Source organism: Trematomus bernacchii, unplaced genomic scaffold, assembly GCF_902827165.1.
Source record: "Trematomus bernacchii unplaced genomic scaffold, fTreBer1.1, whole genome shotgun sequence".
Classification (NCBI taxonomy): Eukaryota; Metazoa; Chordata; class Actinopteri; order Perciformes; family Nototheniidae; genus Trematomus; species Trematomus bernacchii.
In genome coordinates this window covers 4,640,300-4,701,247 of record NW_022987727.1, presented here as the reverse complement: position 1 = coordinate 4,701,247, position 60,948 = coordinate 4,640,300, and the positions used below count along the sequence as shown (strand labels likewise).

The window sequence follows — 60,948 nt, the reverse complement described above, 5'->3', positions numbered from 1 at the left end:
CTGTATCAAGATTGATGCAAAAGTGACATTTGACCTTTTTAGAGAGGTTTAGCCAAAAACACTCCACCTCTGAGGTGATTTGGGTGGAAATGTTTTTTTTTCCATATCTCTGGAACCCATTGGTCGATTTTGATGGTTGACACCTCTTTCTGACCGTTAGAGCCAATAGAATCGAAGGGGGAGTCCCCCACACACACTCATTGTGAAACAAAATGTGGGGGCTTTGCGCATGTAATTTTGCATTAGAGTGAAGCTACACTCTAGCTCTGACATCTAGAAACGGAAGAGCATGGATTATCAATCTCATTGCTCATGGATTATCAGAAATAATTTCAAAGGGACACAGACACATTGGATTAACCTATGGATTAACTTCAGCAGCGTTTTTATCGTTTTAATGCCATTGAAGACCACTTTGGAGAGACTACAGAGCCAAGGTAACCTTGTTAGCATTTTTAGCTACCTAGCGTCAAATGTTTTGATGTCTGTTTTTGCTTATAACGTCGCGATTTCGTATAATTCCGTGATAATGAGGGTACCCATCGATTCTGTGTGACCTCACGATGTGAAACGATGTCATGGATGTGGAAAAAAGATAAATAATAAGGTTTTGTGAGTGATTTTCGGTGCAGTAATCTGTTAGCATTTTTCGCTCGTTGCTAATTCAGAGGCTCAGTGTTAGCATTGTGGGTTTTCTTTAAAAAAAAAAAAATGATCAGTTAGATGAGTTTATGTGTTTATTAAGTGTTTCTTACTCTCCGAACAGCAAGTGAACCAACTTTAAAAACAGGATGCAGATAAAGGTGTATATATATAGCTGCACACATGAAAATAAGGCATGAACATTTATCTGTTTGTATCATTTGAAAGAATTCATGAATAATAATCAAGTATATTTTACTATTTGCAAAATTAGCTCATAATTTAAAGACTTACTCCTCCTGGCTTGAAGCAGCAGTTTACTGAGGGACATTGATGAGCCATATTACATTACATGTTAGACACTTTTATCCAAAGCGAGTCACATACTCAATACTGTGGGCAATCCCCACAGGAGCAATTTGGGGTGAAGTGTCTTGCCCACACAACGACAAGCTGACTGCAGTGGGGTTTGAACCTGTGACCCCCTGATCCCAACACCAAGGCTCTATCCACTGCGCCACACGCCTCCCAGATGTAAAGCCTAATACCCATATTGAATATTTTAGTATCTTAAGGAAAATACAATGTATTGCTGTGTTTTCTACAGCCACTCTTATGTTCAAGTCATGATTGTACAGAGATGTATAACAAATATCATATGACATTTAATGCAAAAAGGAAGGGGCATCCTCTTTTTGCATGACTGACAGCAAGATATACAGCATGTAAAGTATCCAGAATGCACAATGAATTGTTGAATCACACAGCAAAAATGTATAAAGGTGTTTGACAATACAAGTATGAAATCTCTCATGGCACCTCAGTTCAAAAAAGCAATGGAAATTACAGTGCATAACTAACACACACACACACACACACACACACACACACACACACACACACACACACACACACACACACACACACACACACACACACACACACACACACACACACACACACACACACACACACACACACACACACACACACACACACACACACACACACACACACACACACACACACACACACACACACGTCTATGGCTAAGAGATTCCTAATCAGGTCCTTACAGCTAATGTTTTCAGAAATATTCTCCTGACCCTTCGACCAAACATCTTAGCCTAGCGCCTAAATTCATTATTTTTCAGTTGGGATGCCAGCATTAACACGGAAAACAAATGCAAACCGCTAGCCTGGCTCCGTTCATAGGTAAAAACAGTCCACTTATACCAGTACCTAAAAAGTTTTGTATGCTTTATTTTGTTACATTTCTACCGAGCCAGCCTAGCCATTTCTCCCTGTTTTCAGTTTTTAAGCTGAGCTAAACTAAGCTTAGCGAAATTAAGAAATGCTCGTGTGTTAGCTCCAGATTCACATTCAATAGGCTGTCACAAGAGTGCAATACATTGTTTTATCCAACCCTCAGTAGCAAAGCAAATATGTTTTATTACCAACATGTAATGTCTATTTCTTTAATGTGTAGTAGCTGTTTGGTCAGGGTCTGCTGAGTTACACATCCTGTTAACCAGGGGTGTTATCAAAATAAAGGTCCCATTTAAAAGTATCTCATTGTATATAATAAACTGTAAATGTAACAATGCTTTCTGTGTACTGGCCACATACTGCACTTCAAGGCAATAATACACAACAGTACCGCAGTAAAACACAACAACTTGTTTAAAATATCCCTCATGGCTTTGTACAAACACTCCAGAGCTACCGGGTTAAATAAAATAAAATACAATCAAATAAACAAGACACAATTGCGTATATTGTTGAGTATACTGACATGAGAGGATATAACACACAGCCATTGAGGGTGGTAACGGTAAAATAAACTTGAGGTGAAACTGTCGCTTTGTTATTGAACTCCGTGACTGAATAATGTCATCATGAAGTTTTGCTCCCTGCTGAGCGATGCAGTTGTTGAGATACATTTTCAGTGTCTGCTTCCTTTCAGGACAATATTTGCACGTGCAGGTGGCTTTTCAAGTAGCGAATTTAACACATCAAAAAAGCGTGTTTATAATTGTTGATGATGTCCTTGAGTCAAAGGCATTCCCATGGTTTTATTTTCTTTGGATGCCTCCACTTAGTAGTTATTTACCACAAATTGGCCAGTCAGATGTAAACATGTGCAGAGAGTCTTTGAATGCCATCAATAAAGTTAAATATTTGATTGTGTTTTCTTCCAGTTTATCTCCACAAGTTAAAATCCACAATTTTTGGTCATTCATCAGGTGTCCTTGGTCCATGGTTTTCAGGGTCTGTTATCTTTCGCCAGGGAGTGCATCATCCAGTTGACCTTGGTCTTCCAGCTTTCCCGCAGAGCCTCGTTGAACTTTACTTTGAAATTCTTCAGTGCCTCTTCCTCTGATTTGCCCAAAGCTAGTGAGTCCTTTTGAAAGACAATGAACAAAACAATGTCAACACTATGATAGCCCTCATAATTATCATCAGTGATTATTGTTGCATACCTTTAGATACTGGATGTCTTTGAAGGAGGTGAGCTCTGGCAGTCCTGCTGCCTTCATCATAGCGAAGAGGTTGACGAAGAGCGTCCCGTTCCGACACAGGATCTTGTAGGCCCGCTCGCAGTACTCCCTGAACCTGACAACACGATCACATAATCAGACATTGCTTCTAAAATGTGCAAACAGAATGCTACATCAGTAAGGAATCTAACAATACTGTACCTCTCAAACTTCTCACTGTTGTTTGTCCTTCCTTGTTGGATCACATGGACAAAGTCATAGGTCAAGATGAACGGCACACGCTCCCTGTTGATCCCCAGTTTCCGCTTGAAGTTGCCCAGGAAATGCCCAAAGTCAATGTGAAACAGCTGAGGAGCAAAGGTGAAAATGAGTTCTGAATCACTGACCACAGGCACATTTGTTAAAGACTGACAAAATGCTGAATGACCTATAGGTTTTCAGTGAAAGGTGACCTCACCTGACAAAAAAACGTACTGAGTATTGTTAAGATTGCTAGACATTTTTTAAAACTCATAACCCTTGTCTTTAATAAATGTGTACTTTTTAAACAATAAAAAGGAACAGTTCCCCCCCAAAATATTGTTTTCCTCTGACCAGTATTGCTATTTATTAGTCTAGAATGTTAAGCTGTGAGTAGCCGTGGGTTGGAGATATTGTCTGTCTGCCATCTCTCAAATATAATGTAAGTACAATAGATGGCGCTAGGCTTGTTGTGTCCAAAGCGACAGAAAAATAAACAACAGAAATGTCTCTTTCCAGAAATGGTGACACAGAAACTCAAGATAATCCAAAGACTTTGTTGTGAGAAGTTCAATGTAGGAACTTTTTTCTACCAACCAAACTACACTCCCCAACTAGTAAGCACACATATTGGTAAATTACACCAAAGAAATACAGATTGTTGGATATCAAGCACTACTTGTTAGAGTAAAAATATATATTTTTGATTTAGGGTGAAATGTTCCTTTGAGCAGTGACATCTACTATCCCATTATTTTTGGCCAATTGTATTAAGTGTTACATACTACATTATGAAACAGAGCACAGACATGTTGCCACACATCTCACACTTTTTGTTTAATCGCCCCCTTGTGGTAGAGTTTAGTGCTGTAATGTGATGAAAGATATCACAGAGGTAACCCCACCTGTCCAGTTTCCCTGATCATGATATTGTCGTTGTGACGATCTCCAATGCCCAGGACGTAAGTAGCTACACAGTAGCCAGCGCAGGACAGTGTGAACTCTTCTATTGCCTGCTCCAGTTTGTCCCTGGTGAGAAAAAAGTTCAGAGAAATAAGCAACAAAGCAAGAGTGGGATTTTTTCTCACATGTTTATTCATTAGCATATCATATACCCCTCGTTGATTAGCTTTTTCAAGCAGTATGAAAAAAAGGTTAAACGGTTAAGAACACTCTGTAATGTTGTTATAAGCATATATAGGTTCACCTACTGAATAAAAAGAAGAATGAATGAACTAAAGAAAGTGAAAACCATAAAGCAAATTCAGGCAGTAGGCGTAAAGATTCCCACTTAAAGTATTAGCCTACAGAACAGTACAGCTTACAAAGAAGAAATTAAATTGGATCCTTTTACCTCAAACATAATACGCTCTTTTTTGGGTTTTACTAACATTGTAATCCTGCGAGAAATGTAACAGTAATCTGATTACGTGTTTTTTTAATGTTGCTTTGGACAATCTCAAGGACCGCCTTCTTTCATCTACGTAACATTGCAAAAATCAGGCATATCTTGCCTCAAAACGATGCAGAGAAACTATTCCATGCATTTGTTACTTCAAGGCTGGATTATTGTAACTCTTTATTATCAGGGTGTACCAAGAAGTCAGTTAAGTCGCCAGAGTTCGGAAAAGGGACCACATTACTCCTGTTCTGGCTGCCTTACACTGGCTCCCTATAGAACACAGGACAGAATTTAAAATTCTTCTTCTCGCCTACAAAGCCCTTAATGGGCAGGCGCCATCTTACCTTAAATAACTCATTATACCCTACTGTCCTACTAGGGCATTGCGTTCCAAGAATGCACGGTTGTTGGTTGTTCCTAGAGTCTCTAAAAGTACAATGGGAGCCAGAGCCTTTTCTTATCAAGCTCCACTTTTGTGGAATCAGCTTCCAGTTTGTGTTCGGGCGGCAGACAGCCTATCCGTTTTTAAGAGTACGCTTAAGACCTTCCTTTTTGATAAAGCTTATAGTTGATAAAATAATCTAATAAGAGTGCATTGACGTAGACACGTTGTGCCTCTTCACCTATACATCTTAGTTCTTACTCTTTTTCCTTACTGATGGTATGTAATTTGGTTTTGTGTGTAGACGGTGGAAGCTGGGAGAGGCATATACGTGCCTTGATCCCTGCCAAGTCGACGCACAACTGTTGATTGGTGTCAGTAGCAGAAACACTTTTTAGGAGCAATGCGCTCATGGTATAGATGTCATTTGGTTGTGTGTGTAGACGGTGGAAGCAGGGAGAGGCATATACGTGCCTTGATCCCTGCAGAGTCGACGCACAACTGTTGATTGGTGTCAGTGCCAAAAAAACGTTTAAGAAGCAATGCGCTCATGGTATAGATGTGGCGCATACATCTTAGTTCCTACTATTTCCCCTCACCCTATCCTAAGGGAGTGCATGTACGTAGACACGTTGTGCCTCTCCATCTCTGTTCCTTACTTCTTACTTGCTACCCCTTTCCCTCAACCTATCCTAAGGGAGTGCATGTACGTAGACACGTTAGTTTTGCTGCTATAGGCTTAGACTGTCGGGGGACACCTTACTTCTTCCTTCTGTCTGTACCTGTGTACTCTCATGTTCTGAATAACCCAGCTTCCACCAAATGTCTTTTTGGTGTTTATCTACGCCGGGATCCTGAGTCGTGGCTGATCCTGTTGCTGCGGTCCTGTGTCCTGGATCCTGAATCATGTGTCCTGGATCCTGCATCCTGAGTCCTGGATCCGGAGTCCTGGATCCTGAGTCCTGGATCCTTAGTCCTGGATCCTTAGTCCTGGATCCTGTGTCCTGGATCCTCTATCCTGAGTTCTGGATTTGAGTCCTGGACTTCGAGTCGTGGCTGAACCTATCACTGTGGGCCTGCCTGACTCTCATCATACTACTTCCCTGATGGCTCCCACAGGATTATGGACATCCTCGTGGATTCATCTTCTTATTATAGACACATGCATTTCCAAACATTTGGTCTACCTATGCTGTAAAATGTATTCTCTCTTCGATTTACACACGGCATCTATTGCACGTCTGTCCGTCCTGGGAGAGGGATCCCTCCTCTGTTGCTCTCCCTGAGGTTTCTCCCATTTTCCCCTTTAAACTGTGGGGTTTCTCTGGAAGTTTTTCCTTGTACGATGTTAGGGTCTAAGGACAGAGGGTGTCGTATTGTCATACTGATATTCTGTACAAACTGTGAAGTCCACTGAGACAAATGTATTGTTTTTGTTGTACACACTTCATACAGACAAAACATGACTAAAACTAGAATCAAATATAATTCGGCAACAGCTCTGGATAAAATCTGTGGCTCTTAGCAGCGTTTTATGTTGATATAATGGACCCAACGCTGAGTTCCTGGAGTTTAACCGGGTCATCACTTCTAGAGACATTAATACAATATCTTCATTGTATAAGATGATACGGAGCCCTAAAGGGACATGGAAAAAAAAAAAAAAAAGAGAAAAAAAAGTCTGGATAACGGGTTAGTTTCTCGTGCGCACGAGAAACTAACCCGTTATCCCGACTTTTTTTGTTGTTGTTTTTTGAGAAAGTTACCGGTGCGCCAAGGAGGAAGTGGAGCACACAGGAGATAACCATTTCATCGCAGACTGTTATCTTTACGTGGGGAAATGACAGTGCATACATTATTTGAGATATATTTCAAACTCAGACTTGATTTTAAGGACATTTCGGCCAGGGGTGTGTGGTTAAAACGTAGCAGCCTGTGGTCACTCCAGGAGGCAGCGGGACGTGTAACTCTGAGAAGAGCAGCACCAGCGCGCAAAGAGATTTTACGCACCGCCTACACTGTGTTTACCTTCATTCGAACAGCTAAAGAGTGACCGCAGGCTGCTACGTTTTAACCACACACATCGAACTGCCCGATTACTCCCCCTTTTATTAGTTTTATGAAGGAGATGTCCGGTCACCGGTGTGTGTGTGTGTGTGTGTGTGTGTGTGTGTGTGTGTGTGTGTGTGTGTGTGTGTGTGTGTGTGTGTGTGTGTGTGTGTGTGTGTGTGTGTGTGTGTGTGTGTGTGTGTGTGTGTGTGTGTGTGTGTGTGTGTGTGTGTGTGTGTGTGTGTGTGTGTGTGTGTGTGTGTGTGTGTGTGTGTGTGTGTGTGTTTGTTCTGAGTGTTTGTTTCCCTTTAAAACAGCAGACTCTCCTGTTTTGCCAATCCGGTGCTTAAACAAATAGCCCTACACCCCTGGCCGAAATGTCCTTAAAATTAAGTCTGAGTTCGAAATATATCTCAAATAATGTATGCACTGTCATTTCCCCACGTAAACATAACAGTCTGCAATGAAATGGTTGTCTCCTGTGTGCTCCACTTCCTCCTTGGCGCACCGGTAACTTTCTCAAAAAAAAGAAAAAGAAAAGAAAAGGGATAACGGGTTAGTTTCTCATGCGCACGAGAAAGTATCCCGTTATCCCGACTTTTTTTTTTCTCTCTTTTTATTTTATATTCATGTCCCTTTAGGGACTCCATAAAATTACATTATATGACATTATATGACTTCAAATAAAACCATTATGTAAAAGTTGCCCATCATACTCACTCAGGATTCTTAGATTTGAGCCAGTTGAGAAGGGCATCCTTGTTGAAGGCAGCGGTGGCGGCACTGTTGCTGCTGTTACGCTGGATGTTGGCGATGGTGTCGGAGTTCTTCACAACTTCAATGAGCCCCATCTTGTTCCCAGTGGACAAGCAACCATATGGGATCATCCTGTAAATGTATGGTGAAAGTAACATTATTAGGTTGGTCTAGAACAGGGGTTCCCAACCTTTTTTCCCAAGAGCCCCCTCAAATGACTCCTGTTGGAAGTTGCGCACCCCCCCCCCCCCCCCCACACACACACACAAGGGGGGGGGGGGGGGGGGGGCGCAACAGTGGGAATTAAAGTTTAAAAGTCTAAAAAATGCTACAACTACTGTCACAAACTGGATGAATGTGAAGTATTTTGTTAAAGGAGGATGAAAGCGTAATTAAGGAGCACTATTGGAGTGACTTTGATGGTTATTGGACTCAGGATTAATTCATTTGGATTCCTGCTGTATGAAGAAATTAAAGGACGGCGCAAGTGGAAACAATTCACAAAGGGATTAAACTGTTTAAAACACATGCTCAAAGTAAGCCGGATTTTGCCGATGTGTTTATGTGGATTCAAAAGTCGTAAATAATCTACAAAATGGAGGAGACCGATCTGATCGGAGCAACTGTGACAAATAATCTGAAACCGGCATGGGCAATGACTGTTTTAAAAATGCGCTTATCCAGAAAAGCCTGGTTTGGACACTTTACGGGCAGAAGAAACATTTCTATTAAAGAAAGAATTATACATTTCTGTCTTTTTATGCCTATAATAGCTACTAACTTGAATTTGTATTCAAATGTATTAATCAATTATTTTTTATATTTTATTGTAATGTAGAGACAAGGCTTTTAGTGACAATCATGTATTGCGTTACAATTATATGTAAAAAGAAAAAAAAAAAAGTCTAAATATGATATATTTAGACTGCGACCCCCAGGTTGGGAACCACTGGTCAACAGCTGCTGCAGAGAGCTGCTCCCACGTTACCTGAGATCCAGGCCTTCTTTCTTCCATAAATTCTCCATGAGCTGGATCATCTGGAGGGTCAACATGTCTTGGCGAAGATCTAGGAGAAAAGTAGAAAAAAGTATATATTTATAGAAAAAAAATATATATCTTGATTTTATTGTCAACATTTCCTTTTGTTAGATTTCTATTAAAATAAAAAAGCATTAAGATAATGTAAATATGTAATGAGAAACATTTTTAAAACTGTGTTCATGGCAGCATTTACTTCATGATTCATCAAGCCAAGGACTCTGACTCTTCTGACAAGATTCATCAAACTTAAATGTCATGCTAACTTTACACTGGTATTGTTTGTCTTTTCCAAACCGGCTGGGTATGTTTATCTTTAAGCAAGGCAAGTTATTTATTTAGCACCTTTCAACACAAGCCAATTCAAAGTGGTTGTCACAGGCTATTTTAATGTGTAACCTTGCAATTGTTGTGCTAAACTTTAGTCAACTTTAGCTTAAATCTTGACACTATGTAGCTACTCTATGCTAAAGTGTGCTGAATGTGTGTGGCCATGTCTTCAGATGTTCTTGTTTCTCACCATCTCCGCTCTTGAAGATGATGCCAACCATGTCTTCTTGAACCTTGGGGTTATACATCAGCCAGATCGGCTTCATCTTGGAGTCCATAAACCTGCACCTGTCTGCACTGCAACCACAAACAAACTCAATGTAAACATGTTATCATTATAACAGCGACAGGACCAAGACTGCAGACAAGTGTATTGTAAAGTTTAGAACATTCCTGTTTCACAAAATACATTGCAGTTTTTAACCATGGTTACATTTTTACTTGGCGTTGTTAATGATCTAGGCCTACCTAAGAAATTGTAAAATTCGGTCAAGGACAATCAAGTAAGAGCCAATATTATTTTCTTTAAAAATAAGGGGATAAAGATGGTTTGGGAAAGAGTAAAAACACTTCATAATTTCAGCTGTGAGAAAAAAACTGTAAGATGGCATTAAGTACAATTCTAAATCAAACAAAGTCTACTGGTTTTGTGATGATTATGGGTTAATTGTTCTACTGTATATGCTAAGTAAATGTCATGTTTCGTAATTCAGTAAACATAGAGAGTGACCAAAGCTAACCCTGAATACCCAACCGTTTGTGTGCATGTCACTAACCAGATGTCAGCGAGGATGACGCTGGGGTTGAGCGGGGACAGCAGGTCTGACAGAGCCTCCATGTACGACTCCTGTCTGATACACAGCTTCAGGTCATCCGCTGTCATCTTCTGGGAGCCCGACTTCACAAAGTCACTCAGGGCCTTCATTTTGCCCAGGGCCTCGATCTGTGTGGGAGAGATAAGACTGAGATTTAGTACAAAACAATATCATTATGTGACCTGCTCCATCGAAATCAGTCGCATTGACCCGAAGACACATTTTGAGTTGTATACACTGTTGGAAAGAGGAGATTCCTAGCTTTCTAATGATATCAGGATTGTTTTTGTACTCCAAATATTAAGCAAAATATGTCACATTATATAATGACTGTCACCGCGTCGTCATTTTGAGAAAAAGGCCTTCAAAGTTTCCTCTTCTCTGGAATCCATCGATCTGATTGATTATTAGCGGAGCAAATGATCAAAATACTATGGAGGGAAGATATTTTTGTTTGGATTACTGGTCTGGGGGAAGCTCGCGAGTGTGTGTGTGTGTATACGTGTGTGTGTGTTTGTGTAATTTTGCGTTTGTGCGTATTGTGTTTGTTTCCCGGGGAAAACACTCACGAGAAACACCGGCTGTTGTTATGCCTGCTGTAACGGACCCTGCCGTGTTATCTATGATTACTATACGCCTTACATTCATAACTTCAGCCAGAGGGAGGGGAAGCAGCGCTGCGGAACAGCAGAGTGGCGAGTGAGAGCTGTCATCTTCCCTTTACAAGCTTCAAAAATGTATTTCTCGTGTGATTTTGGAAATAAAAGTTTCATATTCTCAAAGCCAAGACTTTGTTTATTTAAAATCAAACAAAACACCCGAACCCCGAAAAACTATTTTTTTACGCAAATCCACGTTTATTTTGAAATGCGAATTCCGACTGATTTCGATAGAGCGGGTCACATATAGTTTCTGAGCTTGACGTCAGCTTGTTTTAGTGTGATGGGATTACCTGTTTGGATAAAAGCTTGATGTGGTGGATGTTTCCTCTGCAGTATGCTTCCAGAATCAGACCAAAACGTAAACTCACAGACGCCACGTGAATCTCTGACCTACAGTAAACACAAGTTCTCTTGTCAAACAAAAGGGTGCAGATGCAAGCAATTTTGTGTTTTTCTGCTGGACAGCATCTCACCTGAGATGCCAAAACAGGAAGTGTCCTATCCTCCAGTTGGACAAAGCCCTTTCCAGCAGGAAAGTGGCGAGGTCACAGTCTAAGTAGGACTCATACTTCAGGACCTGGACCAGCTGGATTAGGTACTGCAGCAGTTCAGCATCACTGTGGGGAGGAAGTTTAAAGTCAAAATGTGTGATGCTATATAGATATGAGCAAAAACATGCACATAACTATAAAGGTACAGCATTTATCTATTGCAGATTTCTGCATGGTGTATCTTCGTCCCACCTGCCAAACAAAGACATTTTGAAACTGTAGCAATTAACTCTCCCGGCTCCCTTAGAGTCAAGTTTCCAGCAAAACAAAAACATGATTTATGTACCTCGTGTTTTGCCTAAATGTTGTTGATCATAACATATCTGGTATTGCATCATTGCTGCAGATGCTAAGGTTAAAAATGAGATCAAACCTGTCTACTGACATCAGTTTTAGACACTACAAAGGCAAACATATGAGGACCCTGATCATACAGTGATTAAAGTACACAGAAAATATTAGGGTTGAAAAATCTAGAAGATTGCAAGCACCTTGTCTACAGGCTTACGGCATTCGGGATAAATACATGTATGTGTACCTGAGCTTCCTGAGGCATCTGATGGTGAAAGACCGCACGGCTGGGTCGGGAAAACTGTAGTCTAACAGCTCCAGGGCATGGATGGCAGGGAGGTCCCGCCAGTTACTCAGTAAACTCACCATCTGAAGAGAATACAATTTACACTTTTTACTATAATGAGAACAATTAACACTCTTATGTAATAACGACTTACCAAATAAGCACAACTGACTTTGGTAATCGCCTGATTTTACTCTAGCAACGGCTTGACGATTATATTTTTGGTTTAGATAGAAAGTACTCAATCATCAAGTCAGTCAGTTGTATTTAGAGTAATGAATAGTATACAGTATCTGCTAAACATTAAGAAATGAGGCATCGTCTACAGCCCTATTGATTGGAAAGTCCAGTCTGACAGTGGTTTCTCAGGACTAGACCTTTACACGAAAACATGTGATACACTAAATACATTATAGTAAGGAATATATATAAAATCTCTATTAATACCAGAACTACGTCCTCGCGCCGGTTCCACTTGGTGATGAGGAGCAGCTTGGACAGACTTTCATGATAACGGTCACGGACTTCTGTGCGGAGCTTCCACAGAAGGTCCTTCTCATCCTCAAAGAACTCTGTGTAGTTTTTGTTGTCCATGATTTCTTTTAGTTTCACGAGCTGCAGAGCGCAAAATGCCACAAAGACGTACAAATATGTGGTTAGCAGGTAACAGCCTTTAACTGAGTGAGAATAGTGAAATGTGAGGTGTAGAAAGTCCTACCTCTTCCTTTGTTGCATTGGCTGCTTCACCATTCTTCTCCATGTCACCCACCTGACAACAGATGAGAATGTGTTGGACTCACTGCGATACAGATAAGACATTTCCGTATGTAAACAAATAAATCCTTATGAGAAAAAGTACCTTGTCCAGTGGAGGGTAATAGAGAGGATGTGGCCGGATGTTTGGGAAGCGGATGAGAAGCCCGGCAGCACTGTCTACATTTGGGTTCTTCTCCACCGTTCCCATCGGGTTGAACAGGTCGGTTTTGTCATCTGTGATAAAACATTTATTTATTAAAGTTGCCGTTTGGTAGATGAGCTAATCATTTTTCTTGTAATCTATTCTACTAACTAGTGGCTACATTTTCATATTCATATCACTCCAATATCTCCAAAATCAACAGTGGGTTTTGCTTTTCTAACAGCAGAGAAGCATAAAATCATTTTAGCGAATACAAATATATCCATAATTTAGGTTGAAGTTACCAACTCTGATTACTATATCTTTAAAAGCCTATTTTGTGCGAACACGTTAGGTGTTAATGTGTGGGGTTGTGATTGCGCCACATGTCATTTTCACTGTGGGGCTGCCAGGCGCTGAGGAGAAAGCTGCCGACATGCGAGTTGTTTTTAAAAAGGAGGAAATGCAGAAAAGGGAAGGCCTGCGAGTACCAGGAACAGACGGCCATGTGGACAGGAGGAACTCCCCAGTCTTCAGCTGGTCCTTGTAGTCGAACACCATGGTGTTCACCCAGGCTATCGGACAATCCTGAAGAGAGGGACAGGGAGGACATGGTTTGTTGTTTGGCTTTGAAGACCATCTGCAGGCAGTAAAATCATGCAAAAAGCAGGAGAGAGATAAAGAGAGAGTACGCTAATTTTAATTTAAAGTGTCAATACAAATTGAGGATCAGATTTACGAATGTAGATTTTTTGTTTTATCAATACATTTTTTGTGAATAATATAACTTATTTTATTTTATTTCTATTTGTATTCCACACACTATTGTCTTCTCATTTTGCTGTAACTCCATCATATACAATGTTGTTGTTTGTTTTAATCTGTAAAGCCCACTGAGACAAACATGTTTTGTGATATTGGGCTATACAAATAAAGTTTGATTTGATTAGATTATTTCATCGTTTGTAATAATTTGCCTCCACATCTAAATTAACATCCATCTGCTTTTTTGAAAGCAGAAATTAATCATAGGTGCAAACATTTTTCTATCTAAAAATATATATTTATGATTTTTTTAAAGGTAAATTACTTTCATCAATTAATCTAAAATGTATTGAATTATTTTGTTATCTTCCTAGTATAACATTTCCTTTTGCTATTTTGTATTCAAATCAAAAAGCATTAAGATTACGTAAATATTTATTACATTTTTAAAGGGTGTTCATGGCAGCATTTAATTCATGATTCATCAAGCCAAGGACTTTGACGATTCTGGTTCAAAACTAATTACATAGCAATAATATTAGATATAGTAAAAATAAGATCTAGGCAGTGACTACTAAAAATATAACATGACTAAGATATTTGTTTAAAACAAAAACACACACATTTAGACTGAGTGCACCAGGCTGAAAAAGAGACTATGCACACTAAACCAATAACAGCTAAAATAGCTCAACTGCTGTCTGTCTGAAGGACTTCTCTTACGGGCAAAAGAAGAGAGAAGTGGCTCAGAAAGCAGAAGTGGCCTTGATGCACATAAACACACCTGGGCACTATGTTAGGCAGACCTCAGAAACATGTTACCCACAACGCTTCAAAACAATAAGCTGGACCACAGTTGCAGAAAAATAAGGGGATTTTGCTGTTGTTCACTGTACTTGTCAGTGTACAGTGAGCAGTGTGTGAAGTCTCTTAGAATACTGCTACTGCTGTCGTAGTTTGGTGCATGAATTAAGTAAATGACAAGAGGATCGATTACTTTAAAAATGTGTGCGTCTGTTGGCATGTTATCTGTGTTACTAATATTGGCACTGGTTACATTTGACCAAAATTATAATAGTTAAACTAAATCGGCCAGTCGTTATTTGTGTCGATGCTACAGGTTGTTCAGTTTTGTTGTTTCAATTGTCTGTTTGTTTTTTAACGTGATGTCATGGATAGTTGGTCCTGTGTTTAATAAATATTTGCACATTTACACATGTAGAGAAGATCAGACACTGCTTCTGCAACGTCAATGTTTATCTGTACTTGTCCTTTGCAAAAGAATCTTGATTTTAAATATTAATAGGAATACATTTTTAATGTAATAAGACGGGGACTGATAGAAATTATTCATTAATTATTTAGACTGCCAATTGTTTTCTATTAAATAACACAACATTGTTAAAAAATTAAGCTAGAGATGACAGTTAAAAAGCATATTTTGTCTAAGCAACAGGCTTAAATTATAATATATTTAATTAATAGAGCAACTAAAAATGGAAAGCCGCAAATGTTTGGTATTAGTTGCACAGTTCTTTAGACCTTAACTACTCAGTTCAAGCCTTAACCCCGAGCAGAGGAGCTGTTACCACGCGTGGTGATTGATAGGATGATTTTGGAATTCCTTGAAAATGTTTGTCAATTCCTTCCTTCCTTGCAGTGATGTACAGATAAAAGAGCTGAAGCGGATGAAATGTTAACCGCAGCCTTGCCACGGAACACACTTGCACAACCAGACGCAGCAGCACAACACACCCCCGCAGCACAGCACTGACTACACACACTACGCAGCAGAGAGGAAGCAGATCTGTTTGTGCTTGCTAACAACTTCACACCCACGACCACCAGCCCAATGCACTCGCCTGCTCCATCACAGGTTGTAAACTAAGCAATGAAAACATAATGAGTTTTTGACAAACTCACCGCTTTCTTATGCTTCTTTTTAGTGCCGCGGGGTTTCTTGGTCTTCTCGATGACAGCATAGAGTGCAAAGCACAGGCGGCTCATGCGAGGCAGGTCAGCCACGTTTATGTCAAACTCCAGCTTTTGATCCCACAGCGGCTCAGAGCACACGGACACCTCCATGGTTGTCACCACCTTACAGAGGAATTCGCTGCCATGGAAGAGGCCGGCCTGCACCACAAGCTAGAGGGGAAACACAGACACAAGCAGTATGGATGAGATGGACATATCACATGGAGTTTGGATGCTGAAAAGTTTGCAGATTTACAGAATTCACGAGATGATTCAGAGTTTCCTGTGTCACGCTATGAGTCAAAGGGTCTACACAATCATAACGTAAGCAGGTCGCAACGCCTTTCAATCCTATGCAAAGTCTGTCCAAAATGATAAACAACCACCAAAGTCAAAATTCAATATTGTGGGGCCATTAAGCTTGTGCCTTTTGCCAAATCAAGATAGTCTAAAGCTATATTACCAAATATATGAGTGGTTATTCTCCCCCAGGGCGTGTTTTCTAACCTCTGCCTGCCAAATGCAGACATGACTGATAATTGTGTGACAGGACACATTTGCTATGAGTCATGATGTGCTCTAAGGCAACAGCCCGGAAGTGCACTTACTCTTAATAACCCATCTCAACCGTAACATAGTTAGTTATGAAATGACTCACAAACAGAGACACGCATTAACAGAGTTCCCTTTTCACTAGTTTCCTTATTTGTCAGGGGAAAAAAAGGAAAACTGAGAAAAAGTGAATATGGGGTATTCTTGGACATTTCTACATGGACATATACAGGGAAACAACCTTTAATGAACATTTTGAAAAACACTAACACTTAGGTCATGGCCAATCTGCAGTAGTAACAAAATGCGTGCAACGCTTTCAAAAAAAGAAGTGCATTGAAAGCGAGAGGGGTGACAGGCTGCAGTCTCTTTTTCTTAGAATCTAGGCCTCAGAATGAGATGTAAAAAAGCAGATAGGCCCTCCCCACTTCCTGTTTTGAAGTTTCAACCAACCGCCACGTTGAATTATGGGAAACGTGTGGTCTGGATCATGTGACCCTCTGTCATTTACATGTCAACTTGCTGTTCCTACAACTGAAATTGAGATATTGGTAAACAAGTGAATGCCACATTTCATTGAGCAACAAACCCACGCAAAACCACACCAACCTTCATTCCTTCGTCGGCATTGACTCGGCTGCCCTGCAGCAGGTGAATGTAGAAAGGCTCATTGATGGACCATAGAGAGGAGGTGTTCTGCTGCAGGAAGGAGTCACAAGATAGGACATTTTATTTGTATCCCCTATTCTTTTCTAAGTCACATAGAGCTTTCGCAGAAGTTTAAAGCCGCAAAGCTCTTGCTACAATTTCCTGTTTGGCAACACGACAACAAATAACAATGACACTTTGAAGAACAACAACAAGAAAGGGGAACACACTAGAAGAAACTGAAATAATTAATTGAATATATAACCTCAGTTTAACTCAACCTCAATTCATTTTAGACAGGGGCTTAGGAGGAAAAGTCCAAAGGCAAGAGAAGAGGTAATTCCTGGACACTTCTGTTCACTTTCAATAGAAGTATCGGTACCTTAGACATTTATCTGGTGAAGCCATTCAAACTTGAAAACACACAATTCACTCTACAAGTGGAGTTTCAAAGTAGCCAATATGTGCTATATGTCAAACTACAGTAAGAGGAGTGAAGAGTAAATTATCAACATCCTGTTGCACAGCACGTTTCAAGTAGGCCAAAGTCCACAGTCCTGTCGAGGAACAACTGTGACGAGCGAGGGGAGAAAAAAAGTTGCCGCTCTGTTAATGAAAGACGCGTAACTCTTACCTTCTTCAGGGGCAGTGGAGGGGGTCTGGACAAGGAGCGGTTTCTGTATATCTGGCTGCACAGGCCCTGGTCATTCTGATACTTGCGGATGGTGGAGTGGTGTACCATGGTGACCAGAGGGTTTTGGCCATTTCTTATACAGTGGAAGATGTACTGTAAAAGAGAGAGAGAAGAAGAGGTTGTTTATAGCCACCAGTCAGCTCACCCACAGATATTTCCCAGTGTTCTGATAGCACTGGTTAACTCCTGGAGGCTGTTCATTTGCGGTAGGTTAATGCAACTGAAATCTCATTATGTGTGGATGGATGCAGATCCTTTCTGCAGGGCTGCGAGACAGATATGAGTCACCCCTGCAGGTTGATGGAGATTTGAATTCAACAGCAGAGTCTTGTGCCACCAAAACCTTGACTCACCTCACTCCTGTACTGACAATCATTTCAGTTATTATGGACCACCCGCACAGAACTCAGGCAACATGCAGACAAACAACACTGAAAATAAAATCACCTACAACCACTGGGAAACAGCTCTCAGATCAGATTGTTCGCAATCATTATCCACATATGTATTAAAATCAAGCACAATTATCCTTTAAAACAACGTCATGCAGATATAGGCAGCCTGAGGGATTTGAAACAAATGTACAGTAAGATTATTCAGTGCTTGTTTGAAAGAATTGTGGAAAACTACATCTGGTCTAATGCTGTGTGGGACCTTCTGAAAAAAGTGCTGGAAGATTCTTTTTTTGGTGTGGTGATACTAGAATATTTGCTTTTTCACACTAAACTCTGTTAGGAATAATCACAACACCACATATCAGCAAAAAACACAACAACATAACTAAGAAGTATCATGTTAGAGAGATTTTTGTGTAGATGGTTTGTGAAAATAGAGGGTCAAAATTCAAAACACAAACAATATGATGGAGGAAAATCATCTACAGTCTGACTGATAACCAGAAAACAAAGCTAAAAAACAGAGCTTTATTTCCACACGCTGTTGCTGCAGTTACTCACTTTGAACTGGCACAATGGATGTTTCCCGTAGATGAACTCCCACCTCCCGTTGACCTGCAAGGTGAAGTCCTCCGGCTCTTGTCGCACGGAGCGAAAGACCGTGGCCTTCTTCTTCAGGGCACTCCTTATCAGAGCCACCGGGGGGTCCTGGGGGTCCTGCTGCAGCATGAAGCTTTCCTGTAACAGATACATTTATAAGAAATAAAGGTGCCAGCATTACAGAAAATCGAACTTAATGTAGCCTACATGTTGGTGTTTGTGGCGTGAGAGCGGGCTTTCCAAATGAGCTCACATTTACTTAAAATCCGAACCAATATGACTCACAGAACAGCAGATCTACTCACATCTGAAGCCTCAAACATGACATTGATGAACATCTTCTTGGTGTTTTTTGACTTTACGCTCCCATACTCTGGAGGGGAGACGCACGGCTCCAGGTCACATGGGAAGCTGTACTCCATCCACTGCTGCCATGGCAACATCTGGCGCTCCTGAGCCTTCTCTTCACAAAATGCACGCATCTTCGTCCGAAACTCATTCACCTCGTGGTTCTTCTGGGCTTCAAACTCATGGAGACCTGAAAAAATCATAATGACAGTGTCAGAAAAAAAACTCATTGAGAGGAACGCTTTGCACGGGTTGAAAGATTTATTTATAAAAGGTTAACTTCTGCAATGTGGTGGTTTATACTCTAAACTATTTTTCCGGACTGACTGAACAGAAGCTAAGTGAACAAGGCAACAGAGAATATAGTGAAATCTTCCTGCAACTGAAAAAATGAATAAGCATTACTTAGTCTAGATGAGTTTTATTTTAAAGTAAGAAACATTAGTGAGTAATATGTCAACCCTCCAAGAACATTACCATTAGGAATTAAAGAGACACAAATACCAATACAGTTTTCTAACTCTTCTAACTGCTCCAAATAAATGCAGTTATTCAGTTGTCACTCAGCCAATGGGATCATTTCTGCCTCCAGAGCAGCTTTAACTCAGTCTAGTCCCAGACCTCTGAATCACTGTCACATCTTCATTTCATTCATTTTAAAAGTGCTGCTGTTGCTATGGCTGTTTCCCTGAATGGAAAAACAACCGAGCCAATCACAGTTTTATGTGCAGGGATAAAAATTGGGATCGTCACCTTCCTCTGCTGGAGCCTTAAAAATGGTGGCAGAAAAATTAAAGTGGATGAGATCACAGCTGGTACCGGTTAATAGTCTTAAGATATTCTTAGAACTACATATTTCTTAAATCAATGTGTAAAACCAACACAAACACTACAAAATCTTCCTCGTTACCCAAAACAGAGAGCTTTCACCCCTGTTTGTGACAGTCGGACTGCATAAAGAAGTAAAACCGCAGTTCAGTCTGAAATAGCCATTTAGTTTCACTTCATTATCTTATTAAAGGAACTGATCAATACTAATCTGTTTGCATCCCTGACAGTGATTCAGAGGACTGGAACCAGGCTAGAAAACTCTTGTCTTCTTTTTGATAATGAGAGAACCACTAATATCTCTATAAAGCTGCAGAACTCTATCAGAGAAGGACCTGCTGACCTTTGCCGATCAACCAGCTGATCTGTGTGTTGGTGAGTTTTTCCACCCGGTCGCCCTCCCTCGCCACCAGCCTCAGAACACACATGAAGGGCCGTATGTCGCTTATGCGTCTCCATTCTTCCTCCAGTTCCTCTCTCTCTGCCGTCTGGTTGATGCAGGTGAAGACGTATGCGTCGGGATCACCCAGAGCACTGAAGAGGGCCTCGCTTCTGGCATTTTTCCAAACCATCTGAAACAAGAGACAGCAGCAACACATGAGGTTGAGAGCAGAGCGTTGATGAGCTGAAGTGTACAGCTTGTTCGCTGTGAAGTGTGTGCTTGAGGGGTCTTGTAAAACAAATCGTATAGAAACAGTTATTTAGAACAAATTGACTGGTATCATTACTTTTTTTTAAACTGTCAATAAAAACACTGATAAAGAGTAACAAAGGCCATTTGAACTATGATTTTGCAAAGATATTGATCCTGGGTGTTTTTGAACATTTTCTAAAATTCCATGTGAATTCCCCCAGTTGGTAAGACATTTAATCTTTAATCATCTTAACAGCCTCCAAGATTACCATTACTTCACACAGCTTAATCAAAAAGCCTGAAGTGGCAGAACTGTTGGCATAGAAACGGGCACATTTAGCACACCGAGGAGGAAAGCTGTAGCTCCCTCTAATAGTTGCATCAAACTTCAAGATGAATGAAAAGCACCAGCAAGCATTGTTCGAATGTTATCATGTTTTAATTAGTTTAATGTCTGAAGGGAATATTAAGTCAACCAATTTGCCTAAAAGCATATTGAGTAAATACTGTAAATAACAACAGCATTTCACAACTGTGGTCACCAGAGCCGCAGTGCTGCACACAATCAATTGCAATCTATGAGAAACATAGTGCTATCCTCTAACAGATAAGATATTATGATGACATTATTAACATAGTCTCTGAAGGTTTTTATGATTTCTAAAAGTAGCTATTGATAATTACATGTGGATGAGAGGGGACATACCTTTTTGAGGGTTTTGATGGTGTCGTTTGGAGACACAGGGAATTTGAGAAAGATCCCAGTCGGCAGCAGGAAGTCCATCACAATCTCCTGGTCCCCCTCCTTCTCCCATTCCTCCTGCATCCCATACTTCCCTGGGGGCATGGTGACGGCCTCTCATTTACCGTCAGCTCCTCTGCTGCTCACCGGAACAAAAGCCAGCCGTCCAAACAGAGGAAACACAGCCAAGGTTAATATGTCCACTATTAACATCAATGTTACTGCACAGTGTGTGCTCATTAAACCGTGGAGGATTTCTCTTTACAGGGCAATTTAATGGAATCACAAAGCACATGCAGTGTTATGACATGAGTTACTAAATAAATCACACAGTAAACAGTAGTATTAAACATTTTCACCTGATCCCTTCCTACATCTCCACAATGCAGTTTTAAGCATATATACACAAGTAAAACAATATTTTAAATGTTAAATTAAAGCATTATTGTTTCGAAATGTGTGTGTTTTAGAGTGCTGCTTTCAATTGATAATCCACAGTTTAATGCCTTCAGTTAACGTAACCCATTTAAAAAGCTTAACCCTAACAGACTGGATGTTCTAGAATAAAAGTGTGCTCAGGCGAATAAGGTCAAATAAGGTGAAGACTCACTACAGAGACACTTTAATCCACTGATTCATAAAAACGGATGTCCTATTAACTTAACAGTTCAGGTATTGTATGGTCATCTTGTTGATGTGGGGGGAAGGACCGTGTCTCTAATGTGTTGGTCATGTTTGTACAATACGATTCGAAGAATGATAACATCAAGGCAATTGTATGTCCTTTTGGTGTCCAAGGAGGACAGGAATGATTATATCTGATATACAACAGGTGCAGTTATGTAAGCATACTATATGTTTTTTTGTGTTGTGTCTGTAAAAAAGCAACACAACAAAAAAATAAAATAAATGTGACGTCCTGATTCCTGCAAATGTATTCAGCTGACTGTTCAGACTGAAACTATTGTATTACTAATTGTAATTTTCTATAGGTTTCCATAAAGTAATTCTACACTATTGATTTTGGTAAGAGGAAACTTGCCCCGTGAACACGCTGCATTGTTACTATCTTACTGGCTGATTCACGCATACGTAAAGATGTATTTGAACGAACTTACCTACACTATGCATTTTATCACATTATAAATGAGAAACATATTTGAAATCAGCAACGAGGAAATCTAACAGATGATGCACAAAACAACAGTGAGATTTCGCTGTCAGAGTGAAACTTATGTATGACAGCGAGGCTTGCCAACCTGTTAGCAGACACTTGCCTGTCAGCTCTGCACGCCGGTCATCTCTTCATGCTTTAAATCCAGCGAAGATGGACGCTGTCTCTTCACGGTGACATGTCTCTCTCAGGATGTATCGGTGAAGTTGAAGTGAGGTGAGGTGCCGCTCAAACGGACCGACACGGCTCCTGAGAAGCGGCGAAGTGTTTCCCTGCGTCGGTCCAGTGCGCTGTCATTCATGCAGTGATGTAGCAGCACCGCCCGCTGCGGCTCGCTGCGGCTAGGGACCGTCCGCCAGCACTTCAGGCGCCAAGTGAAAGTACGTGTTCTCTCTTTAACTCCCGCCCCCCCCCATGTCATGAACAAAAAGGTAAAATATGTCCAAGTTACAGTTATTCATAATGTGAGAATGAGCTGCAGCAACATGCTATACAATATATATTTTATTTCTTTAATTTTCTTCAAAAGTCAACAAAGCAAGTAAACGACTCAGTCATTGATATTTTTATGATAGTTTGATTAAATGTTTGGGTTTTAGAACCAAAAAGTACCACAATGTAAATATATACAATCTTGTCGCACTTATAGTCCCTATAGTAAAAGTATAAAAGTATTAGTGGCAAAATGTACTTTAAGCATTACAAAAAGGATTAAATGCCAAAATATAGGTTTGCTATATAATACATTGATGTGTTAGTTGCAATTTACTGCTGTATTTTATTATTTTGAATCTATTTTGTAGATGAATCACAAACAAAAAGCAACTCGTTTTATAAGCTCATCAGATGTTTATCTAATATATATATATGTGTGTACAAGTATCAAATAGCTATCAAATAAATCAAAAGGAATAAAAAGTGAATATGTATTGCTAAAATGTTTTGAGTAATGCACAGTGGCATCAAATATAAATACTCAAGTCCTTTTACTTGATTAAAAGTTTAAGAGCAGTATTTGTACTGCACTTTGTACTTTGTTTAATTCCTCCTCTGGATTTGAACTGTTGGTCAGATAAAACCAATTAAATTAGTCACATCTGTCTTTGGGTATTAAGAAAGGGGCTTGGAACGTATTAAATAAACAGAATGAAAGAAATAAGGTCAAGTCAAACATCAAGTTTATTGTCAACAAATTAGGAAAGCTTCTTTAATTTGTCAATGACCTAATTGCTAGCTTCAAAGTATACGGAAGGTATCTCGTACTCAAATTTCTTGTAAATCAGACTGAGGTTAAGTATTTCCAGGTACTGTAGTGTCACTTCAAAGTCCAGCCCTCTGACATTTTTATATTAAAACAATTGAGGTTAAAATTGTGCAACCTCTTGTCAATGTGCTTTTAAGAATAGCCAACACATCATTAAAAAGAGATAGAACATTTCAGAATAGAAAGAATATACATTATACTTCGACTGAGAGTTGTCAAGCCAGCAGAAATAAAAAAAATAAAAATATCCAGAAAAGTCCCCAAAAATCCCCAATGAACATTGTTTTTCACGTTCATTTATCTTTCATTATTTAAGAAATGTTATGTCTGCAATCAAACTGATACTACATTGGGAAATCGTCCCCCCTTTTCATATTTCCATCGAAAACTGTAAAAGACTAAGTCAGTTTTGAAGCACTGTGAGCAATGGCACCGCCTATATGGAAGTGGAACATAAACCACAGTAGTACTACCATGAAAAGGGGAAATGCAGGGGCCAACATCAACAGCATGACATTACAACAATTTACTCAGTCAGTCGTTACACAAATACTTATTTGACTTGATATGTTTGCCTTACTGTGACTGGGTAAGACACATCATGGTAAATATAAACATGGTTAATATGTCAGATTGGTCTGCAGGTGTTAATCCTTCACATCTTGTAGCGCTGGTGAAAACAGGAAATGATTGTAGAGAAGAGAAACTTTTGGGTTTAACAGACTGAAAGTATCTACCTGCTTCCCACCCTTCAGTCAGTGAACTATTTTAAACTCTAAGCCCTGCCAGTAGTTGAGCCTTTTGTCATGTTTCTGACAAAAGGCTCAAATCTTCCTGCTTTTATAGGAACTCTGGTACGACAACGCTGTATGGGTCACAGAGTTCAGACAGTCATGCTGGAAATTAAATTAAAACTGAGGGTGTAACTAATGTAAATAATTATGACCCAGTTTAACTGGAAAATAGCAGTTCTATTTTAACACAGTAACACAGGAATCACCAGAATCGCTTCCTTTTTCTGTGCAAAAGGTTTTTTTTTTTTATAGGCTGACTATGTAATAGATGTGTTTACTGTCTTTGGGTTTACCCGGAGTGCTGTGCTGGGGGAGGGGAGGGGGGGTGAGTCAGGTCAATTTATATTGAAATCGCCAAATATTACAATCCCAAATTAGAAATCCTTCATCCAAGGTTGAGTTAAAGATGTCTCCCCTTGAGAGGGACAAAGTATTTAAGAACAGTCACACAAGGAATATACCTTTTTCATTTTGGAAGCGTCACAATAAGGCTTTAAATGAACAAGAGGATGTAAAGGGGATCAAGCTAAAGTAACAGTTAATGGCCGGATGCCATTATCAAAAGTTTGAATGATTTTAGTTCATTGATAGGACGATCATATGGCTCATGTAGTCAGCAAAAATATTAGTTTCCTTCAGATCTTTGTAAAAAATGTTTACCAGAAAGCTTAAATGTTTTAGTTTTCCACCCAGTTGATGTGATCAGATTGAAAATATACTATATATATAGATTGCCATTTTGTTAACCATCATGTGACAACTTGCACAAATAGGATTGTTCAGCAAAAACGTACACTTGTATTCTTATTTCATACCCGCCGAATACAAACATTTCCCAGCGTAACATTTATACATTTGATTGTGATGTGTTTGGAAAGCTTAGAGATGTGGAGGACATTTGTTGGCACAAATATGTAAGAATATGTTAGTGCACCCCTGTGCTATATCTACAAAAGCCTGTTTTAGGAATACACATAGTCCCTTCCTTATCAGCTGTCATACTCAGTCCATCATTGCTAAGGCAACATTTAAGATGTTTGTCTCCTATCAATGTAAACTCAATGCCAACTCTCAGTATAAAAGTGTCATAGTGGATTGTTCAACAAAGACACATAAATGTTAACAAAAAAGATGCTAGTTTTTGCAGATTAAGTTGACAGATTTAATTTTTGCTTATTGTATAGAAAACAGATTTATATACCTGGATAAAGAGCAGATACTTTATTTTTAAAAAGTATGGGTTAAGATGAAACACGCCAATTTTGTTCCTTACATTCACACAGAAAAAACATTTGCTCTGATGAACACAGTGGAATAACAACCATTTGATGCATGAGTAAGAGCACAGGTGTATATTTCTTCAAAATGGAAAACCTTGGTATTGACTTAATAGTAATGTGAAGTCCAGAAGAAAAAAGTACTTTCATTACTTTTTAAATAAAAACTCCAAAATAAATAAATTTTATATTTTACTGAAAACAATCCTCATTCAGTAAAGTTCAAACTTGTTGACAAAATATTTACATTTCAGCATGAACATGATCTTCCAATGAATGAGCCTCCTTTAGAGAGGAATACGTACGCCGGGTTACACATTCAGTACAAATGCACTAGTCTCCATACAGCATGTGAACAGGTTACAATACCTTTCAACAACAATTATTCAGTATAAAAGTTGTCTAATGATAAGTTTCCGAGTAATTTAGAGGTCTTTCAGTAGCACGTTTAAGTTTTCTCAGAAACTTAATTTTACATTTGTTACATACATTTTTACTTTGGTTCAAGATAAATTCAGAACACTTTTAATGACCTCAAATGACCTCAAAGTGTCTAAGAAAATCCACAAAACTCACCAAAAAAAGGATTCCTCTCAAATTAAGTGCATGTATTCAACAATACAATTACTTTAAGAAGGAAATAAACAAGATACAAATCTTTACATGTCCAAAATGTACAACTTTGTGTAGCTCAAGTTCAACATAAACACACACATCTGCGCTCTTCAGCTTTAAGAGAAGAATTTCAAGTCACACACAAAATAAAATCAAAAAATCAAAATACAACCATCAATCCACGAAATGCGGAAAACAAGTGCAAATGCATTCCAAATTATTATGTAGGTAAGTTTGTGTATATTATCGACGCAATAATAGAAATTCTGCATACATTAGTTCATAGCTCAGGAGTAAACTCGTATGCAAACATCATGTAAATGTGATCCATTTTTTATAGATGAGATTTTTAATATAAAGACATTGCACTTGGCCAGAGGAGTTTTGCCCCTTACAAACTACCCTCTGAACTGAGAATCTTTAAAAAAATAAAATAAAAAATTGTTCGGTGAAAGGTAACCATTTTAGTGAATGATCGTGACATGCATCACTTTATGTATGAGATATCAAATCAACATTATTTGTAAAAATGTTGACTGTAAAACAAAAAGATAAGGTCACCCCTCTTTTCTAGCTGAATATGCATATAAAGAAACTAACACCAGTGCTGTGAAGTACTGACATACAAAGTGAAAATGTGTTCAAATGTTCTAAATCTAAAACTGTAATTTTACACCAAACAAACGTTACATGCTGCTTAATGTTTCATATGTGGCTATTGTACTGGACCAGAAATGTAATTGAGTTGGGAGAGGTAATGCAGTCATTACAGTTCACAATAAGTAGGTAAGACATGACCCTCTGTGTTTAAGCAGCATCAACTCAACAGTACATGTTTAACTCAATGCACAGTATCAGTGCAAGAATTGAGCCTTTTAAATCAATAACACATGCACCTGCATTCATGTAAGAGGAGCATTGACAAACCAAAAAACAAGCCCAGATCAAAAATAATAAGAATTATAAGCAGTCATTAGTCATAAATTAAAAGGCATAATATCTGATTTCGCCACAGTTTTCTCGTAACTGAATGGGAGTTACGCTGGTGACAATCTGTCAGCTGACATCTGTCATTTTCCTTAATCATCAGCAGACAATAGGTAGCTGCCAGAGATCTAATGTTTTCTGGCATCACTGACCTACCTCCTGGTCCACAGACACACCAGGACTGTCAGAAGCCAGAGGGCGACTCACGAGAGCACAGAGCCATCAGCAGCTCCTCTCCAGTTGAGGTAGATGTAGACTGAGGCGAACACCAGGTTGGAGGTCAGGCTCACCATCAGGAGCCCAGGCCAGATCAGACGCCTAATGAAACCTGGAGAAGTCACGGTGAAAGTTAATTCATTTCATTAGAATCATCATCATTATGATGTGTCTTTTATACAGGTTTATTGTCAGCTAATACTTTTTGCTTTAGTGTCAACAGTTTTGAGGCAGTTTAAAGTGAATTATATGTGGGTAGGACCATTAAATGAGAGCAGTTTTGTTACAATTATATATTTGGACGGTTAACTTAGAGAAACTGAAGTTTGGGCACCACCTGGTGGCTACAGTTGGTCATTGGCACATGTGTTTTATTGTCGTTTTCAAAAATATTGTTTGGCTCTTGTATAAAATAAAAGGATCAAAATGTAGCAGAACATGAGACATGTATCAATTATTTGATTAGAAGTAAATACAATGCATTCAGGAAGTATTCAGACCCGTTAACTCATTCACATTATGCTGAAGCCTTATACTTAAATTATTGAAATAAATCTTTCCTCGTCAATCTTCATTCAGTACTCCATCATGCAACAAGAAAGGATTTATTATTAGAAAGAAAAAAATGAAGTACTGACATCAGTATGTTAGTGTAATTAATTTAGTCGGACATCCAGTTAGACAATAGCCATGAAACCAGAATGAAATGATGGTTTACGGCCTGCCATGTTTAAATCAGACTGCTGACCTTTGGGAGGAGTGCTGTTCTCAGGTCCCTGTGTGGTCGTACCAACAATGCATGCAGAGGAATCAGAGGAACTGCCCTGCTTCTCTTCCTCTTCAATCACACTGCCGTCCCTAAACAGAGAACTCAGATCTGCAAAGCAATAGATAAAACCGCAAATATATGAATACACTTTAAATATATTCACTCAGCAAAGAGACTAAACTGTATGTCGGTTTTGATATTGTTTGCCATCTGGTGGTTATATCATGAATGACAGTATGGTAGACAGCACAGCATTGAGATAAATCGCTAATACAAGGAACATTTCCCTTTTAACTCAAGCTGTACTTACCATTTTGGCTTTGAAAGGGAGATACGTCAGGGGATAAACAGCCACTGTAAATGGAAGAGGCCGAATTGAAATGGAAATGTGAAGAAGACACAGAGGGGGACATGAGCGTGGCTTCTTGCTCCCCTGAGAAAAGCCGGAGTTTTCGGCCGCTGATGTTGAGGCGGGCGGGGCTGATGAGGGGGCGCCGGAGTCTGGCAGAACCTGAACTGGACGTAACTGACCCGGCGACTGAGGGAGCTGGAGAGGGGCCCGGGGAGGATGGACGGCTCCCGGATATCAGTGAGAAGTAGTCTGTGCCAAAAAAAGACAGCGACAAATGTCAATTTAGTGTTCTGAAAGGGTAAGGAATTGGGTAAAATGCAGGGTTGAGGAGAAATCACAAAAGGCCTAGGATGTGGTCGAACATTTTTTTTTTCTTGTGGAGGTCTATACCCGAGTGAAATTACCTAGAAGTATCTAATGTAAGGAGCTGTTTAAATTCTCCGAAAGCTAAGGAAAGGTGCTTAAACACTTACTTTATTATCTCCTTTAGCATAGGGTATAATAGACCATACTTTACCAAAGGAAAGGAGATGATGGCATCCCAAAATAACTTTTCATGATACAACATTTGAAGATACACACCATTTGGCCATCAATAACAAAACCATTGCATGGTGTAGGTAGTCTGAATTTCTTAGCACAACTAATTCCTTATGTCTCCTTCAAATCTTTGCTTGACCACATGACGACAAGAGACGTCATTATTTTGACTATTGGACTGCAGCACAGGAGGTTTAGTACCTGAGGGTGGGGAGTCTTTGTAATGTGAGGCTGGTCTGCTTCCACTGAACAGGTAACCAGAATCTGAAAATAAAAAAAACATATACAATCATACTTTTCATCACAACCAGTAACCAGGGCTTTCCTTAAAGCAGAAGAAACACAATTTAAACCAAGAGAAGCTAATGTTGTATTTTTACTTAAGATAAAGCAGCAAATAGTCAAAACTGAGGCGCTGCACGACAGTTTTCAATTCAATCAATTATCCAAGGTGCTGAAGACTAGGTCATGTCAAGCATTTATTGAATTAACATTTCAGCTGTGCATTGAAAGCTTGAACTTCAGTAGGTGTAGCATCATGGTACTCCCATGAACAATGTCAAATGCACATTCTTAAATCTTAAAATGGATCTAAATTGACGGCAGATAAATTGACCAGTCTTTAATATCAGCCTAAATTAACTCATTGCATGTATATATGTATATGCTTGCAGGTTGGCCACTTAGTTATGTTTGGAAACAGTAGCGTGACCCAATTGTATGCCAAGCAGCAGAAACTGAAAGTAAAGCTACTGAATCGTATCAATCTAGATCTTGTCTGCATGCAAAGCAGCACATTGCAAGAAGCAGCTCAAGATCAAACATGTCTGAGCACATATGGGGAGCCACGCAACAAGAACTTTAGGCAGAAGTGAACCGAGTACTCCTGAAGTGCCCATCACTGATTTTTTGTTTGTTTTGAGACCACAAATGAATGACGTACAAATAACCAAAATCACACACAAGTCCCAACTAGAGATTATGCTAATAATAAGAAAGATGTGCCAGCATCAAGCATTTCGTTTTGAATCCATCTTCTAAAAGTGTATGGAATAATATTAATGTTACCTGTCCTGGTGAGGGGAGGGGTGGTGCCGAGGCGGAGGGCTCTGCTGAGGCGCCCCGGCAGAGAGGAGGGGGACGCCTTGCGCTCGCGAGGACTCTGTTGGCGGTTGAGGAGCTTGGAGAAGTTGGGCGGCAGGGTTGGGACGAAGGAGTCCACCAGCTCCGGAGAGAGCAAAGGAGGCTGGCTGCCGAAGGGGGGGGCTGCAGAGCTGCCTGCAAGGTATCTGCAACACAAGAGCAACGGTCTACTACCAAATTACAACAAAACTGCTTTGATGCTAAATAAAAAGCCTAGTTATACACTTGTGTATTTTTCCAAATAAGGACCCCACAAAGACAATTAAAATAGTGCTTTACAGAAAATTCCCCTTTTGTGATTTCTTGTGTAAAGTAATCAGGAAATTAGATTTATCATCAATGTACCAATTCAATTCTAAGATCAGAATAACAAAACTGGTAAAGTCTGCAATCAAATGAGTGGAGAAACTGTGTACCCCACATCTCTGTTATCCATTCAATGCGACCACTTTATAAGCACTGAAATGCTACTGCAGCTGTCGGACCACATGCAGCAGCTGATGGCTTCTTCAAAACAACAGCTCCAGGACAAATGCTGCCCAGCAATACAGACCAACTCGCTTTCATTTCCACAACTCACAATCAGTGGCCCATACATGTTATATCTCAAAAGTCGTCCTTAACAGTAGGCATGGCGAACGTTAAGTTGATGTTTCCTTTTGACTCAAATGTTGTGTAATTAAGCTACTCAAAATTAAAATTGGAAACATATACATGTGGACAGGGAGTTTGTGTTGAAAACAAACAGAGAAGACTTATCCTTTCAGCAGATGTTTATTACGTTCCATGTACAGCGTGAATTTATAGTATACAACGTCTTCAAACTGGAGCCTTACATTAAATGACAGAAAGACGTTCACTCTTAGCATATAGGCACTAAAGACATGGTACGTTTCATTGGATGGAGCATGTATGTTGCAGGAAACTATCGTCATGGACGGACCTCCATATCTGAGGCTACTATACATTATATAATCGCATAGTAAGCGATTAAATTGAGATATAGTTAATTAGCTTATTTAGGCTTTGGATTAAACTGGCAAATTATTGCTTTGAGTGTCAAGTTCCAAGATTTAGGTTAAATAACCTTTTATCTTTTAAGCCTTGAGTACTGAGTTAGTGTTTCTGCAACACACACAATGCTTAAACATTTAGGTAGTATACATACTGGATATTCATAGTGAAACAGTGCAGTAAAAACATGACATTCACAACAACAAAAAGTAGCTCTGAAGCCATCACTGGTAAACCATCACCACATGTTCATGGCGATGGTTTAATGCTACACTTGAGCTCGGCAGTTTAAATGTATGATTAACATAAATGTTTGATGTAACGATTCTAAAGCTAAATGCACGACATTAATGAAGGTTAACACTCTTATCAAGCAGATACAATAATTCACTAAAAACCACACACAAATAGCCAAATACTCAGACTCACTTCAAATACTATATATTATGCATATCATAGCATGACAAACATGCACAATGAAAATGTATAGCGGACACAAACTTCTAGCACAGCATGTAAAACTTTGGCAAAGACAATACATCTTACCATACATAAACAAAAAAGGTTAAAACATCTTACTTTGAGAACACACACATACACTCGAGTGTCATTGCACGTCTTTCATTGGTAAAAAAGAAAGAAAGAAGAAAAGTGTGTGTCCTACATAATTAACGAGACCTTTTTGGTTATCTTGAAGACGGAATAAAGCATGGAGTTGCTACAGATTAAATGTTATCTTTGTCAAGAGTTTAACATGCAGTTTGTCACATGACACCGTTTATATAAAAGGTAAAAAGGAAACTGAGTACATACTGATAGATGGTATGATGAATTAATAGCCATCACTTTCAAAACACCATCAAGAATAGTGAGTTGTACAACTAATAGCGGAGACGATACTTTCCCCATAACCTAAACATGATGTCTTAAAATGTGCAGCACTTTTATTCTAAAACAAAAAAATGTAAGCTTTGAAACTACTACCACCATATGGCTTGGGTTTGAGAACATAACTCCAACTAAAGGACAGCACCACATGCAATCCAAACCCCATAGTACAAAACTCACCAAATGCAATTTATAAAACACTTTCAACAGCTATTAGCTTGAAAAACCTTTTCACATTACTGTCATATAAATACATTTTTCCTTCACTTAATACATTCTAAACAAGTACAATAAAAAAAAACTATAAAAGAAAAAAATTAGCAAGAGCCAAAATGTTAGAGCATGCAACTAGTAGTCCATCAGTGTTTTAAATACATCAACATGCAAAGTGATTAAGGGAAGCTAAAGGGAAGCGCTAAAATAAATCTAATAATATTTGTTGCTGATGGTAACGACACATTTCCTAATTTAAACTTAAAACTATTAAAAGACTCTACTTCTATTGTACACACATTAAATGTTTGTGCGTTCAAGCACTGTCACAAAGGCTGCCGGACATTACCATTTGGACATGATCACCTACAGCAAATACCAAGACAAGCACCTGCCTGATCAATGGTCATCTTGAGGCACTAGTTTTTAAGCAATAGCTTTCAGCACATAGGAGAGTAACAGGAGAGTATTTTAACACAGTATATCTATTGTGGGTATAACTGGTTTAAAGTGAAAAAAACTGCGGAATTTAAGAAAAAAAACGGATTAAGGGATATTACAGCAATGGGACGGAGAGCATCGAAACAACAAGACTTTCAAACTCATAGCACCGTTCTTGGGACTGCCTTTTCCTTGCAGGAAAATGGCTAGATTTTCAAATTGCAATATGCAAATGAACCTGACGCTATCATAATGGTGAATTCCCATCGTTAATAAAAACGGTTACATTTACTAATCAAGATTTGTAAAATGTCTACCAACTGGATAAAAATGCAATGGTAGCCTCTATAGGAATAAATCCTGCTCAGCCTTAAAACAAATTGTTGTTGCAGCACTCATGTTGGAAGAGATTCCCAACAAACAACAGTTATAAATAAAAGTGGCTTCAAAGGACATACGATGAACACTTTCTGAAATGTCCAGGGCCATTCTTTGTTCAGAAATTGTAGATGACGTGGCGAAACACAGAAGGGAAGAGATTATTCAAAATAGCTATTGAACATGGCCTGCAGTGTATCGCAAACTAGTACTTCATGCAATGAGCTGTTTCGTATTTATATATAAAGTAATGATTTTCAATTCCACCGCTTCACCAGAGAGTTAATAAATAAGTGAGTACATTCAAAATGCTTTCAAACATTCTAACAGTGTAAAATACATTGCTAAGTTTAGTTGTTCAGAACTTAACGTTAACATGGCTAAATCGTTATGATTGGCTTAATAAGATATAGTCACAAATGCACATATGTTATAGTTAATAAGGAATTACGAAAGTAGTTAATACACACAATTAATGAGAGATTTTGGTACAATTTTCCCAAAAACACTTTCTGCAAAATCAGCACGAGATGAAAACGTATAATACTCTTTAAGTGTTTTTTTCTTCAAAACCCTTAATTCTTCATTTTGATTACATTTTTCATACAAGACTAGTCAGTTTCTCTCATTGAAACATTTTAACAATGAGAAAGTCAACATTAGTTAAACCAGAGATTGAGAATTGTGAGCCGTTCATATCATACCATCTTGTTTTAGTGTAACAAATTCCTTTACAACTAAATTAATTTCAGCCTGTGCTTGAGGGTGAGGTTTTGATGCGATTGAGCAAGAATCTCTGATTCTAGTTCCCATAATGGGCCACACACACCCTATGCTTTTAGTTTGCCATTCACGTCATAACCTCACAGTCATTCGCACATTGCAATAAAAAAAGTTGTTCCTTTACTGAACATTAAGAGATAATAGATTTTGGCTTCATCCTGGTTCTAAAAAACACCAACAATTATTGGAAAGAGGGCTCTTTACAAAAATCTATGTTTTAAACACAATAAAAAAATTACTGCTCAGATTCTGACCTTCGATATCTGGCTCTCCTTGGACCCAGTGGCTTGCGCGTTGCCACAGCAGCAGCAAAGCTGACTAGGCAACAGAGGCAGACGGTGCCGAGCTTGGCTGTTTCCGTCCAGCCGGAGGCATCAGTAAGGTAGATCTCTGCCAGGTGGAGGCATAGGATGAGGAACCAGAGCACAGATGCCACAGCATCAATTCTCCTCAACCTGAAAATGCAGCAACATATGAGCCGTCTGTTATTCTTTTGCCTAAAATAAACATGTCTGAGATTACTTTTCTTAAAAGGAAAACAAAGAAGCGAGGACTGCTTACCTCACAGGTCCTGCTAAGAAGATAGCAGTGAGACACGTCAACAGGCCAACACAGACTATAGCCAGCTGGTTGTTCTTTCCATGCTGCCACACCAGCTTGGCCTTATCTATGGCCTCATCTGGGATCAGCTCCAGCAGATCCTGCCACAAGGGCACGCCTCCACTGCTGTCATTGTTGGGGGCAGATTCATTGCTGGGCATAAGCTTCGGAGGAATAGCCCCACCACTTAATATCTGTGGGTCTCCAAGTGATGTATGCTGGTATGGCAAGGCACACAAAGATGTAGCGACTAGGAAAGCACATATGAAGAAGGTAAGGGCCCGTAACAGTATGACCTTCATGGGAGAGGACACAGCATGGGAGCTCTGCGGGAGAGAGGAGATTTTTGCAGTTAGAATCATGACATTTCACAACGTATGACTAACAAAGACGAATGTTGACATATTATAATAAGAGCAGGCAGCAATTCCTGGTGGAGGGTTTAGCCAATACAAGTTTTCACTTTCACACAAGACTAAGGGCCTTTCTCATTTCTCTAATTCCCCTCCTCGACTCCCCTCCTCCTATCCTCGTGTCTTAGTCCCGCCCATAGGAGATGCGACCGGAGGAATCGAGGAGGGGAACCGAGGAGAGAGGACGGGAAGCAGCAGGCGGTTAGAGAAATGAGAAATCCTCTCCTCTGAGCAGTCATTTTAAAGAGAAGTCCATTAATGATGACAGGAGGCACAGCCGTCTGTCTGATGGACAGAACTGTGTTCATGATGACTTGTATATTTACTTTTAATTCATTCACAGTGCGGTATAATGAGACAACAGGCTACAGATGCGGACATATACACACACACATATTATTTATATATATAAATATATACAATACACACAGCTCCTAAAGCATATAATATATCAGGATACAGCCGTTGTGTATTTTATTATGTGAAGCACTAAATGGTTTTAGAAAAATATCGACTGTTTGTAGATATCTACTAAACTAAAGCATACAAATAACGAATAAAGAGAGTAATGTAGGCCTGTTATACTGAGTGATATATATTATACACACTGTTCTGCTTTCTGCACGGACCTCACAGCTGTTCTCACTGTAAACATCGCGTCGCGATTCAAGCAGTTAATAAAATAATATCCAGGGGATGCATGCAGAGCTGTCATTGGTTGAGATAAGTCCGGCCGTGCGCCACGACTCTTTTAGACATCACTATTGCCGGAAATACATCCGCGGAGGATGCATCAGTGTATCCTCGATCATAGCTCCTCCAGAGAGCCTCCTCGATGCTCGGTCCTCGAAGTGTATTTAGAGAAATGAGATGTCCTTCAACATGGCGCGCTGAAATCCATTTCCGAGTCACTACCGGAGGACCGAGGATTCGAAGAGGGGAAATTAGAGAAATAAGAAAGGCCCTAAATCTTCGGTTGATTCCAATTAAAAACACTCAATATGCCAATTGTTTTGACACAGGTGGTTCTTTATAACTGGTGTTACAGAGCTGGTTGACAACTGGCTGTGTTAGCCCAGGTTTATCAGTTCAGGTTGGTGCAAATGCGCGTTTTTAAATTACAAACCAAGCTCATGCAATATAAACTGATCGTAAGTAGATTTATTTATTATGAGATAGTTAAGCGTACTTATTGGGGTTACAATAAGTAAAAAAGTGAGATAAATTCACGTATACAGCAAACATTTTTGAAGTTTCTGCTTACCAAGATTAAGTGAAAACTTAAGAAATGTTAAGCTTAAAGAGTGTTTAGTTTTTGTGGAAAATACAAAATTAAACAATGTGAGGACACATTTTCTTTATTACTATCACCTCAGTGAATATATAAAGATTTGACCATCAGATGTTCTAGAGAATGACAGTTAAAAAGTAATTGATTTAATAATTGGACAATTTATATACAGGTTGTTCATTGGTATGTAGCACTTGTGTGACCAACTGTTGTTACATATCTGGTATAATGACATTTTGTTGAAATGCACAGCTTAAGGTTACCCATCAAGCCTTACTTTGATCCATGTTAATGCATCGTTTGATTGCACTGACCTTTACAAAGCCCTTGTCGGTTTCTCCGCTGCGTCGAAGAGGATGGTTGAGGAGCACGGTTCGAAGGTGACGGTTTTGAAATTTGATGTAGTACTCCACTGCTGTCTGACATGGCTTGCATAACTTATATGTCTGCTCCAGGTGGTGCTTATAGGCTTCAATTTCCTCATCGTAGTTATCCTACAAATACAAAATAATAAATGTAGTGTTTACAGATGTCAGTCGTGGGAACCATAAAGACAGTGTTGCAGTGAATAGGGGAGAAAAAAGTACTTGCATCATTCCTTGGGATAAATGAGGCCAACTGTTTGATGACAAATGTCTGGTTCTTATTGCACTTCCTGCACAGGAGCATCTGACTGCTGACTGACTGCTGAGTCTTCGGTGTTGAGGGAAGGCTACCAGATACTCCATGGTTCAGATTCTCCATGAACTGAGCTGGTATGGGTTTGTTGTAATCCCCATTCTGAGAACAAGAGGGCAACACACATTTTACAGCAATGGCCAAAAAGTCTTCTGTAATGAATTATTAGTTATGTTTTTTTAAAACGTACCTCCTGAAAGCCATTGTATTGGTCGCAGTTTGGACAGTCCCAGCAGTTTCTGTTCCCAAAGGGTACCACATAGTTCTGGTTACAGAACCAGCAGTTCACATCTGCATGGGTCGGCTTCTTTCTGTAAATAAGAGGTATGGTTATTAAACGATGCACCATGACACTGTTAATAAAACCAGTTGATGTTTTTCTGATTAAGAGTTTTCCCACAGTGGCACACTACATGGTGCTTTCATTCCCCAGTATCACTATGATATTGAAAAGATACTCATTGTCTTATAAACTGAGTAAGTGGAGTACACATCAAAGTTCATGTTAATCTAATTGGAAGTGATTGACATGCAAACGTGTGTAAAGCCATGATGTTATAAATGTGAAGTAATTGTGTCCACATTGAATCAATATGTCACAAACGCATGCACAGAATACACCCAAAAACTAGAAAAATGTGTGTGTCCAAAGAACATCAGTAAAAGTCACCGTGTATCCAAACGTTAGAGCGGCACATAACTGCCTGGCTTCAAGTTATCTTGAATTAGCACAACTGCTAGCAAAGTTAGTGTTCATGCTAACGAAGATAAACAGACTCCTCTTGGGATATTGGAAACTTATTTATATATGTTATTGTTTCTCGAAGGCACATTTAAAAAAACTATACAACATGGTGTGCTTACGTCTTCGAACATCAGCGGGAATCAAGGTAAAAACACACAAGTTAAGAGCCTTCAAGTTACCTGGTGGCTAGTTTGTATATCAGCGCGCCAACGGCGACAGACGCCGTAGCTCCTACTCCGCTGTACATGAATTCCGGATATTCCAGCAGAAGCTGGGTAAAAGCCTCCATTTCCACCAAATATGCAGAAGTAAGTCGTTTAACAAAATACGAGAAATGTAACTTATGTGTTCGGTACCGCAAAACACGGCGCGAGAGCGCACGCGGCAAGCGATCCCCTTTTGTCAACGCCCATGTGCCGGAAACGGAATCTGCGTCACTGCCCGGACGAGTTCCAATAGTGTTATCAATTCCTTCATGTCGACTTTTACAGCCACTCATTACTGAACTATTACACACGTCTTATTGGGTGTATACGATTTGGGTTGTTATAAGAGTCTGTATTTGTTAAAACCAAAACAATCACACTTATGTTTGGTTACAAAAACCGCGTATATCAGTTGAGGGTGAGTATGATAGTGTTGGAATTAGTGATGGGACCGTTTCTATGTTTTTCCCTCGAAGCCTTGTACTGTGCTGTAACCTGTTTCCACATTGATTTCGGTCTTTCAAATCATAATAACCTCCTTAATATGACTTACTTATTTTGTTGCATCCTTACACGTATCACGTATTATGCCTACATTCATTCAGACAGTCTACTGTAAAATGTCGAGGTAGGCGACTGGCTACTTAACTTAATAGGCTAGTTGCTATTTACTGCAACTTTCATACTTTACTCCTCCACAATTAAGAATCAAATATTGAACTTCTACTCCATTGCATGTGCTGTAGAAAGTTAGTAACTATTGTCGTTGCAAATATTATATTATATATTGTATTATTTTATTATATTAAACATTACATATTAGGACTATAATATTAACTATAATCTACAAATTAATGTATGTGTATAGGTTAATTTTAGACAAAAGTAGTTATGTAACTTAAGGAGTAATAACCCAATTACTCAGTGATAAGTAATTTTACTTAAAGTGCTTTAGTTTAAGGTGACCTAAGTAAGTTTGATGCTTACTATTTTCACTTTTATTTGTTACGATTTTTTGAATACATGGCTTTTATAAGAGTATAGCCTATTTCAAGTATATTTGCTACTTATCACTGGTTATAGCAAGACATTTTTAGTATACAATTAGTTGTATCATTTAATCAAAGCTTATGTTGCGAGATGCATCAGTTTAAGTCATATCTGAAGCTTACACAAAAGGCCTTAATCTAAAAACTGTTAACAACTTAAAAGTTAAGTTGTTAAAGTTAAATGTGCATAATAATAAAAAGGAGTAAGTCAGTCAATAAGGGTATTTAATGCAAAAATAACATTTTATTTGAACAAACATGATGTATTTTTACATCAAGTAAACATTCACAATTGAATAAGAAAACTGATCAGTGCTCTGGTGTCACCAATTTTGCATAGCAGCTTGGAGCATTGGATGACCCAAGAGAAAATAAATAACACAAAATATAAAATGTAAAGGCCTATACAAAATGTTTGCATATTACAAGTGTAAAAATATAAAAACACAATTTGATTTGGTTGCTTCATAGATCTCTAACTTAAGAGGCATAAACTAAGCTTCTTCCTGCAATTTACACTTGATCTGTGCCATTTTAGAAGCAATGCGATTAGACAATACTTTCTTGGCATTTGAAACTGTGGCCTACCGAAGAAAACTTAACCAACAGCTTTTTAACAATGAATACACCGGATAACTTCACCTTATAAACGAATGGCAGTCCAACTGAAATGGTGAAACAGATAAACCTCAATGCTGGCTGTCAATAACTGCGAACCCTACTGGTCAAATGAATAAGCAAGCGGAACCTCCGTTTGCCGTGAATAGGTGTTGAGCTGCTGGTACGCCACCGACATGGTGCCTCCGCCGGGGCTCAGCGGCTGGGTCACTCCTCCGTAGGGAAAGCAGTTGTGGGGCACCAGCACCGGTGTGTGGCGGTGGTATGAGCCGTAGGGAGAGTGATGGGAGTGTGAGGGAGAGCAGTATGAACTCACGGGGCCGCTGGGGGGTACGCTGCGGGGGTGAGTGATGACCTGGGGCGTCTGGTATCCGGCCGGCTGGGGCAGGCTCCAGGAGCTGCTCACATAAGGCAGGTAGAACGGCTCGGGAAAGTCCACGGAGCTCCCGGTCAGGTAAGGCACACTCGGAGGTCTGTAGGGTCTCCTCACCCTCCGCCGCCGCCGGTAGTTCCCCTGGTCAAACATGTCCTCAAATGCGGGGTCAAGCATCCAATAGTTCCCTTTCCTGTCCCCTCCGTTCTCCCTGGGTATCTTGACGAAACACTCGTTCAGAGATAAGTTATGTCTTATGCTATTTTGCCACCCTTTTTTGTTGTTCTCATAGTAGGGGAACTTGGAGATGATGTAGTCGTATATCCCGCTGAGCGTCTGTCTCTTGTCGTGGCTGTCCTTGATGGCCATGGCAATGAGAGCAACGTATGAATACGGAGGTTTCTCCTGCTGGCCGGTCTCCTCCTCACATTTGGGCTCAGGCAGGGGCGAGTTGGAGCTGATGTCCAGGAGCTGCACTCCCTGGTCGGCGGGGGATTCCTCCTCTGCATCCATGGCTCAGGTATCCGCTTGTGCGTCCTGCTGCTGGCAAAAATCTGTGATCAGCTAAGAAAGGCAGCGCTATGATTGTGTCTGCAGGTGCACATATACTCCTCCCACAGGTACAAAGCACCACAGTTATCGCCTTCTTTCATCTCGCTGGGTTTCTCAAACTGTTTTTGCTACTTTCTGAGTCTACTGTGAAGTCTGTTTAGGTTGAAACAGGGGCCACAGGGATGTGTTCAAAATAGTCACATATTCCCACTTTGGAGTGAGGCGATCAAAGAGCAGGTGCCCTGTGTCTTTAAATGCATTGTGTTAGATATGAACTCTTGTCTTTGGATGAAAGCATGTTGCTGATTAACACATTTATTAAACATGTTATGTTCAGTTCATGCATAAGATCATTTTCTCTGCACAAATTGGCTCCCAGTCCCAGCTAAACTAAGACATTACAAATAATGATTATTTTAAATAATGATTATTTGGATATAATAGGTTATACTGTATAGCCTATCCAAAGCCTGTAGTCAGTCTGTTCTTGCAATCATTTTTATTAAGTTTTCCAATTATTATCTATGAGTATTTATATTTATTTTTTAGTTAGTTTTTATTTCATCAAGGAGATTCACCTCTTTCATAAAATAAATATGTATGAAATTAGCAACACCACATAAACATACTCGACAAGTAAAAGTCCTACTTTAAAAATGTTTCTTGATTTAAAAAGCACCAAAATTAAAAATACTTATTACAGAATTATGCATCTTTGATTAATGTATGTTACTGGATCATATCAATATCCCTTTAATGTTATATCTGATAAGGGTGAAATACATTTTATTGAGCCTACTTCATATACTTCTTGGTCATCATGTGTATTTCAATTAAGTATGCTTATCTTAGCCTACAATAATACATCATACTTTAAATGTGTTTTATTTTGTGTTATTAATCTCAAAACGCAGAGCAACTCAAATGATTTAATAAATAAAGTGCAGCAAAAAGTTAAATAACTGCCTCTGAATTGTATTAAAGTTCAAGTACCTTGTACTCATAGTTAAAAACAATACTAAATTATTATGGGGTGGCAGTATCTCACTCTGTGGAGACTTGGATTGGGAGCAATTAGTGTCGCTTGTAACTCCCACACATTATAGCTGCACGGTGCTCTTAGTTCAGTGTGAATATATGTGAAATTGGAAAGTCGATCCGATTTGAATCCTTTTTGTCTTCTTACAGTATTTACTATCCACCCATATACTGTATAATAGTGCTTTTTGTCACTGCTTTATGCCTTTAATTATTTCCGACACTTAGCATGTACAGAGAAGTATTGAGTCTTGCAGGTATCAGTGCAGCATACCACCCACATACAGTGAGGCATGAACAGCAGGCCTGTCCGCTGAGCGTGGCAGATAATGATCACCTGCTCTCAGCAGACAGTCTGTCTCCCCTGTACTGATAGGGAGACACAGATCTCAAAAAAGGGAGCAACAAGTGGAAAGACAACTATGTCTTTGGCAAGGAAGGCATTTTAGGTTGGCCATTGTTGTCAGATTACTGTCAGGGTACAGAGCTTTACTGAATATCTTTAAAATAAATGCTTAAGGAGATCCTCGTTTCATTAAATAAATAATAATTCTCTGGATTCCAATGGAGGGACAACAAACTTGGATTAGCTTTAATGAACAGAAAAACATGCAAAATACAAGAGGAATAGGCCAGATATTCAGCAATACATAAAGGTGCAACCTCTCAGTTTAACCACAGAAAGGACAATCCAGTGTTAACTGTTAAACAAAAATGCTACAGAAATACTTTGCTTCTAGTGATATGTTTTTACTAGTGTGTCCATTATGAACTTCTTTGTTTATTGAGAATAGTTAAAGCTCCCATGTCATGCTTTTCCGGTTATTACCCGTCCCCTTGTGTGTTATGAAGGTTTTTATGCATGTAAACGGTGTGCAGAGTCAAAACCCTCAAAGTACACCCTGTAGCGAGTAAAACTCTAACACAGAAAATACCTCCCCAAAACGCCTCGTTGGAGATACGTCACTGCCCATTTGAGTCTTCCATTTAGTTCCGGGTACCGCCTGATGTCATGCGGTACCCGGAACGAAATGGACCAATCCCGAAGAGCTATGGCCACACCAGCAGCGGCGTGTTCCTCCTCCAGAGGTTCGAAGAACCGGCATTTCACAGACGAAAGCTTCCAAAACATTGCCCAGTTTGAGGCCGGATATGCACAGCTTGTTTGGACCGTTTGGAGCAGGGGAAGATCTGGGTATACAACCTGTAAGTTTGCATTGTTATTTGTGTATTTATCAAACAAGACTGTTTAAATGTGTAAACTGTGTTGGACTGCTAAGCCATTGACACAGTGCTAACTGTGCTAACTAAGTTGCTAGAGTTTCCATATATCAACTCTAATATCAGCAGATGGCCTTGCATACATGTATCTCATAGCAGGAGAATGTCTGCATTCACACACACGGAATACTCATACAGTATACTGTACTGTGATTTACCGTACATTGTGACCGTACATATACTGCATGTAGCTAACGAGGCTAGCTGTATGCTAGCGCAAAACAATGTATTCATGCAAGTTACATTGTATGGTAGCAGAATACCCGTATACGATTGCAATTATAAACACGTTATTGCTAGCCTAATATGAACCACTAGCTTTTGTTCATAGTAGTTTTATTACACTGCATTATAGTTGCCTTTCCTCCAAGCTAACGTTCATATCGTGTTAGCTACCAAGGTAAACAAAGCTAGGTTAGCATATTAGCAGGCAAGCTGTTCATTACACAACTACTACTAACGAATCTAAAACAACTAAGTTTCTCTAATATTTTGTGATTTGCATTTGATTTCGTCCAGCCAGATCCTGGCGGACAATCCATGACGGGGAAGGGACTTCGACTACTACTGAGGGCTCGTGCTAAAAGGCACCGCACCGACTGTGCGCGGGCAAGATGCGAGGAGGAGGAATGAATGATATACCGTGTGTATATATGTATATTTATGTTCATTTTGTACATTTCTAAAAATAAAGTTTAATGGAAATACTTAGTAGGCCTATCCTTTCTTCCCTGAATTCATATATAGCAAACCATGATTTGATTTCTCATCAAACAGTAGTAGTTTATAACGGGTAAAAATAACTTACTCTTTGTTATGAGAGTAGCTCGTAGGCCACAACGGAAAGACAAGGAGACATACACGAGTTTACAAAACCACGGCACATTTATTGTGGTAAATGCAGAGAGAGGTGGTTGAGAGGATCGCAGAGTTAGTCTTCCTGCAGCCGCTTTGGAGAGAGACTGTGTCCGGAGGTGTCCGTGATCGTGCTGATTAGCCTCTTCAGCTCCACCCCATCGTAAGACAAAGGCCCTGGGGCCGTCACACTCTTCTATAACAACAGTTAAAAATATATATGTATATAAAATATACCGCTGTACCGACGCCATGATAAGACTGATGTTACGCTGAGAGCAGCCGGGAAAAGCACTGACATGGGCGCAGCCTCTCTGGTGGTTGACTAATCAGAACGAGTGGCCGAGCTGACCAATCGGAGCACACTAGGCTCACAGGGAGGGGGGGGCAAGAGCTCCAACGAGTCGTTTAGTGGAGAAAGTGAATACTGCTGAATACACATGCTTGACAGAGATGCTGTATGCGAAACCAATGTGAGTTTGGAAAATTGCACAGTATAAATCTATTTTGGTATACCTCAACAATGTAATTATGATCAGTGGAAATGGCCATGACATGGGCCCTTTAAAAATCCTTAAAAATATGGTTAGCAACATAACATACAATAGATTTGACAAGTGATCAGACATAATGTGTTCCCTTCCAATGAACACACAGTTTGGCCTGAAAAGTTAGGAATTGTTGCACTGTTTTTTAAGGTCATAAACGAAAGACACCCAAGACAAATTAATGCCAGGATAGGTACAGTCTGCAATGTACAGGTTGTTATGATCTGCGTCCTCTGACAGCAACCTCCAAACTAAATAACAGTAGGAGGACAACATAATTACAAGAGAGTGGAATGTAGCACTTATAAGAGTTCTAAAATATCAATGTGTGACAGATACATGATCCTAATCTCTATTTCACATGGCTAAAGTAATACCCTGTACATAAAAAACAAAGATCACATATTAACCAAATCCTTATGTTTTGGGTCTTTTCTTCTAAAAAAATATAGGCTTCATAGCCACAGATATTCAAGGAGTCCCATTTCCTAATCTCAGAGGTAAGCTTTGCACAGACCGGGCCAACATTTCTCCTGATAGACTCATATTTCTCATATGCTCTTTTAAACTTCTCAATTCGTAGTAACTAATGAAAATGACAAAAGGAAACTGGACAGCCCTCTGTCCCATTTCTCACAAAGAAAGCTAGATTTACCTCCTGATGTCATATGAACGAAGTGAGGCGCCAGGCTAAACACAATCTCTGTACTTTCAGCTATATGAGACCAAAGAAGAATGCAACAAAACTGCCAAAAACAAAGATCATGAATGCTAGGTTTTGGACAAAGGAAAAGTAATGAAGAGTTACACTCCTCAAACATCCTGAAAACATCCCTCAAGTTTGATACACAGATAAACTGACTGCACTCAAGTGATATAATGTCCTTTATTTAATGTGATGCAGTTCAAGTATTTGAAGATCTTACTTTTTCTTTTTCATTACAGGGCAATAGTTTTTTAATCCTGAACAGCATTCCCTCTTTGTATCTCGACACAAATAAAGGCCATCAAATCTCTAAATCAAATGATTATTAGAGTTTCAAGGATTAACTTTTATGTTCTCTGGTTATTTATTTATAATAGAGCCATCACACAAATAACATACTGTTTCAACTACTTGGAAGGAAGCAAGACCAACAAATGAATAAAACATTACTTGATGATGCCCAGTTGTTCTTGACTAATACAAAAAAGGCATCACGCAAATGTAGTTTACTAGATTAGATATTTTGAAAAAACTGACAAAGCAGATATGTGCTGCTGCATGTAAATACGATTCTTAAAGGGCCCATGTCATGCTTTTCCGGTTATTTCCTTGTGTGTTATGAAGGTTTTTATGCATGTAAACGGTGTGCAGAGTCAAAACCCTCAAAGTACACCCTGTAGCGAGTAAAACTCTAACACAGAAAATACCTCCCCAAAACGCCTCGTTGGAGATACGTCACTGCCCATTTGAGTCTTCCATTTAGTTCCGGGTACGGCATGATGTCATGCGGTACCCGGAACGAAATGGACCAATCCCGAAGAGCTATGGCCACACCCAGCGGCGCTGGCCGCACCCTCTGCCAGCCTAACATTTACTGTTAAGCTCTGGTTCAGTTCACAATCGATCCAGTCATGCCAATGCCAAGGACCTGTTTCCTGAAATGTGAGGAGAAATCTGAGCTGTATGTCCTACCGACGGAAGAACCACGACGAAGTCAGTGGTTGAAATTTCTGTTTAACACTGTTCCTTCAGAGGTTCGAAGAACGTTACTGTGTGCGCGGCATTTCACAGACGAAAGCTTCCAAAACATTGCCCAGTTTGAGGCCGAATATGCACAGCATTTGAAACTGAAGGACGATGCTATTCCTAGTTTGTTTGGACCGTTTGGAGCAGGGGAAGATTCGGGTACACAACCTGTAAGTTTGCATTGTTATTTGTGTATTTATCAAACAAGGTATCTACCACGACTGTTTAAATGTGTAAACGTGTGTCGGACTGCTAGCGTTTCCATATATCAACTCTAATATCAGCAGATGGCCTTACCAGTGGCGTCGCCTGGCCTGGGCATCCGGGGCTTTAGCCCCGAATGTTTTTTCTGTAGCCCCGGACAATTCTCCCTCAATAATATAATACATTAACCGTGCTTTACGTGAACCTCATCAGTGCAACACAATAAAACAGATAGGCTACACAGAACAAATAGTGCAAGTAAATACAAAAAGAAAAATAGTAAAATAGTAAAAAGTGAAATAGTGCAATAAGAGTCTATATACAAGTGATTGGAATATGATATATTAGATAAATAATTTCTAAGTAGCAGCCAGATGAATGTTATGGATGTTGTTTCTAAGTTCAGGTGTTTAATAGTCTTATGGCCTGTGGGATGAAACTGTCCCTGAGTCTGGTGGTTTTAGTCCGGATGCTGCGGTACCGCCTGCCAGACGGCAGCAGACAGAACAGTTTGTGGGGTGATGGGGGTCTTTTATGGCGCATTTCCACTACACGGTCGGCCTCGGCCACACTCGGTACGGCTTGGCCGCGTTGGGCCTTAACAGGGCCGACTCACTTCATGCTGCGCTTCCATTACAGTTTAGGAACTGGGGTAGTTACTATAGTAACGCAGTGTAGGCGGAGCCGTGACGTCATCTTCAATGAGAAATCCAGAAACACAACACAGCCGTTAGCTGTGAGCACTCAGAGCTCACAGCTCCTTATATATGTTCAGAAACTCGACAAAAGTTAAACAAGTACACACCACAGACTGCCTGTGTCATGGTGAATACAGTCGCTGCTTTATTTATGTCTGTATAGGCCGTTGTTGTGAGTGTGGACGGTCGGGGCATATACTGCGTCAGCTTAGCCAATCTCCATCTAGAAAAACACGAATTTTAAAAGGTTTTTCGCCTGCCGTCTGTCTGCAGACTTGACAAAGCATTAATTCATGGTTTTTACTAACCGGTATCAGTATGTTGTTACTTCGGCATCATTTTGAAACGTGTATTACAATTAAATCACGGTCAAATATGTCCATCTTGTTGTAGTTCTAGCCCTCTTGCCAGCGCTCCTCTCTCTAGTTTAGCATACTCAGCCCGACTCAGCCCTGTTTGTTGGCCCCGATAGAACCACAATTTTCTAGGGCCAGAAAAGAGGGGAAAAAGTGGCCCCGCGCCGTGCCGCGCCGGAACGAGGCCTAGTGGAAGCACAACCAAAAAAGGGGACGGCACGACACGGCACGCTTAAAGCGAGCTACGCGCTGCAATGGAAATGCGCCATTATAATCCTGAGGGCTTTCTTTAAGGTTAACCTGGTATTTTTACTCCACTACATTTATTTTAGTTACTTTACAGATTTGGATTAATGATGTGAAATATAAACAACCCTTAAATCAGACTTTAGTTACACCTGAGTAAAATTCAGTGAATTCAGCCAACAATCAGGCGAGATATTTGGTAGTGGGTGCTTGAGAAGACTAAATATGTATCTGCAGATCCCTAAAGCATATTCATTACTCGTTATTCTCTACTAATAGTTAATTAAAAACTGTATATAATGGCTATTTTGCACATCCCTTTCAAGATTTCAAGATTTTCTAAGGTTTATTGACATATCATATACACAACTACGGTGTAGTTATGCAATGAATGAAACACTTGGGTCACAGGTTCATCAACAGTGCATCACAAGACATCTATCGATATCTGTGTACCTCCACCATTAAACATATTCTGCACATTTCTTATACTATCTACATACATCTTATAAGAGTATAATTAATATGTATAATATCAGTTAAAATAAGTGCTTCAACATAGTTAACATTGAAGGAAAGTTGATTGTCAAGTTCCAAAACAAACCATGCAATATATTAGACGTTAAGTACTTTGTCAGGCTTAATATCTGTAGATACCCCCAAAGCTTTTTTCTTATTTAAAAGAAGACCTTAACCTAAAGTATTCTTTAATGTTTAAATAAAGCCTTATAAGTTTGTCTGTTTTGCACATCCTCCTATCAGGCACTAAACTGTTTTATTGTAGAGATCACTTACAGTATCTTCTTGATATTTTCTATTCTATATTATTTATATCATTGACCTTCCACTTTCCCACTATATTAAGAGTATGTACTCTTAATATTTAAATGTTTTCATCAAATATAACACATTCAAAAGTGCTTTACAAAAATGAAAGACATTAAGAAAAAGGCATTTTAAAACAGTCAATAAAAAGCAACCCAATCTACCTGCATTGCATTACTCTAAACGTGTAATAACGTGCTTTAACCAGTAGGAGGTGCGGGTTAAAAAGCTGTCAAGTTTACAGTGTTAACAAAATAAAATATACTGCTGTTTCTGGTTTAGTTTACGACGGATATATTCTGTTATTGTTTTGATATTTGTAACACAAAAAGCGATGTAAAAAACCCACAGCAACACAGAAAAGATGGTCTTAAAGGGCCCATGTCATGGCCATTTCCACTGATCATAATTACATTGTTGAGGTATACTAAAATAGATTTATACTGTGCAATTTTCCAAACTCACATTGGTTTCGCATACAGCATCTCTGTCAAGCATGTGTATTCAGCAGTATTCACTTTCTCCACTAAACGACTCGTTGGAGCTCTTGCCCCCCCCCTCCCTGTGAGCCTAGTGTGCTCCGATTGGTCAGCTCGGCCACTCGTTCTGATTAGTCAACCACCAGAGAGGCTGCGCCCATGTCTAACAGTGCTTTTCCCGGCTGCTCTCAGCGTAACATCAGTCTTATCATGGCGTCGGCACAGCCGTATATTTTATATACATATATATTTTTAACTGTTGTTATAGAAGAGTGTGACGGCCCCAGGGCCTTTGTCTTACGATGGGGTGGAGCTGAAGAGGCTAATCAGCACGATCACGGACACCTCCGGACACTACGGCCCCAGTCTCTCTCCAAAGCGGCTGCAGGAAGACTAACTCTGCGATCCTCTCAACCACCTATCTCTGCATTTACCACAATAAATGTGCCGTGGTTTTGTAAACTCGTGTATGTCTCCTTGTCTTTGTGGCCTACGAGCCGCTCATAACAAAGAGTAAGTTATTTTTACCCGTTATAAACTACTACTGTTTGATGAGAAATCAAATCATGGTTTGCTATATATGAATTCAGGGAAGAAAGGATAGGCCTACTAAGTATTTCCATTAAACTTTATTTTTAGAAATGTACAAAATGAACATAAATATACATATATACACGGTATATCATCCATTCCTCCTCCTTGCATCTTGCCTGCGCACAGTCGGTGCGGTGCCTTTTAGCACGACGCCTCAGTAGTAGTAGAAGTGCCTTTTAGCACGTCATGGATTGTCCGCCAGGATCTGGCTGGACGAAATCAAATGCAAATCACAAAATATTAGAGAAACTTAGTTGTTTTAGATTCGTTAGTAGTAGTTGTGTAATGAACAGCTTGCCTGCTAATATGCTAACCTAGCTTTGTTTACCTTGGTAGCTAACACGATATGAACGTTAGCTTGGAGGAAAGGCAACTATAATGAAGTGTAATAAAACTACTATGAACAAAAGCTAGTGGTTCATATTAGGCTAGCAATAACGTGTTTATAATTGCAATCGTATACGGGTATTCTGCTACCATACAATGTAACTTGCATGAATACATTGTTTTGCGCTAGCATACAGCTAGCCTCGTTAGCTACATGCAGTATATGTACGGTCACAATGTACGGTAAATCACAGTACAGTATACTGTATGAGTATTCCGTGTGTGTGAATGCAGACATTCTCCTGCTATGAGATACATGTATGCAAGGCCATCTGCTGATATTAGAGTTGATATATGGAAACTCTAGCAACTTAGTTAGCACAGTTAGCACTGTGTCAATGGCTTAGCAGTCCAACACAGTTTACACATTTAAACAGTCTTGTTTGATAAATACACAAATAACAATGCAAACTTACAGGTTGTATACCCAGATCTTCCCCTGCTCCAAACGGTCCAAACAAGCTGTGCATATCCGGCCTCAAACTGGGCAATGTTTTGGAAGCTTTCGTCTGTGAAATGCCGGTTCTTCGAACCTCTGGAGGGGAACACGCCGCTGCTGGTGTGGCCATAGCTCTTCGGGATTGGTCCATTTCGTTCCGGGTACCGCATGACATCAGGCGGTACCCGGAACTAAATGGAAGACTCAAATGGGCAGTGACGTATCTCCAACGAGGCGTTTTGGGGAGGTATTTTCTGTGTTAGAGTTTTACTCGCTACAGGGTGTACTTTGAGGGTTTTGACTCTGCACACCGTTTACATGCATAAAAACCTTCATAACACACAAAGGGACGGGTAATAACCGGAAAAGCATGACATGGGAGCTTTAACATGACCCAGCGGTCTAGTAGTTAATAAAAAACAATAATATCAAAACAAATTATTACTACTAACTTTATTGTGAAATTAAAATAGAACGGTAAAAGAATAGTTTCCGGTCCATTCTGAGGCCCGATCTCTGTAGATAAATAAAGAACTACGACAGATGTGTAATGTTTAATGCAGCCAAACCATTCATTACAATGCATTCATGTGATGACTTTCAAAGAGTAAAGCAAGCACTGCTGAATAAAGTATGATTTGATCTTTGACGAAACGTTTTTTTCATTGGAATGCAGTTGGAGGTCAACCAATCACAGAGCTTGAGGCAAAGCGGAACAATAGCTGAGGATTCTGGGTAGTGTAGTGTCTTCTACCATCCACACACTCCGAAAACATATTTGTTTCTCCGAATCGAAAGGGGAAAATACAAAAGCATTGTACACAATTTAAACCAATCAATGTTGTGTAATTAACAAGGATAATCTGGTGTTTTTGAGTTGATGAGTAGTGCAGATATCACTGTAAATAAAATCAATGGACAGTAAGGAGAATACTTACTTCCGGGTGTAAAATGCTCTGTTATCCAATGGGAATGGACGCTCAGCTCTTTGGGTCCGTAATACAATAAAGGGTACTTAATCAAATAGGAATATAATTATCTTTTAAATAACGTTAACTAAAGGGAACAATCTCTTTGACACAGCTGAAACTCTGGCCTTCCTTAAAAACGAACTAATTTAATAAAATCACAGTTGTATTACTTACAATACATTGTTTTTTGAGAACAAACATTGGTGAATAATGCACCATAATACATTCTGACGAAAAATAAAAATTATTATGAATACAAATAAAATAAAAGAAGCCTCCTGTGAGTTACTACAAGCTATACAGTAGATTTTAAAAACGTTTTATAGAATAAAAGCTCACTGCTGGACGTTGTAGAAATGCGTGTGTGCACCACAACAAAGGAGCCTCATTCACTTTACATTGGCGTTGTTTGCGTGGTGCAGACACGTAAATGTAACAAAGTTTGTGACTCCACCACGCAATGCAGTGTTAAGGAGTCGTGGTGGAGTCACGCATTCTGGTGAGATCAGGTTGAATTATAAACACGTTATTGCTAGCCTAATATGAACCACTAGCTTTTGTTCATAGTAGTTTTATTACACTACATTATAGTTGCCGTAACTCCGAGCTACCGTTCATATCATGTTGGCTACCAAGGTAAACAAGAAAGCTAGGTTAGCATATTAGCTGGCAAGCTTACTGTGTTGATTAGATAGATCCACACTCCTACCACAACTACTACTAACAAATCTTAAACAACTAAGTTTCTCTAATATTTTGTGATTTGCATTTGATTTCGTCCAGCCAGATCGGGAAACTCCTGGCGTATCTGGCGGACAACACACACCCGGGATGACCCACTCTGATGCCTCGTCCTAAAAAGCCCCGGCAGCCGCTTACAAAGCTGCGATAGGCAAGATGCCGAAAACGCCTATTAGGGGAGGAATGGATGATATTCATTTTGTACATTTCTAAAAATAAAGTTTGATGGAAATACTTAGTAGGCCTATCCTTTCTTCCCTGAATTATTTGCTCCTATAACATATCATTCATATATAGCAAACCATGATTTGATTTCTCATCAAACAGTAGTAGTTAATTACAGGTAAAAATAACTTACTCTTCTATAACAACAGTTGTAGGTACAGTTCGGTTAGTTAGCGTATAAAATATACGGCTGTACCGACGCCATTATAAGACTGTTCCGCTGAGAGCGAGCCGAAAAAAGCACTGTTAGACATGGGCGGAGCCTCTCTGGTGGTTGACTAATCAGAACAGAGTGGCCGAGCTGACCAATCGGAGCACACTAGGCTCACAACGAGTCGTTTAGTGGAGAGAGTGAATACTGCTGAATACACATACTTTACAGAGATGCTGTATGCGAAACCAATGTGAGTTTGGAAAATTGCACAGTATAAATCTATTTTAGTTTACCTCAACAATGTAATTATGATCAGTGGAAATGGCCATGACATGGGCCCTTTAATGAGTATTTTAACATGCAGGTGTTACTTAACCCTTCTCTTGCGTTTCGGGTCAAAAGTGACCGAATGACTTTTGTTTTAATCTTAAATATTGTGTTTTTCATCCAATTGCCTCAATACCTTATGTTATCCTCCACACTAGGCCTCTGAACATATTCACTTGATGATCACCACTTGCATTGAATTTTGAGTGATTTATTCAACAGTGAAACACCCATGATGTTTTCGGTTTCCATAGAAAATGAATGGGTATGAGTGTATTATGTTCATCCTGCAGATGGAAAACATCTACACACACACACACACACACACACACACACACACACACACACACACACACACACACACACACACACACGCGCGCACACACACGTTACGGGAACCTCTCCCTTTCTCAAGCTGTATGATACAATGTATCAAACCTTGAGAGCTCTGTGCCCCTCGAGAAACACAAACCTCTCACTTTCTCGCGCAAAATGCGCCTCCCGTCTCTCAAGCAGTTATATTTGTGCCTTGCTCACATTTGACTCATTGACACAATAAGCAGGCGACCGATTAGGCGATTTTCTGTACGAGAGGCTCTGGACACATTTTTTGAACCAGATGAAGAGGAGATTGAACCAGATGAAGAGGAGATAGAGGAAGATGTCTCAGAAATGGAAGACATCAGCGATCCAGACTATGAGCCTACAACAGACCAGGAAGAGGCACCTGAGGGAGAGGCCCCTGAGGGAGAGGAGGGAGAGGCCCCTGAGATAGAGGCCCCTGAGGGAGAGGCCCCTGAGATAGAAGCTCCTGAGGGAGAGGAGCCTGAGGTGACATTCCACAATTTTGCATTGCCAACTATGTGCGTGAACACACGCACGCACGCACACGCACGCACGCACGCACGCACACACACACACACACGTTCTGTTATGGTATATTTCTCTTTCAATAAATGTTCATTGAGGAAAACAGTATCAGTGTCTTATTTTATATTCATCACAGTGAGTGCAGTAAATGCTGAACTTGATGGGCCCACCGGTGGGTCCGGACCATGACATGAAACACTGGCTTGCTTGTATCAAATCAATACATCCCATACAGTACATCATTGGAACGGGAAAAATCTCAGCTACAACACTTATGGCGCGTTTCCACTACAGCGCGCAGCCCGGTTTAAGAGGGCTGTGACGTCAGCGGCCCGTCTTTGGTTGCGTTTCCACTTGGCCTAGTACCGGCCGGCGGGTCCTAATTCACAGTTTTTCTGGCCTCATAAAATCGCGGGTCTAGGGCCAGAGACAACGAGGCTGAGTCGGGCTGAGTATGCTAAACTAGAGAGAGCATTGCTGGCAAGGGGGCTACAACTACAACAAGATGGACATATTTGACCGTGATTTAATTGTAATACACGTTTCAAAATGATGCCGAAGTAACAACATACTGATACCGGTTAGTAAAAACCATGAATTAATGCTTTGTCAAGTCTGCAGACAGACGGCAGGCGAAAAACTTTTTAAAATGCGTGTGTTCTAAATGGAGATTGGCTAAGCTAACGCAGTATATGCTCCGACCGTCCACACTCACAACAACGGCCTATACAGACATAAATAAAGCAGCGACTGTATTCACCATGACACAGGCAGTCTGTGGTTTGTACTTGTTTAACTTTTGTCTAGTTTCTGAACATATATGAGGAGCTGTGAGCTCTGAGTGCTAACAGCTAACGGCTGTGTTGTTTTTCTGGGGTCCTCTGAAGATCACGTCACGGCTCCGCCTACACTGCGTTACTATAGATACTGCCCCAGTTCCTAAACTGTAATGGAAATGCGCCATAAAGTGAGCCAGTCCTAACGAGGCCCAGCCATACCGAGCGGGGCCGAGCGAGGCCGTGTAGTGGAAATGCGCCATTACTAAAGCATTTCCATCTCCAGTAAACACAGCCTACATGGCAAGCATTTTTATAATATACAGTAATATAAAATAAGCACTATCTTTGAACTTACTGCAAAAAATAATATGAAACCCCTTGATTCTGCTTGCTTTGACTGTTCAAATGAGATGTCAACCATCAAAATCGGATAAGGGGTTCCAGAGATATCACTGTGCAAAACACACCGGTCAATTTTGACCGAAAATAGCATGGGAAGGGGGTTATGACCTAACGCAAGAAGAAGGGTTAAGCAGTTAATTAGTATGTTGTGTTCAGGTCTGCCGTGACCAGTTTCAAGTTAAGATTATATAATAACTACCTTCTAGTTTTTTTTATAGGAACAAGGCTTCATGATATCGTCTACAACAGCTACATGTATGTTAACGCTACAAAACAGATTTTGACCATGTTAGCCAATTCTGAAGGTACCCAGCAGTGCATTGAAATGTTTTGGGTAACTCTGGGTCAAATGTGGCTCAATCAAGATGAATCTCTGACTTAAGACACCCCACCCCTTTCCTCCAGTGGAAAAATTATTTTCTTGCAGTATGCACATGTACTCCCAATTCCTCTGGCACCCCTCCCCCCACAGGAACTCAACCTTTTCTCACAGAATATGGACACACACACACATGCATGCAGGCACGCGTGCACACACACACAAACACACACACATACACACACACACACACACACTCAAAAAGAATTCCCCTTGCTTTAATCATAAGTCTCAATCAAGGCTCAATCAAGATTTATATTTGACTCCACCTCCACCCCCCTTCCTCCCACGGGAACAATTATTTTCTCGCAGTACAGCGTGGCCTTTGATCATCTTGTTCGGGGCGTGGCATGAACAACATTGCACAGATTGTCTTGCATAAACTTCTATAAATATCTATGCCAAGTTGAGTTTCATTCATCAGTATCTATCGATTTTACAATGAGCAAAATATTTTTCACTGCGGTTGGGCCCTTGAGGCTCTCGATCAATCGACGGCCGAGCACAAGCTCAGAGCATCTTCAGAATTACCCCTGGGCCACCTAGATTTGCAGTTTCACATGTCCAAGATAAAAAGACAGCACAGAGGTTACTAAGTTCTAAAAACATTTTTTTGTTGAATTCTTATATTTGTCTATTATAGTCAGATAACATAATTATCCACTGTCCTCACTATAGGAAATATAATGAGTGAATTTAATCAAATGTTTTACTTAAAAATATGTGGTCTAATGTGTCTTAGAGCCATATAATAAAATAACAACAGGATTGTATGGTTATGAATGCACAATAAGTTAGTTAAGATGTAGCAAAAACAACAGAAACAGGTTTCAATACAACACAAGGGGTTAAGATGATCACTTGAAAATAATACATTGACTGTTGACCTGCAATGATCAGTCATACCATAAATACCTTTTACGCACAACTGCACCAGCCCAGAAACTCCTCTCAACAGTTCAGGTGGCGCAACACCTTTTCTTTTCTCTTCCTGGGTGTTGACATGAGTAGAAACGTTAGAGGGTGTGTATGCTGTTGAGGTCTAGGCAGCACAATGCTTTCAAGTGAGATGAGTGATGTCCAGCTGAAGACATTTTTTCAGCTCCGGGCTTTGAAACATTGACTTCTCTGCCCTATGAAGATTCTCAATGCACTGACATTTTGACTTGTCATAGTAGGAAATGTACAGTTGTGTTATTCACACTGGTAATGATGGCGCCATTGATTTCAGTTTCCTACTTTGACGCGTCTTGACTTATTACCTCTCACCCTGTCAGAAAGAAAAATAAAACAAATCAAAAAGGGTAAATTATTTTGATAAGTTATTTCATTGTGAAGTCAGCATATGTAAATATGATGAAATCGGGTCAAACAGTGTTACAAACTAATTTAATCAATTACTAATTTTGCAACAAAAATGTAAATAGTGCTATGTTACCTTGCCATTGCTGTTACCTGTTACACATCATTGTCATGAAAATAACATAGAAATGATTAAACTTGATGAAGTGTTTGTGTTACCTCATATGTCACCAGAAAAAAGGATAACTATGCGGTGTAAAAATAAACATTAGATCCTAGTTGTGTGAGCAGGTATGACATTTGACTCACCAGGGCACCTGTTAAGCTGTGATCAGGGATAAAAGGAAATGACAGTATGTGTTGTGGCTTCTGTTTAAACATAAGTGCATGTGGCAGAACACAGCAGCCTCTTCAATTTACAGTAGTAATTTTAGGCACCACTCCCAGACCCCCTAATCCACGGATTACAAGAAACCTGACATCCCTCTGTAAGCGACAGAACAAACAACATGATCTGATGTGACGGGCACACAGATAAGAAAAGCATCAACACCAGAAAGCTGTGGCTGTGAATTTCTTATTACATTTTATAAACCACATTTCAATTGTCCCCCTCACCACCCTGAACATGATGCTCCTTTTAGAAATAGGTGCATGTACGGACATTTCAAATATTAATCTTTCACCCTGACTCTGTTAGTTGGCCGGATTCCAAAGCTAGGTGTGTCTCTCACTCAGGTGATGAGATGCTTTAGTTCCCTGTTTAGTTCATAATGCCATTGACCCATGCCATCTCCCACAATGCATCTCTTTGTAGAGTTCTACATGATGGTCTGTCAGCTGATCATGCATTGCAGACCACATCTCAAGGGTAACAATTTCTAACTCTAACCTACAGAAACAGTTGTCTACTGTTTGGCAGCCAAAACTGAGGTTATTCACACTAACAGAGACCCCAAACTCATAGAAAAGAATAATACATACTCAAATGTAGTTATCTGTATGAATGGAGCAATGTTTACCTTCATGGTTGAAACTAATTATTTAAGTGTCAGGATAGAAGTAATAATAACATTTCCTCTGCCAAGGTAAAGTCAACAAAGAATTCCTCAGTGAATGATTGCATGTTGGCAGTGTCTTGGTTCAAATGGTAAAGAAATCACAATATAATTTAATGGCCAATGTCACAGAAAGAGTTTTATTAATGTGCACATCACATTTGAAGCACTTTGCTGATGTTCTCATCTAAAGAGACTTTTCCACTTCCATCAAATTATTACTGGAAAGAAGCAAAGCGATGATCTTCCTGTTTGACTTGTTTCCTCAATTCAGATTCACTTGTTGCCACATGTCTATTTTATGCAAAGTATTGCTACTTTACACACATGGGTCTTTCCCCACAACAACTGCGAGAAAGGATTGTCAGATAGCATTGAGATATGTGACATCTTTCTGACATTTGATTTCTATCTACCGGCCAAAGCTTCTCCCATATTGTGTGATTCATGTGACTGAGTTCATATCTCATTTATCTGATGAAGACACTGCCAGATACTACCTTGCCTAAATAAACACTTTGAACTATATTCCCACATGAGAATAATTCTCTATGTTCTACTTTGCATAACAACATTTTCAACAACCATGCACCTTGTAACTCTCATTGCAGACTCCTTTTGTCTGTGGTATTTATAATGTCTTCTACCTGGTAGAGTTCCCAGGTAAACCTCAACCTCAGTTTTCAAACAAAAAAGAGGAGTTGTCTGCACAATGAATGATGTAAGTTTCAGGCATTTCAATTGATGCTATTTTTCCACCAATAAATACTCGTCAGTCCATGTGAACAAAAGAAGGTTAATGAATATAAACTCAGACAATGAGGAAATAAGATGATAACATAAAAACACGAAAACCTAAATACAAAACTGTGACCCATGAATGATCTGTGATGCAATGTAAAACAAAAATAAAAACGGAAAATGGTCTACAGTCATTCCTGTACCCAATTTGGGTTTGATGTGCAAATGATTAACATATGTTTGAATTAACTCAATGCTTGGTAATTGTCCACTAGTAGCTCTCCTTTGCCATCTTGTGGAGGCAAAGAGAAAACAGAATTCTCATTCAGTTGAGTTAAAAGCCACAAACCTAACAACCATCAAACCAAATTGCAAATGTAATACACTGAGTGACATTTGAAATAAAAATCATGTAGATATATCACAACAAAAAAAATCATTTGAATTTTTAACCATATAGAAATAAGCTGTATCAGAATGGATTTGGTGTAGTTTTGTTTGGCTGCATCATTTATGAAGTCTCTCTTGTTGAACATAGTTGTGATCTAAATGACACACTGATAAATTAAGATTAAACAATTACATGCAAAATAGACATAGCACCCACAACCGATGTTGCACCTCAAACTAATAGTACTGTCTCCAAAGGGACATAGGTGAGTGATGGTTTGCAGCCTACGGTTGCAGCAAAGTGAGAAAAGTAAGGTATATGTAACAGTGTGCCAGTGGAGTATGATGGAGGGTCACACATCAAATAGATTATATCTGCCAAATGCTCTCATGTTTCTGAGTGCAAAGTCACATGCAAAATAATAAAGGTTGTACATTGAAAATAATTGAAAAAGCTGATGTGTTGATGAAAAGTTTAACACGTTTTTATTCATCTTCAGTTGTATGTCTAAATGCTGGCAGCAGAGGGCAGTGTCTTCAAGGCTGCAGAACAAATGTCTCCTCTCAATTGTTGTAACACCCTCTGCTGTTGAATGCGAGATGGTTTGACACTATGTGTTTAAATGTGTAAAATACACTATAAAATGACTGTTATAGTTTATGCATAAAGTGTGTTTCCAAAAGTGCATCGCCCGAAAAAACCGACATCAAAAATCATAACAGTAAATTAAGGTTTATCTTGTGGAATCCAACCAGTAAATGCAACAGAACAGACATACTATAGGGGAGATCTTTTTGTTTTTTAACACGTGTTTATGCAGAACATTTTGGGAGTTTATGCCTCCTTAACCTAATGCTATGGCCTTAGACATTAAAACAAGGATGCATGATCCTATATATGTTGAAACTCTGGGGGTTTGTATACCATGAATTAAATGATCATCAAAACAAAGAGGCCTTCTTTTAACTGTGGCAAAAGTAGAAAGAATGTTTTTCCATTCAATTGAATTAGCAGTAAGAAATCGTTGGTGCTTAAAAAACTGTTTGAAAAGCCCCATGGTGACTCTATGGTTGTAATGGTCCTATAAGTTGGAGAGAAGTTTGGTAAACAACATCCCGTCCCGTGTTGGACCTAGTGACCCCTTGTCATTCCGACACGTCCCGTTCCACATAACTTTGAAGTCAAAGACAAAAAAAGGAAAATGTATCCCCGGGGTCTTTGGAATTCATGTGAGGAACCACAAAAACAACACTTCATCAGGGGCACCATTCAGAATGGTGATCAGCAATATATGGGGAAATTCAAATGAGAAGCATTGTGCAAAATAAAAGCCAAAGAGATTTGTCTCATCCCTGGCCCCTTACTCCTTTCTACCATCCTCTCATGAGTGACTTTGATGTGCACAAGATGATGGAAAAACAAAGCATTGTGGTTCGATTTAATTCCAGTGGAGAAAAGGTTGGTGGGATGAGTGGGTGGGACGGGGAAGTGAGGGGGAAAATGCAGTTTCATAAGAGAGACACAAGAAAATCACATTTCAGTGTCAGTGTATCAATCTGCCATGTAAAAGAAGGGAGCGCAGAGAAAGGAGGGAGGGCGAGGAGGAGATACGGAGCAGGGTAAAGTGAGCGGGGTGTGAGAAAAGGAGCTCCAGTTGATCGCTCTTTAGAAAAGGCCCCCCTCTCTCCTGCTGGGTCCTGCTCAGCTCTTGTCCTCCTGGTACAATGCTGGTGGAGCGGCTGCCCCCACCACCACCCCAGAGCCCCCACCCCATGTGCCCCCCAACTGCCCTCCATGTGCTGGGGCTACGCTGACAGCCTGGACTCCAGACCCCAGCATATGGAGGCCAGACCAACAGGCCGGCTCTCCAATGTGCTCCACAGCTGGGGCTCTTCTGGAGTGGGCAGCAGAGCTTCATGCAACCACATGCTCTCTTCACCCACAATGTTTAGTCTTCTTTATTGGTTTAGACAAGCTGAACATTGGCAGACTTACAAGGTCACTTAACCGAAGTTATGAAAAGAAAAGAACATCTTATTTACTTGTGAGTGATATCAGGCGAGGCAGATGCTGTTGGTTTTACTTGAACATGTTTTGAGACTTCTGCCACCTCTCAAGTGTTGTTGTTTTTTACTGCAGACATTTCAAATGATCATTAAGGATTAGTCGGTCTATTACACTCCTGGTAGCTCATTGATTTAGGTTGTCTTAAAATGACTTACTACTCATTACTTTTCAAAGCATTATGACTTATAGAAGCAAAAGCCCAGGTGTAACTGATCACGTTTAACGATGGTTTGTTATAGTCAGGAGTACTATGTAAGTCATGAGAGACATTTGTCAAAATTACTTCCATGAGAAAGGCCAATGAGGGGCAATGAAATATTGTTTGTAAAATGTAAAAAATAAAATGTCCTGTTTCCACAGAAAACTGTTGAGCATTTTGTATAGAAGATATTTCTTTGATTGAAAGTGTATCTTAAGAGAGTAAGCTTAGCTAAGATATGGCTGCATAAAGAATATAAATAC

At 39.7% G+C, this 60,948-nt stretch overlaps 3 protein-coding genes across 6 annotated transcripts; all 3 read right to left on the bottom strand.

The window, feature by feature from the left end:
• Window positions 1–1,875: 1,875 nt before the first annotated feature.
• On the bottom strand, window positions 1,876–22,565 carry pik3cd (phosphatidylinositol-4,5-bisphosphate 3-kinase, catalytic subunit delta). 4 transcript variants are annotated; one of them, XM_034145070.1, is made up of 23 exons: window positions 22,284–22,565; window positions 20,989–21,163; window positions 19,992–20,220; window positions 18,778–19,010; window positions 18,434–18,610; window positions 17,418–17,570; window positions 16,745–16,834; window positions 15,533–15,754; window positions 13,336–13,432; window positions 12,806–12,936; window positions 12,665–12,715; window positions 12,394–12,561; window positions 11,908–12,029; window positions 11,292–11,435; window positions 11,109–11,208; window positions 10,118–10,284; window positions 9,532–9,638; window positions 8,961–9,039; window positions 7,937–8,104; window positions 4,289–4,412; window positions 3,345–3,490; window positions 3,126–3,258; window positions 1,876–3,046 (listed from the first exon to the last, which is right to left on the bottom strand). In XM_034145070.1, exons 2-23 carry the CDS (start codon window positions 21,127–21,129, stop codon window positions 2,909–2,911), a joined length of 3,120 nt encoding a protein of 1,039 aa, XP_034000961.1. In that variant the 5' UTR covers window positions 21,130–21,163; window positions 22,284–22,565; the 3' UTR covers window positions 1,876–2,908. The 4 variants fall into 4 exon arrangements, with proteins under 4 accessions (XP_034000961.1, XP_034000960.1, XP_034000962.1 ...); XM_034145069.1 differs by having other exon boundaries at window positions 22,302–22,565; XM_034145071.1 differs by having other exon boundaries at window positions 16,745–16,831; window positions 22,302–22,565.
• Window positions 22,566–23,359: 794 nt separating this feature from the next.
• On the bottom strand, window positions 23,360–38,533 carry tmem201 (transmembrane protein 201). The gene is made up of 11 exons (XM_034145002.1): window positions 37,779–38,533; window positions 37,045–37,165; window positions 36,768–36,956; window positions 36,491–36,670; window positions 34,434–34,798; window positions 34,127–34,327; window positions 30,081–30,301; window positions 29,214–29,276; window positions 28,431–28,721; window positions 28,100–28,228; window positions 23,360–27,463 (listed from the first exon to the last, which is right to left on the bottom strand). The coding sequence occupies exons 1-11, from the start codon at window positions 38,096–38,098 to the stop codon at window positions 27,339–27,341; spliced, it is 2,205 nt and encodes a 734-aa protein (XP_034000893.1). The 5' UTR covers window positions 38,099–38,533; the 3' UTR covers window positions 23,360–27,338.
• Window positions 38,534–39,062: 529 nt separating this feature from the next.
• foxl2l (forkhead box L2-like) lies at window positions 39,063–40,427 on the bottom strand. The gene has a single exon (XM_034145116.1). The coding sequence runs from the start codon at window positions 40,356–40,358 to the stop codon at window positions 39,573–39,575; it is 786 nt and encodes a 261-aa protein (XP_034001007.1). The 5' UTR covers window positions 40,359–40,427; the 3' UTR covers window positions 39,063–39,572.
• Between the last annotated feature and the right edge of the window lie 20,521 nt (window positions 40,428–60,948).

Excerpts from the sequence above, each read along its gene's own strand:
- pik3cd (XM_034145070.1), bottom strand. The coding sequence starts at position 21,129 with ATGCCCCCAGGGAAGTATGGGATGCAGGAGGAATGGGAGAAGGAGGGG. Across the intron at positions 19,011-19,991 it reads CAGCTGGTTGATCGGCAAAG|GTCTCCATGAGTTTGAAGCC; the intron begins GTCAGCAGGTCC and ends TGATTTTTTCAG. Across the intron at positions 17,571-18,433 it reads ATCCATTGTGCCAGTTCAAA|TACATCTTCCACTGTATAAG; the intron begins GTGAGTAACTGC and ends TCTCTTTTACAG.
- tmem201 (XM_034145002.1), bottom strand. The coding sequence starts at position 38,098 with ATGAGTGGCTGTAAAAGTCGACATGAAGGAATTGATAACACTATTGGA. Across the intron at positions 34,799-36,490 it reads CCGACAAGGGCTTTGTAAAG|AGCTCCCATGCTGTGTCCTC; the intron begins GTCAGTGCAATC and ends TCTCTCCCGCAG. Across the intron at positions 34,328-34,433 it reads TTCTTAGCAGGACCTGTGAG|GTTGAGGAGAATTGATGCTG; the intron begins GTAAGCAGTCCT and ends CTGCATTTTCAG.
- foxl2l (XM_034145116.1), bottom strand. The coding sequence starts at position 40,358 with ATGGATGCAGAGGAGGAATCCCCCGCCGACCAGGGAGTGCAGCTCCTG.